We start from the raw sequence: 69,364 nt of genomic DNA, 5'->3' as shown, positions 1-69,364 counted from the left end.
TGAGTTCCAGATTCCAACCACCCTCTGGGTGAAAAAGCTTTTCCTCAAATCCCCTCTAAGCCTCTTGCCCCTTACCTTGAAACAATGCCCCCTGGTTATTGACCCCTCTACTAAGGGGAAACGTTCCTTTTTATCTACCCTATCTATGCCCCTCATAATTTTGTACACCTCAATCAGGTCCCCCGTCAGCCTTCTCTGCTCTAAGGAAAACAACCCCAGCCTGTCCAGTCTCTCTTCATAGCTGAAGCGCTCCAGCCCAGGTAACATCCTGGTGAATCTCCTCTGCACCCTCTCCAATGCAATCACATCCTTCCTATAGTGTGGCGACCAGAACTGTATTCCAGCTGTGGCCTAACTATTAGTACAGCTCCATCATAACCTCCCTGCTCTTATATTCTATGCCTCGGCTAATGAAGGCAAGTATTCCATATGCATTTTTAACCACCTTATCTACCTGTCCTGCAGCCTTCAGGGATCTATGTACATGCACACCAAGGTCCCTCTGATCCTCTGTCCTCCCTAGGGTCCTACCATTCATTGTTTATTCCCTTGCCTTGTTAGTCCTCCCAAAATGCATCACCTCACACTTTTCAGGGTTAAATTCCATTTGCCACTGTTCTGCCCATCTGACCAACCCGTCCAGATCGTCCTGTAGCCTGAGGCTTCCCTCCTCGCTATTTACCACTCCACGAACTTATTGATCATACCTCCTACATTCATATCTAAATCATTAATATACACTACAAACAGCAAAGGACCTAGCACCGATCCCTGCGGTACACCACTGGACACAGGCTTCCAGTCACAAAAACAACCTTCGACCATCACCCACTGCCTCCTGCCACTAAGCCAATTTTGGATCCAATGTGCCAAATTGCCCTGGATCCCATGGGCTCTTACCTTCTTGACCAGTCTCCCATGTGGGACTTTGTCAAAAGCCTTACTGAAGTCCGTGTAGACTACATCAACTGCACTACCCTCATCCACACATCTGGTCACTCCCTCGAAAAATTCAATCAAATTGGTTAGACATGATCTCCCCCTGAAAAAGCTATGCTGACTATCCTTGATTAATCCTTGCCTCTCCAAGTGGAGACTAATTCTGTCCCTCAGAATTTTTTTCAATAATTTCCCTACCACTGATGTTAGGCTCACTGGCCTGTAATTCCCTGGTTTATCCCTACTACCCTCCTTGAATAATGGTACTACGTTAGCTGTCCTCCAGTCCTCTGGCACCTCCCCTGTGGCCAGAGAGGTTCTGAAATTTGTGTGTCAGAGCCCCTGCAATCTCCTCCCTTGCCTCACACAGCAGCCTGGGATACATCTTGTCTGGGCCTGGGGATTTATCCACTTTTAAGCCCACTAAAAGCGTTAGTACCTCCTCCCTCTCAATATTAATTTGTTCAAGTATATCACAATCCCCCTGCCTGATTTCTATGCCTACATCATCCTTCTCCATAGTGAACACAGATGCAAAATATTCATTTAAAACCTCACCCACATCTTCCGGCTCTACACACAGATTGCCACTTTGGTCACTAATTGACCCTAATCTTTCCCTGGTTATCCTCTTGCCCTTAATATACTTATATAAAACACATTGGGATTTCCCTTTATGTTGCCTGCCAGTGTTTTTTCATGCCCCCTCTTCGCTCTCCTAATTTCTTTTTTAAGTACCCCCCTGCACTTTCTATACTCCTCTAGGGCTTCCACTGTTTTTAGTCCTTTGTATCTGCCAAAAGCCTCCCTTTTTTTCCTAATTCATTCTTGTATATCCCTTGACATCCAGGGTTCCCTGGGCTTGTTGGTTCCACCCTTGACCTTTACGGGAACATGTTGGCATTGTACTCTCTCTCTTTCCTTTCTGAAAGACTCCCACTGCTCTGATGTGGATTTTCCTACAAGTAGCTTATCCCAATCCACTTTGGCCAGATCCTGCCTTATCATATTAAAATCGGCCTTCCCCCAATTTAGAACCTTTATTTCCGGTCCATCTTTGTCATTTTCCATGACTACCTTAAATCTCACCAAATTATGGTCACTGTCGCCAAAATGCTCGCCTACTGACACTTCTACCATTTTCCCAGCTACATGCCCTAGTATTAGGTCCAGTACCGCCCCCTCTCTTGTAGGACTTTCTATATGCTGGCTCTAAAAGCTCTCCAGGATGCACTTTAAGAATTCCGCACCCTCTAAGCCTTTCATACTCTGACTATCCCAGTTAATATTGGGGAAGTTGAAATCCCCTACTATTATTACCCTATTATTTCTACACTTCTCTGAGATTTGCCTACATATCTGTTCCTCTATCGCCCCCTGACTGTTTGGGGGCCTATAGTACACTCCCAGCAAAGTGCTTGCCCCCTTTTTGTTTTTAAGTTCTACCCATATGGCCTCATTGGAGGAACCTGCTAAGATATCATCCCTCCTTACAGCAGTAATTGACTCCTTGATTAGTATTGTTACACCCCCCTCTGTCTCGCCTGAAGATTCGATACCCCCGAATATTGAGCTGGCAGTCCTGCCCCTCCCTCAACCATGTCACTGTGATAGCAACAATATCATACTCTCATGTGTTCATCAACACCTTCAATTCATCTGCCTTATTCGCAAGACTCCTTGCATTAAAATAAATGCCATCCAGTCTTGCCATACTCCCTTGTGATGTTACATATTTGCTCTGCCTTCCAGGCTGACTTGTTTTTCCTCTATATTTGGCTGTGCATCACCCTCTACTATAGCTCCACTCTGTATCCCATCCTCCTGCCAAGTTAGTTTAACCCCCCCGCCCCCCCAACAGTACTAGCAAACCTCCCCGCAAGGATGTTGGTCCCGTTCCGGTTCAGGTGCAATGTGTCCGACTTGTACAGGTCCCACCTTCCCCAGAAGCAGACCCAGTGATCCAGGAAACTAAAGCCCTCCCTCCTGCATCAACTCTTTAGCCACGCATTCATCTGCTCTATCCTTCTATTCCTATACTCACTAGCACGTGGCACCGGGAGTAATCCAGAGATTACAACCTTTGAGGTCCTGCTTTTTAATCTGCTACCTAGCTCCCTAAATTCTTGTTGCAGGACCTCATCCCTCTTTCTACCTATATCGTTGGTACCAATGTGAACCACGACCTCTAACTGTTCGCCCTCCCCCTTCGAATGCTCTGCAGCCGTTCAGTGACATCCTTGACCCTGGCACCAGGGAGGCAACATACCATCCTGGCGTCACGTCTGCGGCCACAGAAACGTCTATCTGTTCCCCTTACGATAGAATCTCCTATCACTATTGCTCTCCCACTCTTTTTCCTCCTGCTCAACCTTTCCTCATAAGTCAACCCCCTCATCTCTGGAATTAACCTAGTGAATCGTCTCTGAACTGCCTCCAATGCAAGTATATCCTTCCTTAAATAAGTAGACCAAAACTGTGCGCAGTACAAAAGGTGTGGTCTCGCATATACCCTGTACAGTTGTAGCAGGACTTCCCTGCTTTTATACTCTAACCCCTTGAATTAAAGGCCAACATTCAATTTGCCTTTTTGATTACTTGCTTTACCTGTATTCTAACTTTTTGTGTTTCATGCATAAGGACCTCCAGGTCCCTCTGAACTGTAGCATGTTTAATCTCTATTTAAATAATAATTAGCTTTTTTATTTTCCCTGCCAAAGTGGATTACCTCACACTTTCCCACATTATACTCCATCTGCCAAATGTTTGCCCACTCACTTAGCCTGTCTATATTGTAGGGTTCTCAAAATTCCCACATTCCCCAAAAGTTATGGATAAAGGGACCCTGTATGGACAAGTTATTAAAAAGGGTACCCAAAAGAAAATGGCTTCTGAAACCTCATGACCAAGGCTTGCAGGATTTTAAAAGCAAGGCCCTGCCGAAGGCAGGCCCATTCAAATCCTGAAACGAAACCTAACATGCATGGATCTGTGAAAGACTTTGTCATTTTCTAAAGCCAGACAGCTAGGTAAACACAGAATATGCATTCTTCACCTTGGAACAGATCAAGTCAGGAATGGATCTAATCTTGAGGCCATTAACTTTCTGCATAAATAATCGGTAACAGCTCACAGGTAGTTACCAAGCCAGGAAAGATGATTAAATTTCATAAATAACAAACAGCCAGGATATCAAAGCCATTAAACAAGGAGACAACCGCCCCAGAAATCGTTAAAGTAAATCACTGTAATCATTTTAGACGAGCCCGCCAAAAGTTAGACAAAGAACTGACCTGATTTGGCAAGCAGATAAGGGGTGAAGAACCGGGTATAATTGTAGGCCCGCCGGTAGCGCTTGCTCTCTTGCCTCTCGCTCTCTTGCTCGGCCTCTTGATTGCCCTCTTGCCTCGTGCCCTTGCCTCTCCTGACACCGAGGACGCCCATTACAACACGCGGGGAGGAGAACGGAACCGAATCGAACACGCACAAGACACACAGGCTGCAAACGGGCAGATGAGATGAACAGTAAAACCGATAGGCAGAGAAAGGCAGCGAAAAGAAGTGTTGGGGACAAGCGGCCTAGTTATAAGCTGGCGTTTGAAGCTTGGGTAGTAAAATCAATCGATGATAAAAACCGCCAACCGAGCCCCAACTGCAACAAAACCGTCGGCGACCAAACCACCACCAGAAGAACAACCATTCCTGCGAGGTGAAGTACCCCACAAAAGACTTTAATCTAATGAAGGAAAAGAGGGGTACTTCGCACAGATAACTCCACCGCCGCACCCTGTGACCACATGACGACGGCAGGCCCAAAGGACAACAAGAGCGAACCCCAAAAAACTACAACCGGCTGAATCGGCAGGTTTCGAACCGTAAAAGAAACCCCACTGGTGAGCATGAATTCCTGGCCCCTCGTAGCTTAATCTAGTTAGGTATTGGGAGTGGGATAAGGATAAGGGGATTTTTAATGTGTTTGTTCCCTCGATGTGCCGTGTGTTCCCCATTCCCAAATAAGTGTAATTTTATATGCCTGTAATTATTCCAGTAATTCTCAGTAAGATTGTGTTTTATTGTGCCTTTTAATAAAAATTGCGGTTTTCTTGCACCAAACCACTTGTCTACTCTATTTTCTGTATCACCGCCTGTACCTAAGTCCGGTGTCTAGAACCCAGGGGTGTGGGAGTGATTCAAACCGCTCGGAGACAGTCAGGGGCAGAGCTGACTGGGCACACGCCACCCCCTACAGAAATGGCGATCACAGCAGGACTCTGGCAACAGGGGTGCGATACAGTAGACAATTGTTCAGAAGAGCAAACCATGATGGAGGAAAGGGTTTCTGATTATGCGTTCAGCAAGGTGAATATCACAAAGAAGTGGATCACCAATCTGTTAAAGGCTGGGCGTCCGGTAGATGCCGCAGCTAAGTGGACAGAAAGGAAGGATCACAAGAAATCCCTAGAGAAGGCAGTCTGGCAGATGTGCTTCAAGAAGCAGGTCCAGCTTTTGGACAGGCTCGTTGCAGCACAGGCAGCCGAGATAAAGGAGTCAGCCCTGGAGGTCCAGGACAAGGCCCTAGCAGGGGAGAAGTTACTGGTAGCATTGCAGGCCCTGAATCAGGAAAGGGTACAATTAATGGGAGAACATAAGGCCAGGTTGGAATACCTACAGTGCCAGGTCACCGAAGCCAAGGGTAGTGAGTTGAGGTTGCGGGAAAAGAACGCCCGCCTAGCGAGACAAGTAAGAGAGCAGGAAGAGAAAGTAAAAGAAGTAAAGGCAGCTTACAAGTTAGTGAGCGAACAGGGGTTTGAAGATACAGATCATGGCCCCTGCAAGGAACAGTTAGAGAATCTGAGCCTTGCCCTAAGGAGGGCAAAGGGCATGGTGTGCCTCATAAGCCCGAAGGCAGCCCGGGTCGACTTTACAGGGAACCTGGGGAGAACGGTTCAGACACCACAGGTAGTGCCAAGGGATGACCCGGTTGAGGAACAGGAGGTCCCACGACCACCACCCGTAGCGCCAGGTTTTAGCGAGGTCTGGCAGCAAGGGGGGGTGAGGTTAGGGGTAGACGCGGAGGTGGAACAACCCCCCGTGGGAGAGGCTGGATCCAGGGCCGATGTGCCCAGCCCGGCATCGGAGGTTCGGCCCACCCGTTAATGGCGAGGACGAGGGACCCCTCCAAAACCAGTTCATATTACCCTACGGCACCCAACAGCTTAGGGCTATGGTGAGCCATATCCCAGAGCTCACCGAAAAAGGGGGCCCCTCGGTCCACTTCAGGGAAGTGGAACAGGCAGCCAGCGTCAATGAGTGCGATGACGCTGAGCAGGCCAAAATGCTGCTGTTCTCTTTGGAGAGTAGGCTCCTCCAGTCCCTCTCTGATGAGAGTAAGAGGGGGCAGAGCGGGTATGAGGAGCTCAGGGATGAATTTCTGGAGGCCATGGGGATGAATGAGGGAAGTCCTTTCTCTCGTGTGGAGAAGACAGTGCAGCTCGCAGGGGAAACCCCGCAGGCTTTTGCGGACAGGTTATGGCCGGTATGTAGGAGCGCCTGTACAGGGGCACCTAACCGGGCATTCCTGAACCGGGATCAGCTGGCCCACTGGCTCCGTTGCCTGGTGGCAAACAGCTTGCCACAGGTCCGGGCCAAGGCGGAAGTCTGGTTCGACCCCAAGAATCCCCTGACCACCGAACTTACGGTGATCAGACAGCTGACCCTAGCCTATAAGAATGGTAGGGGAACCGATGCACACCCACCTAAGGGGAAGGTGCATGAGGTAAAACCCGGACAGGGTAGGAAGGAGTGGCATCAGGAAGGGAATAACCCTTCTAGCACAAAGCTCAATTGTTACGGGTGTGGGAAGGATGGTCACTGGAGGAAGGAGTGCAAAAACCCTTGGAAAGATAACAAGGGAAAGAACTCCACAGCCCCAGTTCAAAAGGCAGAGACAGGAATCCCTCCCGCGCGGTCGAGTCATTTTTGGACACCATGAGGTTCCTATTGACTGGCCAGGGGAGAGTAGCAGCTGCTACCGGTGCTCTGACCCCACCAGCCCCATCCAACCCACAGCCCTGACTAGAACCAGCGCAGCCTGTCAACCTGTGTCCCCCTGAAAACGATGAGGGGAGCAGGCCCTGTGTTAAAATGGGGGTGGAGACGGTGCAGGGGAGATATTCGGTGGACACTGGAGCTTCCAGCACGGTGGTCCATTCGGAAGACCCAACCAATTCACCCAGGTCTAACAAGGTCCCATTTAGCCTAATGGGATTCACAGGGAATGAGCAGGCTGGGGAAATGTCCAAACCTTTGGCCATAGATTTAGGACCCCTCCATACCACGTGGAAGGGTAACCAAAAGACCAACGAGGTGGCCAAGCAGAGGGCTAGGGAAGGAGAGTCTTGGGACCCCAATCGGACAGGTTCGGAAGCCGCAATCTGGGACAAGGGAGGCACAAAAGGGGTAGCTTTGGCCCCGGACTTAAAGCAGGTCCAAGCCCAAGATCCCGCCTTTAAGGCTGTCCTGGTAAGGAGAAAGAATGGGGAGTCCATAGAAGGCCCATTCAGGGCAGTGGACGAGACTTTAAGGCAAGCTGCTAGTTATATTAACCAATGCAAATTGTTTAAGCTCGAGAAAAGAGAACAGCCAGTTAGGGCAAGGCCTGAGGATAAAAATCCTCAGCCTGCAGTGGGAGCAAGTTCACAGACTGCACAGGCAGGCGCTGTGGCTTGTTTAAGGGGAGGGGCCATCCCGCCCAACACTTGGGACACTCCCCCACTTTTCTGGGATTTAGATGAGGTGGGATGTGAGGGCGAAGACCCTGCCCCTGACCCAGATTTAGACGAGGTGGGACCTGAGGGTGAGAACCCTCAGCCTGCAGCACCAGGCTGCAAAGAGTTACCTGCCCCTAGCACAGGTTTAGGAGAGTTAAAGCCTGAGGATGAAAATCCCCAGCCAGCGGTAGTAGTAAGCCCACAGACCGCACAGGAGGGGGCAGTGGCTCGGGTTAAAGAACCACCAGCCAGAAAAAACCCACCCGCCAAAGTCCCTAGAAGATCCCCACGGACGCCCCAGCCAAGGAAACCGTGGTCACCGGCTCCCCATTTTAAAGAGACAGCCTCCCAGGTCAGGGGTAAATCTAAGGACAGAGGTCCCCAGCCGGCAGCCACAGGCTGCGAGGGACCGAAAGTACAGGACAGTGCGGCCACACCGAAGGGAACGGTGTGCCGCAGCCCAAACAGGGATTAGCCTGGCCGCCCAGAGACGGGCTTTGGATGTACATAGTTTTACGTAAATTTTAAGTTTGATATTGTTAAGTTTGGTTTAAGTTTAAACGAGGTGATGGGTAGTTTAAATAGTAGTAGCATTGTTAAGAGTGTTTGGCCTAGAAATTGGGTATAGCCCCGCCAGCTCGTTTGCGCCGTAAATTTTGCGCCCGCCGCGGAGCCAGTTGTGCCCGCCCCATATTCACTTTCAGCGCCCCAAAGCGGAAGCGGGCGCTGGTACAGGGTTTGGCCGCCCCGCTTGGGGCGCTGAAAGTGAATTTCAGCGCTGCCGGTCCCGCTGCACCACCCGATGCGGAGCGGCAGGCTGCTGTACTGCAGGCCTCCCCCTTCTCTTAAGGGGGAGGTGCCTGCAACGGCCGGAGCCCCGATTGCAAGTGCCGGCAAAAGAGCCCGGCACAACGGAGAAGTGCCGGGCTCCACGGAAACCAGCCGGCAATGCCGCGGGGGGGGGGGGCTGGAGGAGGCCGGGGAAGGAGGTGCGGGCAGGCGGCCGCTGAAAAAGCGGCCGGCCGCACCTCCACCTTAAAGCGCCCCGCTAAGGCTGCTGTAAGGACCCGGTCTCCCGATGTTGTTAGCGGCCGCCACGGATGAGGCGGCCGCTACTGAAGATGGGGATCGGCGTGGTTTCGGGCAGTACCGGGGCACTGCGCACACCGATGACATCATCGGTGCCGGCGCAGCGCTACCGGCTAACGCCGATGTTAGGGCCCACCTAATTTCGGGCGCGACGCAACTTCCGGCTCAACCCACTCTTTCGCCCCTAATTGGGCGCAAACGCAAGTGAATTTCTAGGCCTTTGTATTTAAGTCGAGGTTGCGAGACTCGACTATGCTTCACCCAAGCCAGAGAATCTCCTCGGGACCTGGCTATATGCTCTTGTGTCTCTTTGCAGGAAAGGATTTCAGGATGAAGGGGGGCGTACTCCTACTCACCCTGCTAGGGATGAGCATTGGAAAGCGAGGTGACATGGAGGACTCCCACATCTATGGGTGCTCGGGAGAGAAAGTACCAGTTGTGACTGTTGGGAGCAGCGAACAAGGCGCGGAGGAGCTCGCCATCTATTCCCACGAGGTTGGGATCCAACTCCGCCCGGTACTCCAGCCAGATCGGGTTCACCTACGGGGAGGCCTCCCTCCCCTGCCCCGTCATACAGGTTGTGGCCTCACGGGTCGGGGTCACTGAGGGGAAACGCGTGTGCCTGACTTGTAGAGGACAGATTCCCCATGGAAGGTGGTGGTGGCTCAGGAAGCTGAGCACAGACACGAGGGACCGTACAGCTGACCGGGAACGAATGGAGAACGACACCTACCGGACGGTCACAGGGACTCAAGGGGGAACGAGAGTATGCTGGGATAAGTGGTGGGAGTTGGAACAGGGAATTTATGTCTGCATGTGGGGGTCACAAAAGGCCTGCCCCACAGGCATATCCATCATCTTCTCCGCATCATGGCAGGATAAGGGGAAGGGGGTGGAATGGGTTTCCCACCTACACACTTGCACAGTCCCACGTTACCCAGCCCCAGTTAAAGCCACTGAACTAGTGGCACGTGCCCGAAGGCCCCTGCCCACGACTCAGGCAGCAAGGACACACAGAGAGGGGTGCCCTGCCACCACCAAGGGACCAGGGAATGGGCTGGTACTAGTGCCGACCAAAAAGGTGCTATACCAGGGGGTACACTACGCGGTAGCTTCTGTGATTCTAAACCTCACCGAGGTACACTTACCTGAGTGGTGCCCCAAAGAGACAGAACAGCTATACCAGGCCCTGTTAAAAGACATGTTTAGGAAATTCTACGAGTTCGATTTTGCCAATGTAGACAAAACAGAACTGTACACCACACACAATGAGTATTTTGGTAGTGCGGGGAGACAAAGAAGGGGAACCTGGAATGATGATTTCACAGCGTTCAATACAGGATCCTCTGTTATAAACAGCCTGGATGACATAGAATTGCAGACACAGATAAACGGTTTGAAAACACAATTGCGAAAAATCTTAATGGATGAAAATACAGTAGTAGTCTCAGAGTTACACGAGGACCAGGCTATGATGGTCCATTTAAAAGAGATCATTGCTGAGCTGGAGAAGCACACAAAGACTGTAAATGCCCTTATAAGAGAAGACAGGAATGCTTCAGATCAGGCTGTACAGAACGAGGTGTGCGTACTGTACGGGGTGTGGTTGCTGGGCGAGGGCCGCAGTAACCTGGAGGATTTAAAACAGGGTTTAGTCCCCTCTTGGATCAGCAACAAGCACCTCGCAGCCCTCCATCCATTTGAGAATGCATTGAGCCCGTGCCAACTCCAGCTAGCTTCTGAGGCCTACCCCGTCCCAGTAGATTGTGGACGGTCCAACCACACTATCATGGGGATAGTAGTGAGGATGCCGGTCATGAGTGGGACAGCCCGACCCGCACCGGTATACAGGGTAGAGAACATTGGAGTCATTCAAGGGGGTGCACACATCCATTTCACAGCGGTCTCACCTTATGTCATAAAGTTGGAGCACACTATGACAGGTACTGACCTCTCGGGGTGCCGGAGCCTGGGAGCACACATAATACTGTGTCCCCAGCACTTGAATGCCTATTCAAAACCACAGTGCGGGTTTAAAGCTACTGGTGCAAAACCTATAAATTGTACCATGGAGGTAATGGCACAAGACCATGTTCCCCCACAGGTAGCATATATAGGAGGTGGGACATATCGTGTCACCCACTACCAGCATGGACAGCATAGCTGGTGTCTGGTAAGTGACAGCAGTTTCTGCTTTAAACCCAAGGCAGAAGTTCAAATGGCCCAGGCACGAATTGTCCCCATTCCTGAACCCTCCACTGTTCACCTCACTGTAAAAGAGAATTTCACCAACCTGCAAAAGTATGTAGCGCATTTTGGCTACGAAATTCCCCCTCTCCCAGAACATCTTACCAAAATACTCAAAGCAGTAATAGTCTCACAGAAACATTTCTACACTCTGGAGCAGAAGATGGTAGAGATAGGGGCCAAGATATTGGATATTGTAGTTCCACCCTGGTGGGACATTTTTGAAAACATAGAGGTCCCTTTGTGGATTAGACTGGCTTCCCACATCCTCGTGGTTTGCCAGCTGGGAATAGTTTTGTACCTAGTGTGCACTCAGTGCAAGGGAAAAGGTCAAATGCTAGAATTCTGAAACCAAAGGACCTGGAAGGAACACTATGTTCAGGTGGAGGGAGATACACCTGTTTGAATTTTTTTGTATTTCTGAATAAAGATTGTTTTTTATGTTTTGTTGTTTTTAATAAAGATTTTCGATGTGTTGTTTTAATAAAGATGTGTGTGTGCCAAGTGGTGCAGGTGTGTTGGACCCCCTCCATGCTTGGATGTGTGTAAATGCCTGTATTCTGTCTATGTATGTTTATGTACACTACATTTTTACAGAATGGGAAATGCATGTTTCGTGGGATCATAGATAGGTAATTACAGGGGAAGATTGACTATGGAGGGTCGGAAATTTTGCTCACATTGTCAGGATGATACTTAAAGCGAGTTTAGTATCAACAGGGAGGAGTGTAGGGTTCTCAAAATTCCCACATTCCCCAAAAGTTATGGATAAAGGGACCCTGTATGGACAAGTTATTAAAAAGGGTACCCAAAAGAAAATGGCTTCTGAAACCTCGTGACCAAGGTTGCAGGATTTTAAAAGCAAGGCCCTGCCGAAGGCAGGCCCATTCAAATCCTGAAACGAAACCTAACATGCATGGATCTGTGAAAGACTTTGTCATTTTCTAAAGCCAGACAGCTAGGTAAACACAGAATATGCATTCTTCACCTTGGAACAGATCAAGTCAGGATGGACCTAATCTTGAGGCCATTAACTTTTTCTGCATAAATAATCGGTAACAGCTCACAGGTAGCTACCAAGCCAGGAAAGACGATTAAATTTCATAAATAACAAACAGCCAGGATATCGAAGCCATTAAACAAGGAGGTAACCACCCCAGAAGTCGTTAAAGTAAATGACTGTAATCATTTTAGACGAGCCCGCCAAAAGTTAGACAAAGAGCTGACCTGATTTGGCACGCAGATAAGGGGTGAAGAACCGGGTATAATTGTAGGCCCACCGGTAGCGCTCACTCTCTTGCCTCTCGCTTTCTTGCTCAGTCTCTTGCTCACTCTCTTGCCTCGTGCCCTTGCCTCTCCCGACACTGAGGACGCCCATTACAACACCGGGGGCCAAACGTGGGGAGGAGAACGGAACCGAATCGAACACGCACAAGACACACAGGCCGCTAACGGGCAGACGAGACAAGATGAACGGTAAAACCGATAGGCAGAGAAGGACAGCGAAAAGAAGCGTTGGGGACAAGCGGCCTAGTTATAAGCTGGCGTTGGAAGCTTGGGTAGTAAAATCAATTGATGATAAAAACCGACAACCGAGCCCCAACCGCAACAAAACCGTCGGCGACCAAACCACCACCAGAAGAACAACCATTCCTGCAAGGTGAAGTACCCCACAAAAGACTTTAATCTAACAAAGGAAAAGAGGGGTACTTCGCACAGACAACTCCATCGCCGCGGCCTGTGACCACATGACGACGGCAGGCCCAAAGGACAACAAGAGCGAACCCCAAAAAACTACAACCGGCTTAATCGACAGGTTTCGAACCGTAAAAGAAACCCCATTGGTGAGCATGAATTCCTGGCCCCTCGTAGCTTAATCTAGTTAGGTATTGGGGGTGGGATAAGGATAAGGGGATTTTTAATGTGTTTGTTCCCTCGATGTGCTGTGTGTTCCCCATTCCCAAATAAGTGTAATTTTATATGCCTGTAATTATTCCAGTAATTCTCAGTATTGTGTTTTATTGTGCCTTTTAATAAAAATTGCGGTTTTCTTGCACCAAACCACTTGTCTACTCTATTTTCTGTATCGCCGCCTGTACCTAAGTCCAGTGTCTAGAACCCAGGGGTGTGGGGGCGATTCGATCCACTCAGAGACAGTCAGGGGCAGAGCTGACTGGGCACACGCCACCCCCTACAATATCCCTTTGCAGATTCTTTGAGTGCCCTGCACAACTTGCTTTCCCACCCATCTGTATCATCCGCAAACTTGGCTTCATCCAAGTCATTAATGTAGATTGTAAATAGTTGAGGCCCCAACACTGATCCCTGTGGCACCCCACTAGTTACCATTTGCCAATCGGAAAATGACCCATTAATCCCGACTCTCTGCTTTCTGTTAGTTAGCCAATTCTCTGTCCATGCTAATATATTACCCCTAACTCCGTGAGCTCTTATCTTATGCAGTAACCTTTTATGTGGCACCTTATCGAATGCCTTCTGAAAATCCAAGTACACCACATCCATTGGTTCAACTTTGTCCACCCTGCTCATTACATCCTCAAAGAACTCCAGCAAATTTGTTAAACATGATTTCCCTTTCCTAAAACCATGCCGACTCTGCTTGACTGCATTATGATTTTCCAAATGCCCTACTACTGCTTCCTTAATGAAGGACGCCAGCATTTTCCCAATGACAGATGTTAGGCTAACTCGTCTATAGTTTCCTGCTTTCTGTCTCCCTCCTTTCTTAAATAGGGGTGTTACATTTGCGGTTTTCCAAAACACTGGGACCTCTCCAGAGTCCAGGGAATTTTGGTATATTGCAAACATTGCACCACTATCTCTGCAGCCACTTCTTTTAAGACCCTGGGATGCAAGCCATCTGGTCCAGGGGATTTGTCAACTTTTAGTCCCATTATTTTACCAAGCACTATTTCCTTAGTGATAGTGATTGTCTTTAGATCCCCCCTCCCTGTGGCCCCTTGATTATCAATATTGCGATTTTGTTAGTGTCTTCTACCATGAAGACAGATACAAAATATTTGTTCAGAGTCTCTGCCATTTCCCTGTTTCCCATTATTAATTCCACAGTCTCATCCTCTAAGGGACCAACGTTTACTTTAACTACTCTCTTCCTTTTTATATACCTGTAGAAGCTCTTACTATCTGTTTTAATATTTCTTGCCAGTTTACTCACATAATTCATCTTCTCTTTCTTTTTTTTTAGTCATCCTTTGCTGGTTTTTAAAAATTTCCCAATCCTCTGGTCTCCCACCAATCTTGGCAACATTGTATGCCTTCGTTTTCAATTTGATACCATCCTTTACTTCCTTAGTTAGCCACGGATGGTGCTCCTTCTCTTAAAATCTTTCTTTCTCATTGGAGAATGTTTTCAAGGGGAGACTGCATAGGCACTCGAGGGAAATAAACTTGCAGGGCTATGGGGATAGAGCGAGGGAATGGGACTGATTGGATTGCTCTACAGAGAACCGGCACGGACTCGATGGGCCGAATGGCTCCTGTGCTGTTATGACTCTATGGGGGAGAAATTCGGTTGGTAGCACCGCCGATTAATGCCTAAAGAGGCTGAGAAGTGGGGCGCTAGCCAATTTCCGGGCGGGCGCAGGGTGCCTAGAGCCTCGCCCCATATTGACCATGCATTTAGCGCCAGCGCAAACTCATATGACTCTATGACTATGGGGGAGAAATTGGGTATAGCCCCGTTTGGGGCGCTAGTTCTGGCGAAGCGCAAAGCCTAGCGCCAGTCGCGATTTAGCGTCACCTGGCGCGATATTGGGTCATTGCACCCCTGAGGGTGATTGTGGCGCTAAATCAGGCGCTGCACGAGGCTCTTAAGGCGCTAACCCGGCGGCGCAACCCAATTTAGCGGCGGCGGGGCGCAGCGCAGGTGCTGTCAATAATCACTTTCCCTGAGACACACTGGCGCCGGCCAGCTCTTAAAGGGGCAGGTCAATTGGCATCACCAGACACACTCACTGCCTTGTAGACTTTCAAAGCGGTGGGAGCCTACCTGTGGCGCACCATCCTAGCAAGACATGGAAAGGGTGAGGCAGAGGGCGGAATGCCTCACTGGGGGCATTGGATGCTTTGGTTAGCGCAGTGGAATCAAGGCCAAGGAAGATGGTTGGAATGTGATTTATGATTTGGACAGTCTCCCAGGTGTGAGAGTCAGTTATGTGTCAGTGTATTAGTTTTGCTTTCTGTTGCCATAGCTTTCTCATGTTTGAAGGAATCACATTTTGTGTAATGAAACACTTTCTTCATTTACAATGGCCATGCCTGCTATTTACATGCATCTTGCCCTTCACAGGCTTGGGAGTATCAGACCGGTTCCATTCCTGTTCTTGGAATGGCAGCAAGCATTCCGTGAGAGGGGCCTAGAAGCTACTTCTGATCAGCCTCTGATGCGCAGCCTGAGAAGAGCCGCTCGCGTAGAAGTTCAGGCCAGCAGGCATCTTCTCAGCCACCAACAGAGATGTCCTGCACCTTATCTGAGGCTGCAGATCTGGCTGAAGCAGCTGGCACAGCTCAGTCACCACCTCCTTTCTAAATCGCAGCCTTCTGACACACTGCATGTTCATGTAGGAAAACTGCTGTCAGAAAACCCTGCCAGCGTAAGGTCTGCTGTGGCGACGTCTGTTGGCCCTCCTCCATCTGGCCATGCCCGCCCCCCTCTCCCAGCGTCTCAGTGCCCTTTCCAGATGATTCAGCAGCAGGATGTTCCCCTCCAATGCAGCCCCCATAATAAGTGCCCACAGGAAGGATCCCCGTTGTTAAGGCTCACCAACAGCAAGGTGATGATCAGAAGGCTGAAGATTGTCTGCCTGCGCTGGCTCAGTGGTTAAATGGCTCTCAGTGTGCAGCTCAGCAACTCTTTGTAGCTCTCGAGGAAGTTGTGCTCCAGAAATGGCTGCCGTTTTTAAACCACACCAGTCCCCTTTAAATAACACCCCCCCAGGCCAAGAGCGATTGGGTAAGGTTCCCTGTAAGCTGTCACTAATAGCGCCAGGCGCTACGGGGGGGGGGGGCGGGGCGCCACTGAATTTCTGGTCCGGGGCGCTCAAAAGGCGTTGCACACTGAAATGACGTCATAATCTGCCTGCGCCCATGAGCGGGCGCTATGAGTTTGCGCCGGCGCTAAATGCATGGTCAATATGGGGCGAGGCTCTAGGCACCCTGCGCCCGCCTGGAAATTGGCTAGCGCCCCACTTCTCGGCCTCTTTAGGCGTTAATCGGTGGCGCTACCAACCGAATTTCTCCCCCAATGATTCTATGACAAAAAACTCAGAAATATAGTAAAACAGTGGTAGTAACAGACTTCAGGAGGACATAGACAGACTGGTGAAATTGGCAGACACATGGCAGATGGAATTTAATACAGAGAGGTCTGAATTGATGCATTTTGGAAGGAATAATGTGGAGAGGCAATATAAACTAAATGGTAAAATGTTAAAGGATGTGCAGGAACAGAGAGACCTGGGGGTTCCTACACACAAATCTTTGAAGGTGGCAGGACAAGTTGATAAAGCTATTAAAAATGCATACGAGTTCCTTGGCTTTATAAATAGAGGCAAAGAGTGCAAAAGCAAGGAAGTTATGCTAACCCTTTATAAATCATTGGTTAGACCTTAGTTAGAGTATTGTGTTCAATTCTGGGCACTACACTTTCAAAAGGATGTCAAAGCCTTAGAGAGGGTGCAGAGGAGATTTATTAGAATGGTACCAGGGATGAGGGAATTCAGTTATGTGGAGAAACTAGAGTAGCTGGGATTGTTCTCCTTTAGAGCAAAGGAGTTTAAGGGGAGATTTAATAGAGGTGTTCAAAATTATATGGGGTTTTGATAGAGTAGATAGGAAGAAACTGTTTCCACTGGCAGGAGGGTAGGTAACCAGAGGACATAAATTTAAGGTAACTGGCAAAACAACCAGGGGGAGCTGAGGAGAATTTTTTTATACTCTGCAAGTTGTTATGATCTGGATGCACTGCCTAAATGGGTGGTGGAAGAAGATTCAATGGTAACTGTCAAAAGGGAATTGGATAACTACTTGAAAAGGAACAATTTGCAGGGCTATGGGGAAAGAGCAGGGGAGCGGGACTAATTGATAGCTCTTTCAGAGAGCAGGCACAGGCATGAAGGATGAATAGCCTCCTTCTGTGCTGTATTATTCTATAAACATTAGTATTTCCTGTGTTAAAAATGCCTGTGAATTTGCACTCGAAAGTATATATATAGTTTATAAAAGAGAGGTCCATTTATTTCTCTTAATTTTTTGCCTGATGATGTGGATGTATTCATTATTAAAGTTTCATCATCACCAAACGTAAGCCATGCTCTATGTCGCTATCTTGCAGCTTTCATGCGTGTTGCTACTTTTTGGACTTGGCAATAGGTGGCAATCCTGACTATGTAAACTCTGACAATGATTTTTCCTTTCAATCCACTTGCTGACAGATTGATACTGGTGACTCTTCAGTCAATCGATATTAATGTATTAATCTCTCCTTTGTTAGACATAAAATAAAACTCAAATGAACATTAATTAAATTTAGCTTGCTGAGTGAAATGTGCATTGATGTATCTTACAGAAACAACTAACAGAAACCAGCATTAATCCTACATGTGTATGTTATGAGTTCTTTGCTAAGTGAGTTACCTCAATTTTGGATTAATTATTAAACCTGGGCTGCACTAACTCATACGTGACAAAGAATAAAGGTGCAGGTTTCAGTTCATAAGGGACTTGGCCTGCTTATGAAAACTCTACTCTAGCTGTGAAGTTCAAAACAGATTTGGGAAAAAGCCAGTTATTCTGTTTTTTGTAGTATTATTTCAGGGAGGAATGTTGACTAGGAAATCTCCTGTGCTTCTTCAAATCTCCAACATCCACCAGAATAGGTAGACAGGACTTGAGAGTTTAAGCAGAGCACCTAAGGAAATGGAGCACACCCTCAGTCCTACCCTGGAGTAAACGCTGACAGGGGTTCCAAGGCCACAATCTTCTGGCCCAGAGGCAAGAATGCTACCAATTGAGCCAAAACAGCACATGCTTACCTTATAATCTTATCTGAATTACTTTCTGGATGATTTTCAAAACTTATGGCAGCACTCTTCATTGGAGAGAAAGTTTTGTAAGCATTGTTCACTTTTCCAGGTAAATTATTCATTAGCCCTTTGGATTGTTTTCATAATCTACAAATAATCTCATGTATCCTAAAGGCTAGGATCACTTGCAGACTACAGTAAAACTCTAAACGACTGTTTTACTATTTGAAGCAAGATTGCTTGACTATTGCCCTTTTTGCATACTGCCAGTACTGCAGATTTAAATCATTGAAAATTTTATTGGCATGATACAAGATTGCTGTGAAGACAAATTTGCTGTATAAAGTCCAGGAAATTGGGAAACTGAATCCATTTGTTTCTACTACTCCAAACATGAACGTCTCCGGATTATTTTCCCTTTGTTTAACGTTATTGTTCACATACTGTAACACTTTGGTGGTAAGATACACTCATTGCATATTAAAAGCATATTTGTTATTTTTCACCATTTAAACAAATATCATCCTTCTTTTTCCAGATCAGAGAGACTCCTTCTGGAAATGGTATACGTTGAGATTGTTTGTATTTTATTTTTTCCTGCTATATATTTTAAAACTCTTTCATAACTTCTCGGGTTGTAATAGCTAATGTATTAATTGCTTGTTCTTCCTTAACCAGTTTATGAAGTAGATGCTGGGGAATTACGAGATGACATCCCACAAATAAATTTAGGTAGGTTTAAAATTTAGAACAAAGAACACATTCTACATCTTTCAAGTTATATTCTTTCAAACTTTAAAAGTATATCCTGCTAAAATTCTTTATATTAATGCAACTTATATATTCTGTTACTTGGTGTGACTTCTTTGATTAGCAGGCAGAGTATTTTATGTTGCAGTACTTTTCTAATTATCTTTTTGTTAGAATCCCAAAGGTTTCTGTTTCAAGGAGACATTGCAAGGACTGTAAGTATGATTCAAGTTGTGTTGATTTATAATAAACCCATTTATAACACTATGCTTTCATCTATGAATGTATTATTGATTTCCTCACTTTGTTACAGCACGAACGGAATGCTATTAAAGATCTGACATTGAGATGGAAATTCCCTATTCCATACATTCTGGCTGACAACCTTGGTAACTCTTTATATTATTTATCAATAATCAGAAGGTGTTCAAACACTATTGGTTTACATCCTGATATAAGTATCTATTGTTGAAAATGTAACATCATTATCTTGATATTCATCCTGTTTGAGGTATAATGCTTCCAAATATCCAGTTATTCCTATCTTTATACTGACTACTTTAGTGATTTATTTAAGACAAGCTACTAGAATTCAAAGGTGAAATCATGTTAAGTTAAATAAAAAATGTGCTACAATATTTTAGATTCCATTAATATAATTATTCATTGTTGTGTTCTAATTTAAGAATGGATGGCTAGCTGGCTAGAATGGATTGCTGGCTGGCTTCAAGACAGAGTAGGGGTAAAAGGTAGCTATTCACAGTGGCAGAAGGTGGGTAGTGGTGTTCCACAAGCATCAGTGCTGGGACCACTGCTGTTCACAATTAATATTAACGATTTAGACTTTGGAACCAAAAACACAATTTCTAAATTTGCGGATGACATCAGATTTGGGGGGGGGGGATAGTCAATACTGAGGAGGACTGCAACAAATTACAAGAAGACATTAATAAACTTGCAGAATGGGCATATAATTGGCAAATGAACTTCAACACAGATAAATATGACTATCACATTTTGATAAGAAAAATAAGGAGGTTACATATTACTTGTAAAATACGAATCTAAATGGGGTAGACGAGCAAAGGGATCTCGGAGTACAAATACACAATTCACTAAAAGTAGCGATGCAGGTTAATAAGGCCATAAAAAAAGCAAACCAGACACTAGGGTTTATTTCTAGAGGGATTGAGTTGAAAGGTAGAGAAGTTATGCTAAACTTATATCAAACCTTGGTTAGACCACACTTGGAATACTGCGTACCATTCTGGTCGCCATATTATTAAAAGGATATAGAGGCATTGGAGAGGGTGCAGAAAAGATTTACAAGGACGATACCAGAAATGGTACTGGAAAGCTACCACCAACGCTGCCTCCGCAAGATCCTGCAAATCCATTGGCAGGATAGGCGCACCAACATCAGTGTTCTTGCTCAGGCCAATATCCCCAGCATCGAAGCTTTGACCACGCTCAATCAGCTCTGATGATCGGGTCACATTGTCCGCATGCCCGATACGAGGCTCCCAAAACAAGCGCTCTACTTGGAGCTCCGGCACGGCAAGAGAGCCCCAGGTGGGCAGAGGAAACGCTTCAAGGACACCCTCAAAGCCTCCTTGAAAAAGTGTAACATCCCCATCGACACCTGGGAATCCCTGGCCCAAGACCGCACAAAGTGGAGGAGAAGCATCCGGGAAGGCGCCAAACACCTCGAGTCTCTTCGCCGGGAGCAAGCGGAAGCCAAGCGCAGGCAGCGCAAGGAGCGCACGTCAACCCAAGCACCCCACCCACCCACCCCTTCAACCACCGTCTGCCCCACCTGTGACAGAGTCTGTAGGTCCCACATTGGACTCATCAGTCACCTGCAAACTCATTTTTAATGTGGAAGCAAGTCATCCTCGGTTCCAAGGGACTGCCTAAGACAGAGAAGAGACCAGAAATGTGAAGGTATATCTATCAGGAAAGGATGAGCAGGCTGGGTCTCTTTTCTCTTGAATAAAGAAGGCTGAGGGATGACCTAATACAGATCTTTAAATTTTTTTAAATATTAATTCATTGGATGTGGGCATCGCTGCCAAGGCAAACATTTATTGCCCATCTCTAGTTGCCCTTGAGAAGGTAGTGGTGAGCTACCTTCTTGAACCGCTGCAGTCCGTGTGGTGAAGACTAGCTTCTGTGATGGTTGGTTTCCTCAGGAGGAGGCGGATATGGATCATCCACTCGGCACTTCTGGCTGAAGATGGTTACAAACGCTTCAGCTTTGTCTTTTGCACTCACTTGCTGGGCTCCACCATCATTGAGGATGGGGATATTCATGGAGCCTCCTCCTCCCGTTAGTTGTTTAATGACTGGATGTGGCAGGACTGCAGAGCTTTGATCAGATCCGTGGGATTGCTTATCCCTGTCTATAGCATGCTACTTCCACTTTTTAGCATGCATGTAGTCCTGTGTTGGAGTCAGTGTTGAGGACTCTCAGAGCCACTGCTTCCCAACTGGAAGGTTGTTATTAGATGTGTAAGAGCACAGATCTTGGTCTAATGGGCAATAATTTAAGACCTATTATCTGATCCTGTACGATGAGGGCTTGGTATTCGGCCCAATATTGATTCAGCTGAAATACCTTGGCTCAGAATAATTTACAAATAATCTGCCTGTTACAATATGCCTAGTTGTAACACAAAATCTCAATTGGATACTGTAAAGATTGTTGGGTATAATTTTTGATCAGTGTGCATTCTTCTGTGCATTTTTAAGTATGCTTTAACCTCTTTAAAATAAGGGTTTGATATCTACATTTCGCCAATTGGAAAATATAGCTCCGAGTGGTTTATTTTATAGCTTTATTCAAGTGAATTGTTCAATTTTTAGTGTTTTGATTTTCAGAACTAAATGCCAAGGGCGTCATCCTGCATGCATTTGAGCAATATCGCTTGAAATCATGCATTGATTTCAAACCATATGAAGGAGAGGAAACATTCCTAATTTTTCAAAAATTAGATGGGTATGTACAAAATCACACAATTGTATTAATATATTATTAGAAATCATCAATGCTGTTCTTGTACAAAACGTAATGTCCTCTTCCCAAATTGCTCTGTGTGCTATTTTATTGCAGATTGGAATTTTGTACAAGCGTGTTCAGTGTTTGTGCAAGAATAGAGCTAATCATTACTTCTCCCCTACTGTAACTATGTAAAGGTATAAAAAATGTGGTGGACCAAAACCGTATCATATTTTGTACCATGTCTCCACAACTTATCAACCCTGTTCTCACTGACCTCCACTGCTCCCCATTTGCCAGCACATTGGGCTAGAAAATTGGCTCCTTTGCGCCTGTCATTAGCGCCTCTGGGGGGCGCTAACAGGGCACAATGGGCTTATCGCCCAGGGTGGGGCGAAGAAAGCACCTCCCAAGAAAGTTGGTGGGGCGTTGCTGAGGCACTACCCGATAGCGGCGCGCCCCCGCCAGTAGCACCCCGGGCTGCTGCGCTGCTGGGGCGATGATGTCATCGTCGTGCGCCGTGACCCCTTAGCGCCCCGCCGCGGCCCCTTACCGCCCCTTGGTAGAAATTCGGCTGCGGCCCTTGAGGCTGCCACAGGCAATGTCAGTGCCAGCCTCGTGGGTCACAAGCCGGGATGAACTCCACTCACGGGGCAGTATTTAAAGGGGAGGTGTGGCCGTGACCCACGCCGCTATTTTCTTTTTTTGGTTAACCTCCAGGTCGGCCCTCCGTGGTGTGCTGTGCAATAGTCTTGGCCGCCATCGCACAGCCCGGCACCGCGTCTCGGTGTTGGGCTGCGGCCATGGCACCACGTCGTCCTGGTGGCCTAGTATGGGCCATCGGTGGCCCTGCAGGGTGTGCAGCAGCACTCCTCTTTAACTGAAAGGCTTTGAAATGTGGCTGCGCTCTGCCGAGTGCTGACAATCGCCTCAGTTACCGCCCCACCAGGAAGTGGAGCGTCCGGGGTGGTACTTCCGTGCCGGGCGCTAAATGTCCAGCCTTAACTCGGTTACCGCCTCCAAACGGGGCATAACCAAATTACGTGCCCATTGACTTTAAATTCCACAATTTTATTTATAAATCCCCCCCCCCCATGGCCTCGCTCCATTCTACCCCTGCAATTTCCTCAAACGCTACTTCCCAGTTTGCACCCTTCATTTTTCTGAGTCTAGACTACTGTGTGTTCCCCATCCTCTCGGTGGCAGAGCCTTCAAGTATTATGGCCCGTCTCTCTGGAATTCTCTTCTTAAGCCTTGCTTCATTGCAGCCCATCTTCAAAAACTTCCTCAAAATCTATTTATTTAAACTTACCTTTGGGTCACCTTCTCTAATTCTGCTGTTAATTCTTGGTTGGTGTCTGAATTTCTCCTCCCCCCACTATTATTTTTGAAGTGCCCTGGTATGTTAAAAGTGGTATACAAGAGTAAGTTGTCATTGATATTGTATTGTACAGAAGAGGGACTTTTAAAGGCAGTGTCTACATCATGGAACTAGAGGGCTTTGGTCCAAGAGGAAATTTGGCACCGGGGGCTAAAGGAAATCTACACCGGGTTCAAAATGAAATAGGGGCAGAGATTGGTTGCTTATACTAGTAAGATATGTGTACTACTAAACACTGTCTTCATTAAACAGGTGCTGGTCTTATGTTGGTGACTTGCACAGTGGTCAAAATGTGTCCATTGGTGAACGATGTGACTTAAAAGCTATTGTTGAGCATGAACTCCTACATGCATTAGGATTCTACCATGAGCAATCAAGAACAGACCGTGATGACTATGTTAACATTTGGTGGAATGAAATTATTCCAGGTAAGATTTCAAATGTTCATCGCTTTCAATTATAGCGATGTACACTTGTTTGCCACAATAAATAGTGTAGCTGCACAGCCACTCATTACAACATTTTAAAAAACACAATGGCTTAGAAATAGGTTTATCCCTGACTTCGGGCGTGAAGCCAACGGTAGCCCCAAACCATTGCACTTAAGCTGTTGCGCAAGAGGACCAAGCGAATTGACCAAAGCGTCGAATGGCAGTGACTGGTGATAGAACTGAGTTAAAATCCCACCATGGCAGTTTGAGAATTTGAAATCAATTGAAAAGTAAATCTGGAAATGAAAACTGTTATCAGTCAAAGTAACTGTGAAGCTATCTGATTGTCATAATAACCCAACTGGTTTACTAATGTCCTTTAGGGAAGGAAACCTGCCGTCTGGCCTATATGTGACTCTAGTCCCACACTGACATGATTGGCTCTTAACTACACTCTGAAGTAGCCGAGCAAGTCATTCAGTTGTATCAAACCACTAGCGGTTCAACAAGAAGGCCCACCACCACCTTCTATGGGCAACTAGGGATGGACAATATATGCTGGTTTTGCCAGCAATGCCCACACCCCAAGAATGAATTAAAAAAAAACCTGAGTATTTTTCCCTATTTTGGGCTAATATGAATTGAAATTACTAGCTAAAAGCTACTCAAGCCACAATGCAAACCTAATGTCTCTGAAAACATATATTCTATCTGATTCTAAACATGATGCACGAACTAAGTTAATAAATAACTTTTGAAAGCATTTTTTGCTTTTTTATTCTTTTGAATATTGTTGGCATTTTCTCAATAGAAAGAAAGAACTTGCATTTAAATACCACCTTTTACATTCCCAGGATGTTTCGAAATGCTTTACAGCTAATGAATTTCTTTTGAAGTTAGTCACTGTTGTTTTTTGCAAAAACACGGGTTTCAATTTGTGTACAACCAGGTCCCAAAAACAGGAGTGAGAAAGATAAACAATGAATCCATTTTGGTGGTATTGGTTGAGGGATAAATGTTGTCCAGGATGGTGGGAGAACTCTGCTCTTTGAATAGTGCTACGGGATCTTTTACATCCACCCAAGCAGTTTAATATCTCATCTGAAAGATAGCGGCCTAGAAATTCAGTGCCCTTAGCACCGATTTTGCGGCGCTAGAGGGCCTAGCGCTGCAATTGGCGCCGGTTCCTAAATTGCCTGGGGCCCTTCCGCGGCGGTAGACCGGTAGCGCTGCGCCGGCACCGATGACGTCATCGGTGTGCGCAGCGTCCCGGTTGCCGTGGTAACCCGGCCCCAAGCCGAAATTCAGTTGCGGCCGCCTCGCCAGTGGCAGCCGCAACTAAGACTCCGGCAAACGAGTGCTGCCGGAGTCTGCGCCGGCGCTTTAAGGAGGCGCGGCGGCCGGCCGCTTTCCCGCCGGCCGCCTGCCCGCAGCTCCCTCCCCGGACTTCTCCCCCCCCCCCCCGGAACAGATGCAAGCCCGGCACTTGTCCGAGGTGCCGGGCTCATTTTTGAGGAGATTTGCGCGGGCCGCGGCCGGGTGCAGGCAGCTCCTCCTTAACGGAAGGAGGAGGCCTGCACTTCCCGAGCCTGCCGCACCGCAGCGGGCGCCGCAGCGCCGGAATAGCGCCGCAATGCGGCGCGTTGCGCCAGTTTTCAGGCGCTAAAACCCTTCAGTAGCGCCGGCAGCCATTTGGGCGCGGCGCTACTGAATTTTTGGCGCGCGCAAAGGGACTTAGCGCCGGTGCTAACTTCCGGCGCTAAAGCCCTGGCGCAGCGCAAACTCAATTTCTAGGCCAGCACCTTTAGCAATGCAGCAATAGTTCAGTACTGCACTGAAATGTCAGACTAGATTATGTGTTCAAGGAGCTGCAGTGGGACTTGAATTCTACCGCCTTCTGGCTCAAAGGTGAGAGTCCAGAACATCGTTCATTAAATGTTACCTTGTACAGATACACAAACAACTTTAATTTTAAAGACTAGTCCAGCAATGTTCATCAAATACATAGAGATATTGCACTAGTTGAAGGCATATTACGATTCTTCTCAACTCAGTTGAACCTGTAGTGCTCGTGAGTAGTGAAAGAAGAATGGGAATGCACTATTACTGGTGTAATATCCCAGATATAGTTTAAACAAACATGTAGACTGATAAAGTATATCTGAAATTTAATCAATAAATTTGAACATAAAAATATCCTTCACTACAGCTGAATATCAACTGTTGCACTTTTATTCAGGTATGGAACACAACTTCATTGTATATAATGATGATTATATTACCGACCTGAATTCTCCATATGATTATGAATCTTTGATGCATTATGCACCATTCTCTTTCAACAAAAATGATAGTTTTCCTACTATCACTGCAAAGATACCAGCATTTGATGAAATAATTGGACAGCGATTGGACTTCAGTGCTATTGATTTGCTGAGGCTAAATCGCATGTATAACTGCAGTAAGTTCAGCTTTTATTCTTTACATGCAATGAAATTAGGACTCTTCAGAGAGTTCAGCACTTAAAGGCTGATTAAGCAAATTCATTTTCACACAAATCTTTTTCTCAGCTTCTTCGCTCACACTGTTGGACCAGTGTGCATTTGAGTTCATTAATATCTGTGGCATGATTCAGAGCGAACTTGAAGATGCCGACTGGGTTCATATGAAGAGCAGTCCTGGAAATGAGGATCACACTCTAAATGGCAAATGCAGAGGTGAGTGCACACTTTCCAACCCGTTTTACTTACTGCTACTGCTGCTAATTGTCTACAACAACAGCTTGTATATATAAAGCGCCTTTAAAGCAGTACAACGTTCCCAAGGAGCTTTACAGGAGTGTTATCAAACAAAATTTGACACTTAGCCACATAAGGAGATATATGGGCAGGTGGTCAAAGAGCTAGATTTTAAGGAGCGTCTTAAAGGAGGAAAGAAAGGTAGAGAGATGGAGAGGTTTAGGAAGGGAATTCCAGAGCTTAGGGCCATGGCAGCTGAAGGCACAGCCACCAATGGGGGAACGATTAAAATTGGGGATGCTCAAGTGGCCAGAACTAGGAGCGCAGATATCTCGGGGTGGGGGAGGGGGGGTAGGGCTGGAGGAGGTTACAGAGATAGGGAGGGGCGAGGCCATGGAGGGATTTGAAAACAAGGATGAGAATTTTGAAATCATGGGGTTACTCAACCAGAAGCCGATGTAGGTCAGCGAGCACAGGGGTGATGGGTGAACGGGACTTGGTGCGAGTTAGGACATGGGCAGCTGGATTTTGGATGACCTCAAGTTTATGGAGGGTAGAACATGTGAGGCCAGCCAGGAGTGCATTTGAATAGTCAAGTCTAAAGATAACAAAAGCATGGATGACCATTTCAGCAGCAGATGAGCTGAGGCAGGGGCGGAGACGGGCAATGTTACGGAGGTGGAAATAGATGGTTTTTGTGACTCCACCAGTAGGCATGTAGTGGTGCGAGTACAACATTTCCAGTTTTCACTGTCTTAGAAACATAGGCCGCAATTTCGCCGACCGAGGCGGGTCCGGGGCGTCCCATTACCATCTCCTTTTGCTTTGCACCATCATCCCCTTTGTCTCTTAATCTCTCCTGCCTTCCATCCTATCACAGACCTTCCCTTTTGTTCTTTCCTCCCCTCCCCCCTCTCCCTGCCCCGACACTTGCTTAAAAACCTGTTCCATCTCCAGCTTTTTCCAGTTGTGATGAAAGGTCATCGACCTGAAACGTTAACTCGGTTTCTCTCTTCACAGATGCTGCCTGACCTGCTGAGTATTTCCAGCATTTTCTGTTTTTATTTCAGATTTCCAGCATCCGCAGTATTTTGCTATTGTATCCAAAAATCTATCGATCTCTGCCTTGAATATACTCAACGACTGAGCCTCCACAGCTGTCTGGGACAGAGAATTCCAAAGATTCACCACCCTCTGAGTGAAGAAATTTCTCCTCATCTCAGTCCTAAATGGCCGACCCCTTATTCTGAGACTGTGACCCCTGGTTCTAGGCTCCCCAGCCAGGGGAAACATCCTCTCTGCATCTACCCTGTAAAGTCCTGTAAGAATTTTGTATGTTTCAATGAGATCACCTCTCATTCTTCTAAACTCTAGAGAATATAGGCCTAGTCTACTCAATCTCTCCTCATAGGACAATCCCCCCATCCCAGGAACCAGCCTGGTGAACCTCCATTGCACTCCCTCTATAGGGGGCATATAAAGGGTCATAGTTGGAGCCCATATTTATAAATTTTCAACATATGAAAATGTTTCTTCTGCCTGACCCCCAATCATATACTATCTCAGCTCTTTAGTTCCTCTGCAATACAGAAAGTTTTGTAAGAAGTCTCCATGTTCATGTTTTGACACCTTTCAGGATAAAATTATTTGTTTCCATTCCACAGACAGCTGCATCTTAAATCCGCCACATAGAAAATGCACTTGTGCCAATAATTGGTCAATGGTTTTTTCATTCATAAAAAATGTGTAAAATTAGAATCTTTAACTCCAGTCTCAGAAGAGCTTTTGCTGCTTTTCTGGTATTGTATTTTTTACTTAACATATTAGCCTGCCTCTAAGGATCTACTGTTCACTATTTATAGTGAAATTATTAACATGGGTATAAAGATTTCTTTTGATTTCACTATATATATAATGAACAGTGGAAATTTTCCCCTTTAATCAGGCAACCCAGTCAATGTCAATCAGTTGTGGATTATGGAGCTCAGGGTTACAGAGAGAAAAAAAGAAAGAACTTGGCATTTATATAGTACCTCTCATGTTCTCAGCACATCCCAGAGTGTTTTTCAGCCAATCAATTACTCTTGAAGTGTGGTTGCTGTTGTTTTGTAGACAAATACAGCAATCAATATGTGCACAGCAAGGTCCCACAAACAGTAATGAGATGAATGACCAGGTAATCTGGTTTTGTCCGTGTTAGTTGAGGGATAAGTATTGGTCACAAAACTAGGAGAACTCTGCTGCTCTTTTTTGAATAGTGCCATGGGATATTGTAAGTTCACCTAAGAGTTCATAAGGGGCCTTGGGGGAAAAAGTCAGTTGGTTTGCACCTCCCGTTAACGCCTTAAGAGGGCGCTAATGGGGCGCAAAACAACTAGTGCCCATGCGCAGCGATATTTGCGCCGCTCACGAAATTAACTAAACATTTTGCGGCAGTGCTAAACACTATCGCCACGCTCTCCTGCGCCGGCAGAGCGTGACGTCAGTCGAGTGTGCAATGCCCCGGTAGCGCCCCGGACCAGATATTGAGTGGTGCCCCCTGCCTTACTGCCTGCCGCTAGCAACGACAGGTTGAGGGGAGCGTTTTGCAGTCAGGAAGGGACTGGGGGAGCGCTATTTAAAGGCAACCGCTTCCTGCCTTTTTTTGTTGGTAACATTTTTGCACCATGCATTCTGAGAGAGAGAGACTTCTGAAGAAATTCAATGCTGTGTGAAGGAATTTTGGGTACTGAGCAGCACTTTGCAGGTTTATTTTGATTTGCGCTTCCTTGTATCGATTTAGAAGAGACTGTGGGGGCTGCATTCTGAGCTCTTTCCCTGGGCCTCTCCATTGTTCTTTCCAGCAGATTTGATGTACAGGTCTCTCCAGGCCGAGATTCAAGGCTGCAATGAGCAGGATGTGGATGGAGAGCAAGATCAACCCTCCTCTTTAAGAACTGGCCGGCGCCATTGTGTCTGTGTTCCATTGCTAACTGACATCACATGAGCTTCGCCAGCGCTCTGAGGTAGCGCCTCGCTCTTCGGCCTTTGCGCCTTAAGACAGGTGTGAAGCACCTGATTTAGTGCTCCAATCACCTCCGGGGCAATAAAAGCCAAGTTTGCAGCCGAAGGCGATAATTAGCGCCAGGCGCTAAACTTTGCGCACGGCCGATAACCGCACCCCAAACAGGGCGGTACTGAATTTTTCCCCCCTTGAGTTTAATGTTGCATCTGAAAGACAGCACTTCTGACAGCATTTCTTTAGTATTACACTGAAAAGTGAACCTAGATTATGTGCTCAAGTCCTGGAATGGGGTCTAAACCAAAGACCTTTGGACTTAGAGATGATAGTGTTATCACTGAGCCATTATTGAGTTTTATTTTGAGAACTGATATAGGAACTGGGAGTAGATTTCATTTATCATTTTATGATATCATAAAGGTAAGATTTGAATCTTGTTAAGTCTAGTGTTGATTCAATTCAGTCCCCAGTTATGCTGCCTAAAGATGATAGAACAACCTTATTTATTTGGATGACATCTAATGATATCTGATCCTCAGATGTGGATGCCAGGTGGAGACAACCCTAGGTATTGTTGACTAAGCTTTTTGTCCAAGTACAAATGACAAGGAACCAATAAAAAGACAGAAGAATAGTTTAGTGGCACAACAACTATTGTAAAAACCCTAAAATGTTGTTGTGTATTTAACTACTACTATCTAAGTACATCCAATGAGCACATGTCCTTTTGCCTTGACTATCTCTTAATGTCTCTTAACCTCTCCTGCCGTCTATCCTATCACAGACCTTCCCTTTTGTTCTTTCATCCCCTCCCCCCTTTCCCAGCCCCTACACTTGCTTAAAAATCTGTTCCATTTCCTGCTTTTTTCCAGTTCTGACGAAAGGTCATCGAGCTGAAACGTTAACTCTGTTTCTCTCTTCACAGATGCTGCCTGACCTGCTGAGTATCTCCAGCATTTTCTGTTTTTATATTATATTTGAAATTAAAGTACTTAGCTTACCTATTAAAAGACTTTGTTCGATGATGATAATCCAAAACATTTGAAGAAACCTTGTACATTATTCTAACTTGTCAGCATTTTATCACATGGCACTATTCAAAAAAGAGCAGCAGAGTTCTCCAAGTGTTGTGACCAATTTTATCTGATTCTTTCCCCCAAACATTGTGATCTCTGAACTATAAGGGTAGGGAAAAGACACCTGTTGTTTGAAAGAATGTTTTTTTTGTTAAGGTTTCTGAAAGTTTCATGAACAGTGTTTTTTTATTTGTAGTCATGGATATTTGGTTTTCCTCTGCTTGTTTAGTGTTACTCTCTTCCAGTCAAACACAAATTGGAAATAATTTCCCTTTAGTCCATTTTGCTAGTATATCTTTGAGCTCCTTTGATAGTTTAGTGAGCACATACATTGACCAGTGTGATACAGGATGACAGCTGGGGAAATATAGGGATCTAAAAGACACAAGAAGAGGAAAACTATGACGATGAGAATAGACGGGGAGACCCGAAGAGGATTGATTGCAGATGACAGTAATTCTGCTGTAACCTGAGCTTCATTGCACCTACACACTGCTTCTGTATAGTGTGTGAATGTTGACAGCTTGATTTGGTGTCTTCTCGATGCTTGAGTTTTGATGTACATGTGAGAAACTTAACCTAACCCCACCCCGTTCAATGACAGTTACTACATCTTAATTTGTCACATTGCTGTAAAGTACTAAATCAGAATATTTTTATAATATTCAAGAACAATTCCACATTCTTCAGTTGATAACAAATTATTCACATTTTAGATGCTGGGTACTTCATGTACTTTGATACCAAGACTGGGAAGACTGATCAAAGTGCCATTCTGGAATCCCGGATCCTTTACCCCAAGAGGGATCAGCAGTGCCTTCAGTTCTTCTATAAAATGACAGGAAGCCCTATGGATAAGCTCATTGTGTGGATGAAAATGGATGACGGAACTGGAACTGTTCGAAAACTAGTTAAAGTTGAGACTTTTCAAGGTATTGACTTTTGAGATTTATGTTAAGTCACATTTAATATAGAGTTTAACATTAGTTAATTATGCCCTATAAACCATGAAGCTGTTGACAGGATATACTGTTACATAAAGAATGACGGATGGCAGGCTCTTTTGGTAAATGCAGTGTGTGGGATTGTACCTCGTCCTAATGTCCAGGAGGCCCCAGATTTGATAGCTGATCTGTGCAGATAGATGAGTGCACTGGGCCTAGTGCTGGGAATGCTGCAATTGGCCTCATTGTTCCCAGGCTAAGAAGAGATAAATCATTCAGGGCTCCTCAACACTGTCCAATAAATCCTAGCGTAAAATGTACAGGTATGGACGTTGGGGACGACAGGATCTGTGCTGCCCGCACTCAAATAGCCTGTTGAAATTCAGTTTGGTGATTTTCCAGCATAGATATGATCATCTGTGGGTCATATATGGCTCAGAAAATATGAAAGTATCCTATATTTTTAAGAAAATGCTGGAATCCTAAAACATTTCGACTGCAGTGAAATTTATATGAGATATCATGAAATGTGTTTCTAACGATATGCATATAACTGCCATTTACTGCTCCTTGATAATGCATCAGATAATTCTGTCAAGTCAGCCAGGCAAGGGAAACCTAGGAGAGGTAGTGAAGGAGGTCCAGCAGACACTGCTCCTGTCCAACAGGCAATGTTCCCTCTAATTTTTTTTGTACTGATCGGGCCACAAACTCCTTTGAGCGCGACCTTTTCATCCGTGTGCAAATTTTACAACAACGACAGCAACCCCTTAAAAGCATATATACAGTAATGCCATATTGTCACCCCACTTTCTCAAATCATGAGACAATCAGACAAGGCTCTATACAAGTTTAACATAACTTCTCTGCTTTTGAATTCTATTCCTCTAGAGGTGAACCCCAGTGCTTTATTTGAACATTTATGGCTTTTTTTAACCTACGTTGCTACTTTTAATGATTTGTGAATCTATACCCCTAGATCCCTTTGCACCTCTACTCCATTTCGACTCTTATTTTCCAAGGAGTACGTTGCCTCCTTATTCCTCCTACCAAAATGCACCACCTCACACTTATCTATATTGAACTTCATTTGTTATTTACACGCCCATTCTGCAGGTTTGTTTACGGTAGAATTAATTAAAAGCTTTTAGTTCGTCATCTACAAACTCTATTTTAAAAATAAAATTACTTGTCAGAAATGACTGGGATATAAAAGAACTGCATAATAATGTGTTAACACTTCAGAAACGTCACTCAGTTACACGGTTATGCATCGACAAACAATCCAAAAGCCCAAGGTGAGCTGAAAGAGGTATATCTATTTGTGCAATTAGTAATTGGCCCAGAAATTCGGGTCGGGGGCTTCCCGCGGGTGTAGGCCCCTGACCTGCACTTACCTTGAGCGCCGGCCGTTGAGCTGTGGGCCCGCGTGGGATTCCGATCCTGGGCCTGCTCCAACTGCTGGCGCGCAGTGCTTGTGTATCCCAGGGGCGCAGTTAGTTCGATGCGTCCCCTGGGATCACATGGGCCATGGAGAGCCAATCGGAGCAGGGAATGCTTCATTCATAAGTTTGACAGGACCTGTCAAAACTTATAAATACTACTGGCCCCAAAACATCACTAAATCGTCAAATAAATTTTAAAAAAACATCACACTTTTTAAATAAACAATAAATTACATGAAATAACTATTTTAAACAATAATTTAAATTTTTGAAAAAAATAATTTTATTTTCTAACGGGACTAAAAGTAAACTTACCTTGCTTTAAAGTATTTAAAAATAATAAACCTGTGGAAAAAATGTTTTAATTTTAATTAATTCACCACTTACCTTGTAAAAAGCAGGCCTTATGCCTGCTTTTTAAATGTGTAACTTCTGCAGACTTACCCTCCCGGGAAAACCTGCAAAAAAAACGTAAGTTCGATGCGCACGCGCAGCCTCCCCCGCGCACGCGTTCGACCTCTGAACCCCTTTGTTCAGGGGAATGGAAGTGCCGGTTTCCTGCGCATGCACAGTGCATGCAGGAAACTGGCACTTCCATTTGGCTTACGGGTGAGTACCCCATGCGTACTCACCCGTGGAGACCCGAATTTCTGGGCCAATATTAATTTTAAAGTTTTCAAAGTATTAGCCCATCCCTCATGTCACTATAGCAGTGGCTGCACGAGCAGCAGGAGCAGCAGCTTTCCTATGGCGCTGATGTGCTGTACGTCCACATAAGTAATTAGAATATTAATCACAATGCAACCAGATAACCAACAAATATAAAGGGCTGTAGTATTAAAAAGAACTGAACAAAAACAGGTATCTGTATTTTCAACTTCAATCACTTGCATTAATAAATGTTGTCTTCTTGAAACAGCAGCCCCCCCATGTAACATGTCAGAAATGCAGCACTTGTTTCCAAGTGCAGAAAAACACATACACCGAATTAAAAACAAAAAACAGGAAAAGTTATGATTTAACAGAAATAAACATTCGTCTTTCATCCTGGACAGGAGAGCCAATCAGACTGACTTGGAAATGTTTACTAATATGGTGGCATACAGATGTTAATTTATGAATTTCGCTTCTAATGTTTTTCTCTCAAACATTCTCCACAATATTAATCCCTGCTCTTATCACAAAAAGTGTTGAATTATTTTAGGTACTTCACAATTAAATAGCGGGAAACAAAGTTCATTGTATTCTCACTCTTTAATCTCCTGTTTCAAACATTTATACCAAATTGAAATTGTACATTATCGGTTTAATCAAGTATTTTCTATGCCTTTCTCAATAAACATATAGGGCCGGATTTTCCGATCAGAGGGTTCTCATGCCTCTAAATGTTTAAGAGGAAATCTAGATTTACATTATTCCTGGGATTTGTTAGGGTTATAGAACAACATAAAATGGTTGTGTTTTCCCCTTTTTTGGTTCTCTTCCTAAACGTCTTAACGATATATTTTTAAAAAGTCAGTAAAAAGCACAGTAATATATAACTCCTACAAATCCTCCCCTGCCCTCCCCCCTCCTCAACAGCATGGTTGCATGCTTGTGTAAAGCTACTCATTTCACTCGATCGCTCAAAATCAAATATTGAGAAATTTCAATTTTAAAACATTTTAAGCATTTCAGAGCCTCTTTAAAAGCGTTTGGACTTCAAGACCTGGTTGAAACTTGTTTAGATGAGGGGAAAATTTATTTTTGCTTGTTTCTTCCAAAATCATATTCGAAACTTAGGGGGGAAAAAAGATGTTTTAACACATTTTTTGTGAAAAGTTCATTAAAAATCTTTAAATTCTTTCAAGTCTTGTTGCAGCTTTGACAGAAGAAGTTGCTCCAAGTTTCTCTTTCCCTCTTCAACACTGTCATTAAATATACAACAAAAAATAATAAAATAAACTCTAATTCCAAATGGAGCTCAAATAAGAAAGTTATCCACTTTGGTAGAAAAACCAGAAAGGCAGAGTATTTCCTCAATGGTGAAAGATTGGGGAATGCAGATGCTCAAAGGGACCTGGGTGTCCTTGTACATGACTCACTGAAAGTGAATGTGCAGGTGCAGCAAGCCATTAGAAGGCAAATGGTATGCTGGCCTTCATTACAAGAGGATTTGAATACAGGAGTAAAGAAGTCTTACTCCAATTATATAGGGCCTTGGTGAGACCACACCTGGAGTACTGTGTACAATTTTGGTCTCCTTACCTAAGGAAGGATACACTTGCCATAGAGGGAGTGCAACGAGATTGATTCCTGGGATGGCAGGACTGTCGTATGAGAAGAGATTGAGTAAACTAGGCCTGTATTCTCTTGAATTCAGAAGAATGAGAGGGGATCTAATTGAAGCGTACAAAATTATTACAGGGCTTGATAGGGTGGATGCTGGGAGAATGTTTCCCTTGGCTGGAGAGTCTCGAACCAGGGGCCACAGCCTCAGGATAAAGGGTAGGCCATTCAGGACTGAGACGAGAAGAAATTTCTTCCCACAGAGGGTGGTGAATCTTTGGAATTCTCTACCCCAGAGGGCTGTGGAGGCTCAGTCATTGGGTATATTCAAAACAGAAGTCGATAGATTTCTGACTAGAAAGGGCATCGAGGGATATGGCGATATGGTTGGTGAATGGAGTTGAGGCAGAAGATCAGCCATGATCTCATTGAATGGTGGAGCAGGCTCAAAGGACTGAATGGCCTACTCCTGCTCCTATTTCTTATGTTCTTATGAATAAAGTGGTTAAACTTCCTAAGAAGGCGGTGAGGTTATCTATCCCTAGCCTTGGCGATGAGTTGGGATCAGTTTTGGAGAAGTTGTTTCCTATTTTTCTGCTGTTGTTCCCTCCGTCTCTCACAGACTCTGAGGTACAAACAGGGGCACAAACCTTTTTCCTCTCTCACAACATAACCCTGATAAACTCTTACAAAAAGGGGGTAACACTTGGCAAAATTTAACTGGAAATTACCACGAGACATTCAACATCACTTTCCAGTATTTTTTTACAGCTTTAAACAATTTTCCAAATTAAAAAAAAAATTATTCATACTTTTATTTCACCAGGGGCCTAAAAAGTTGTTTGCTTTAGCCTCCTTCCAGCGGTCATTGTACATGTGCTGTGCCTCCACCTGTGTTGTTCCAAAGTGTGGCCGCCGGTCAGTCCCCAGGAAGGGACTACACGTGTCTCCACAGAAACAAGTTACTGACAGAATCCCGAGACAATGCTCGCCGGGTTCCAGGACTCCGTATCTTAGCAAATGCTGTTCCAATTCGGATCGGCTTAGGTCACAAACGACTCTCTGTGAGGAATCCCAGGCCGGGCCTAGGAATTGCCCTATGTCTGCTTGCATCAACCGTAAGAATTGCTGGCCAGTCGCTGGGTAAATAGCCCAACTCTGCACCAGCGATTGCTTTTCGGAGCCTCCGCGGATGGCCTGTGAATGCGGACTTTGACAGGCCGCAAGTTCTGGGTTTCGTGCATGCGCAAGCGCATGTGGAAATCCCGAACTTGTGGGGCATTTCAAAGGGATTACAATGGCGTACTCTGAGAGTGTCATCACAGACACCACAATTACCGGGCCATACTGTATTGGGCCCCGCCCCCCACTCCAGCTCACTGCGCGGCCTTTGAATTTAAGTGTGCGGGACCTTGCAGATTGCTGCACAGCCGTGCACCTTAGAGGGAACAGTGCTTACAACCCTCCAAGATCTCCGCGCTCTTCGCATTCCCAATTTTAATCACTCCACGGTCGTGCCTTCATCTGGCCACGCTCACTCTACCATCCAATACAAGAGGCAACCTTTGTTGCCCCCAGGCAGTCTGAATTCTTTAGCAGACAGATGTGCTAATTGGGTTAGCCTGTAGAAAGTGAGGTGCCTCAGCATTTCTAAAAATATAAATCTAACGCCAGAATTCTGATCTTCAAAAGTAAGCTCCAATTTTCCCCAATTTTTATATTATTAAGATTTTTAATTACTTTCATCAGCAATAAGAATAAAACCATTAATCCACCCCTGGTAGAGAAAAAAAATCCACCCCTGGTGCAATATGGGAATTAGTAAGAAGTAGCTAATAAAAGTAAGTTAAACTTGTGCTAATTACTCTTCTTCCCTCTGCTAAAATGTTGCCTTGCTTCACCTAATGACTGAAAGCCTGATCTTACAACCCATCTGCAGTAGCATCATTTTATTCTAAAAAGCGGATTCACGTGCATCTGAAAATTCACACAAACTAATTTCTCATTTCCTCTCCTAAAACATGTCACTGCCATCTGACAGCAATAAAGTACTTTCTTACTCACCTGTTGCAGGTTAAACTCGGCAACTCACTCACCTATATAAGTTTAATAAGATGCGGTACATGTGGTTTATCTATCGATCTCTCCCAGAGATTTTTAAAGCTCTGTCCAGCTCCATAGCGGTGGATGGCTGGCTGCACTGAGCTGGCCCGGCCCTGCACCACGGGGACCGCAGAGTTTCTGTAACATAGGCCCCCGGAACCGTGGAGCCAAAGAAGAAGGAGGGACATGCTGCCCTCATCACCATGGGAGCCGGCTGAGCAGTTTCGGCGCCAGGGATCTCCAAGGTGAACTAAGTTGATCCGGCGTGGGTAGGGTCCAAACCTGGCAAGTGAGTTAGGATTTCCAATCCAACACCTTTACCACTGGGCCACCACAGCTGCTGGCAGCCGGCTGAGCTTGGCTCCGCCACAGCTTCTGCCTGCAACACGTGGAACTTCTCAGAGGACAACACAACTGACACGTCAACCATTCATTCCCTTATCATTTGGTCGCTGCCCCAACTCTTTCGTTAATTTTTAATTGGGCTCGGCTCTGAGATCGCAGGACTTGCAAATGACTGTCTGTCTGCATTCTGGGCCATTGTGTATTGGGCCCCTCTCCTGCTCCAGCTGTCCAGTTCTCTGCACGACCTTTGAATTGAAGTCTTCTTCTTAGGCAGTCCCTCGGAACCGAGGATGACTTGCTTCCACATTAAAAATGAGTTCTCAAGTGACTGATGAGTCCAATGCGGGACCTACAGTCTCTGTCACAGGTGGGGCAGATGGTGGTTGAAGGGGCGGGTGGGTGGGGTGCTTGGATTGACGTGCACTCCTTGCGCTGCCTGCGCTTGGCTGCCACTTGCTCCCGGTGAAGAGACTCGAGGTGTTCGGCGCCTTCCCGGATGCTTCTCCTCCACTTTGTGCGGTCTTGGGCCAGGGATTCCCAGGTGTCGGTGGGGATGTTACACTTTTTCAAGGAGGCTTGAGGGTGTCCTTGAAGCGTTTCCTCTGCCCACCTGGGGCTCTCTTGCCGTGCCGGAGCTCCGAGTAGATCGCTTGTTTTGGGAGTCTCGTATTGGGCATGCGGACAATGTGACCCGTCCATCGGAGCTGATTGAGCGTGGTCAAAGCTTCGATGCTGGTGATGTTGGCCTGAGCAAGAACACTGACGTTGGTGTGCCTATCCTGCCAATGGATTTGCAGGATCTTGCGGAGGCAGCGTTGGTGGTACCTCTCCAGTGCTTTGAGGTGCCTGCTGTACATGGCCCATGTCGCTGAGGCATACAGTAGAGTGGGTATCACTGCTGCTCTGTAGACCATGAGCTTAGTGCCGGGTTTGAGGTCCTGGTCTTCAAACACTCTCTTCCTCAGGCGACCGAAGGCTGCACTGGCACACTGAAGGCGGTGTTGGACTTCATCATCGATGTCTGCCCTTGTTGACAGTAGGCTCCCGAGGTATGGAAAGTGGTCCACGTTGTCCAAGGCCTTGTCGTGGATTTTGATAATCGGGGGGCAGTACTATGTGGCAGGGGCAGATTGGTAGAGGACCTTTGTCTTATGGATGTTTAGTCTAAGGCCCATGCTCTCATACGCTTCGGTGAAGGTGTTGACGATGGTTTGGAGTTTGACCTCCGAGTGAGTGCAGACGCAAGCGTCGTCTGCATACTGTAATTCGGCGACAGAGGATGGGATGACCTTGGATCTGGACTGGAGGCGACGGAGGTTGAACAGTTTCCCATTTGTTCTGTAAATTAGCTCCACTCCAGTGGGGAGCTTACTGAGGGTGAGATGGAGCATTGCAGCAAGGAAGATCGAGAAGAGCGTTGTTGTGATGACATAGCCTTGCTTGACCCCGCGGGGTTCGTACGTGAATTGGGTCTGTGGTGGAACCGTTGGTCAGGATCACAGCTTGCATGTCGTCGTGAAGCAGGTGGAGGATAGTGACAAACTTTTGAGGGCAGCCGAATTTGAGGAGGACGCTCCATAATCCCTCACGGTTGACAGTGTCGAAGGCCTTTGTGAGATCAAAGAAGGCCATGTACAGCGGTTGGTGCTGTTCCCTGCATTTCTCTTGTAATTGACGTGCGGTGAAGATCATGTCCATTGTGCCCTTTAGTGGGCGAAATCCGCATTGCGACTCTGGGAGGAGCTCTTCGGCCACTGGGAGAAGGTGATTGAGGAGGATTCTTGCGATGACTTTCCCTGTGGCAGACAGCAGGGAAACTCCTCTGTAATTACCGCAGTCGGACTTGTCACCTTTCTTGAAGATGGTAACAATTACAGTGTCTCTGAGACCCCCTGGCATGCTCTCCTCCTTCCAGGTAAGAGAAATGAGTTCATGAATTCGCACCAGTAGTGCTTCTCCGCCATGCTTTAGTGCCTCGGCAGGGATTCCATCTGCTCCTGAGACCTTGTTGTTCTTCAGTTGTCGGATGGCCTTTTCAACCTCATGCCGGGCTGGGGTTGTGCTGAGATGGTGGTGGGTAGCATGCTGTGGGATGGAGTTGAGGACATTCGTGTCGAAGGCAGAGTCGTGGTTAAGGAGATCTTCAAAGTGCTCCTTCCAGCGGGCACTGACTGCCTCTCTGTCCTTGATGAGTACCTTTCCATTCTTGGCCCTCAGTGGGGAAGGGCCTTGGGTGCTTGGGCCGTAGATGGTCTTGACTGCGCTAAAGAATCCACGCACGTCGTGGTTGTCGGCTAGCTGCTGGATCTCCTGCGCTTTCTCCACCCACCATCTGTTCTTTAGCTCACGAGTTTTTTGTTGGACCTTGGCCTTCAGGCTTCTGTAGAGCTGCTTTCTTGCTCTCGAGTTCTGTTGCTGTTTCCAGATCAGGAATGCCTTGTGCTTGCGGCTTATTAGCTCCTGGATCTCCTGGTCATTCTCGTCGAACCAGTCTTGGTGTTTCCTGGTCGAGTGACCGAGCATCTCTTCACAGGTGCTGATTATGGAGGCCTTGAGTGCAGACCAGACGCTGTGGGCACTCTGTGTCTCTGCATCACTGGGAGTCATCAGGTTGTTTGTGACACGCAGGCTGAATAGGGCTTTTTTAGCGGGGTCTTTGAGTGCTCCAGTGTTGATTTTCCTGCGGCATCGTTTCTGTTGCCGCCGCTGTTTTGGGGCTACATTGATGGAGATGACAGAGCAGATTAGGCGGTGGTCTGAATTGAAGTGCGTGGGAGCTCAGGGACCCTCGGAACAGCTACTCAATATCTGTGAGGATAAAGAGAAAGACTCTGCGAAGGACAGCTAGAATAGCGTGGAGCAGGAGGCTGTCCAAGGGGAGGAGGTGCAGGGTAGAAAGCTGAAAGTTAAAGGGGATTCTATAATTAGGGGGTTAGATAGTATTTGCAGTCAGGATCGAAAGTCCCGAAGGGTGTGTTGTCTACTGCGTGCCAGGATAAGGGACATCTCGAAATGGCTGGAAAAGAATTTGGAAAGGGAGGGGGAGGATCCAGTTGTTGTGCTCCATGTCGGAATGAATGACATAGAAAAGATTAGGGAACAAGTTGTGCTAGGAGAGTATCAGGAGTTAGGAGCTAAATTGAAAAGCAGGACCTGGGGGTAATAATCTATACCTGAGCCACGTGCAAATTGGCATAGGGATGAACAGATTAGGGAAGGGGCTCCATTTCACGGGACGCTGGCATGGGCTGTACCTGAACCGGGCTGGGACCAAGGTCCGAGCGGAAAGGATAACTAGGGCTATAAATAAGACTTTAAACTAATAACATGGGGGGAAGGGAACTGCTAGAAATAATGGAAACCTAACAATAAAAAAATCAGGAAAAGAGAGTAAAGGACAAACTAAGGAAAGGAATAAGGATAACACGAGTGGCCAGAGATCGGATAAAGTCATAGAGCATAGAGATAAAATAACTACTAAAAACAAAGAAGATGAAGAATAAATAAAAACAATTTAAACTGTTGGTACAACAATGTACGTAGTACTCAAAATAAAATGGATGGACTTGAGGCAATAATTTGTAGAGGGGATCTGGATATAGTCGGGATGATTGAAACACGGCTATACAGAGAATCAGAATGGCAACCAAATATTACTGGACATAACACAATTTAGGAAGGAAAGGGAAGGAAGGAGAGAAGGTGGAGTAGCTGTACTAGTTAAAGATAACATAATGGCAGTAGAAGGAAAAGGATGCAACTAGCAGTAAGATAGATGCAGAATCCATATGGATTGAGTTAAAAGATAAGAAGGGATCCATTACCCTAATAGGGGTACACTATAGACCACCAAATAATGGAAGGGAATTGGAGGAAGACATTGTAGGCAAATCTACGAGGTGAGTGGCAGGCATAGAACAATAATCATGGGAGATTTCAATTGTCTCCAAATAAACTGGCAGGAAGAAGTAGCGAAAGGGAATTGAGTTTTTACAGTGCATACAGGACTCCGATCACACTCAGTACATAAGAAGTCCAACAAGAAAATAATCACTGCTGGGTCTTGTAATGGGTAATGAACCAGAACAGATAGGAGAAGTAAGAGTAGGAGAGCATCTTAGTGATCACAACATCGTAAGGTTCAAGATTAGGATCGAGAGTGACCTAAGTAAGACAAAGAATAAGGTAATAGATTGCAAAAGAGCAAATCATGAGGAAATTAGGGTGGAACGAAAGAAGATAAACTGGGAGAAAATATTGAAAAACAAAGAGACAGAAAAACAGTGGGAAATCTTTAAACGGGTAATCAATGGAGTTCAAGAATGTTTCCACTTGTGAGAGAATCCAAAACTAGGAGTCATAAATATAAGATAGCTACTAATAAATCCAATAGGGAAATAAGGAGAGATTTCTTTACTCAGATTAGTTAGAATGTGGAACTCACTACCACAGGAAGCAGTTGAGGCAAATAGCTTGGATGCTTTCCAAAGGAAACTAGACGAGTACATGAGAGAAAAGGGAATAGAAAGATATGCTGAAAGGCTGAGATGTGATAGATGGAAGGGGGTAGACTCGTGTGGAGTAAAAGCACCAGCAGAGATTAGTTGGGCCAAATGGCCTGTTTTTGTGCTGTATATTCTATGTAATTCTATGTAATCATAAGCAGCCAATGATGCAATCTAGAATCCAATAATATAAATCCGACATGTACCTGACAAAAGAGTCGTCTTCTCTGTCTCTTCCTTCTCCTTCTCCTTCTCCTCCTCCTCCTTGTGGATTTGTGGTGAGGGGAGGACGGGAAAGCCAGAGGTGCATACGAGAAGGAGGATAACGTATGACGATACCAGCATCTTGTATCCTTTCAGCTCCACCACTGGTCAAGGGCTTAGCAATGCCCCTGCCAAGAATGGCCAGCACCATTTCCTCCAAGGGGGTGAGTTAAAGCTAGGAATGGGAGGTGTGCCTCATGATTGGTGCAGATTGTTGGTAGGTGAATGATTGGGGGTGGGGGTTCGAGCATCGAGAAGTGTGTGAGGCTGGTGGTGCAGTTGGTAGGAGATGGCTTTTGAAGATGCATTCACTGACTTTGACCACTGGTCTGAGGTCATGAAGCTTCTTTGAGCACTGGTGCCAGGGGGTGGGGGCGGCGCTGCTGGCAGTGATGGCCTTGGTGATGACGAAGGTGACACATCCTTCTTTCTGGAGGGCTTCCTGGCCCCTGTGGGTAGAGGACCTCTCTTGCAGTGTTGACCTCCTGCACAAAGCTGGAGTCCTGTGTGCGAGACCCTAGGTGCCCCTTCCCTGGCTTGCTGAGCCATTTGTGTTGTGCTGAAGCACGTTTCCCATTTTTTTTAGGTGCGGAAGGAAATTCAGTTTTAAAAGCTAAAGGGCTAGATTTTCAGTTGATAGCGCCAGCAGTTAGCGCCTTAAGAGAAGTGATTTTCGGGCGCTATGCGTGTAGCGCCCATGCACAGCGCAGTTTGCGCCCTGCCCCAAATTAAGTTGCCCGTTAGCGCCGGCGCAAAGTTTAGCGCCCGCCCGGATGCGCGCGCAGAAAATGACGTCACATCCTCGTGCAACGCCCTTTGTGCGCCCCGATTCCAAACTTCAGTCGGACCGCCCCATTGTGCGGCTGGCGGCCGGAGCGTTTGGAAAAAGGAACGCAACACAACCAGCGCGGGCCCCGGGGGGCGCAAATTAAAGGGGACGTGCTCTCCAGTATAAAGGCCAGCCTTTTTTCAGAAAACACTCTTGTGCAACGCATTTCTGGAGACACAACAAGGAGGATAGCTAACTGGTTTCAAGCAGCAAGAGCTCAGGTATTTTTGGACTCAGGCCAGAGCGCTGCAAGTGGCCTTTTGGAAATTTGAGTGTTTGCCAGGATTTGATGGGGGTTGCATGGGGTGCCAACGCGGAGCTGCAGCTCCATGTCCGTAGGGCTCGCAGATGCATTGTGAGAGGGGCAGCCCTGGCTAGAGGCAGAGGGGGCTACAGGTGTCGGCCACGTAGGCCTTACCCAGTCAGGCTATACCGCCAGCAGCGCTCCTACCTAAACATGAGTGCCGCGCGATGTGTTAAAAGGCTCCGATTCCGAAAGGAGTTGATTGCAGAGATCTGCCACCTGCTTCGCCGAGATCTGCGGCCAAAGCTCAGGTGCAGGACGTCTCTGTCGGTGGAAGTGAAGGTGACGGTGGCATTGAAATTCTATGCCACCGGCTCCTTCCAATACGCTGCTGGGGACATAGCAAACATCTCCCAGTACGGCGCACATCGCTGCATCCGCCAGGTGACCGAAGCACTGTTCAGAAGGAGAAGCCAATTCATCTCCTTCCCCATGGCCCTGGAGAGCCAGCATCAGCGCGCATTGGGATTTTCCAGACTCGGGGAATTCCCCTTGGTGCAGGGCGCCATTGACTGTATGCATGTGGCTTTGCAGGCCCCTCTGGAGCATGGCGAGCAGTATCGCAACAGGAAGGGCTACCATTCTCTGAATGTGCAGCTGGTCTGTGACCACAAGCAGCGCATCATGGCAGTCAATGCCAGCTTCCCAGGCAGCAGCCATGATGCCTTTATCCTGCGGCAGAGTACTGTGCATGACATGTTCCAGGCACAGCCTCCCCCAAGAGGATGGCTACTCGGGGACAAAGGCTATCCTTTGTGCACCTGGCTCATGACCCCGCTCCGCGCGCCCAGGACCGCTGCTGAAGAGGCCTACAACGAGAGCCATCAAACCACCCGCAACATCATCGAGCTAACTATTGGGGTCCTCAAGCAGCGGTTCCGCTGCCTTGATCGCTCCGGAGGAGCTCTCCAGTATTCGCCGGACCGGGTCTCCCAATTTGTGGTGGTTTGCTGCATGCTACACAACCTGGCTATCCGCAGGACTCAGGCACTGCCACCTGACGTTGGACCAGCACCTCAGGAGGAGGAGCAGGAGGAGCATGAGGAGGAGGAGGAGGAGGAGCAGGGGTACGTTCCCAGGAGGGAGCGACCAGGGCCAAGGGCCGCACGACGCCACCTTATTACACGGTACTTCTAAGCCCCCTGTCAGGGAATGGCCAGGGGCCATGAGGGAAGATGAATGCAGCCGCTCCGCAACCCCTCAGCCGGCGAAGCCAACAAACACTAAGAAGAACAACCATGGAGACTGCATGAATAAAGATAATTTTTTATTACACAAAAATGAAAAGCCCTTCCCACATGAATCCCCAAAAACAATAAACGGGCCCCACAAAAAGCCCAACAAACGACTCACTCCCACAAACTGGGGAGGAGTCACTCCACCTTTCTTCAAACCGGGCCTCAACGTCGGCCTAACGCAAAAAATAAGCCCTCCAACAACACAACCATGGGCAAAATAAAGATGGCCACCGCCATATAAAAGGAAAGCTGGCCACACCCTCTACTGAGTGGCCCGCGAGGGCGAGACCTTGCCCAGCCTTTTGCCTCCCCTGCCCGGCCTGCTGCTCCTTCGCAAGCTCTGCCCAGTGGCTGCTGCGAGGCTGGGGGAAGGTGCCTGAGGCTCAGATGCCCTTCCGCCAGATGCCGCTGGGGGGCGGCCTACACGGCGTTTGGGCCTCGAGGGGCCGTCTGCTGAGTGGCGCACCTGAGCCTGGCCACCATCAGCTGCAGCCGCTTGCCCTTGACGCCCCAGTGGGGGAATGGCGGTGACGGATGGCGCAATGTGGGCCAGCTGGCGTCTGGGATGCACTGGCTGGTGCTGTGGCGTGGTGGCACTCGGCCGGGCCCGCACTGCAGGATCCGCAACAATCAGCCGAGGGGCGGCTTGCTGGGATGGTCCAGCGCGGTGGCTGCCCTGGCGATGCCTGCCTGAGACAGCGCGTGTGGCAGCAGTGAGTGCCCCTGTTATCCTGGTGTGCGCGCGCATCACATCCGCCAGGGTCTTGACGGCATCATTCAGCATGCGGCCACTCGCGGCAGTTGCTGCCCCGAACTCGCGCACACTGGTCGCCAGCGACTCGATGGCCCCAGGCATGCACCCCACCACGCTCATGAGCTCCGTGTGGCGCCGGTCCGAATCCTCGGCCATCTTATCCAGCTTCCGCACCTCCTCCGAGGTGAAGGTGTCCGGACTGGAGTTGCGACTCTCCCGCTGGGGAGGAGGGGGCCGAACTAAGGGACCCTTGCCACGTTGGTGGCGGCGAGTGTGCCGATCAGCAGCACTCCCCTCTGATCCTTCCCCCCTTTGGGGGGAAGGCCGCGGGCCACGCGCACGGCTCCTGGGTGGCTGGACGCCACTGGTCCCAGAAGCTGCATTGCCCTGCGACAGTTCCTCCAGGCACTCGTCCAGTGAGGAGGTGTCAAGCATTTCCTCCTCTCCTGCGGGACGTGACTGTTCCCCCGATGGTCCGGCTTGCTCCTCCTCCTCCTCCTGCTCGGAGGTGCTGTCACTGGCAGCTTCAGGGTCCTGGTCGTCACCAGCTGAAAGCAGGAATGCACAAGAGTAGCTTCAGAGTGAGGAGACGGCGTCAGCGAGGGAGTTAGGACTGGTGGCATTCAGCGCATTGGTGGGACAGTGGCAAAGGAGGTAGCTCGGATGGGCCAGTGCGACGCGAGAGGGCCAAAAGCCGAGGTCCTTACCACTGCCGGGCAGTGGAGGGTCGGATACTCCGCACGCTGTGGGGACGATCACACGGGCTCCCATGAGCACACACACGCGCTCCTCCAGCCGAGTGAGCTTCTGCAGCTTGGCGCGGCCACCCCTGGCACGGGCCTGGCGATTAAAGGCTACTTTAGCCTGCAAGAGAAAGGACGGGCTGTAAGTGCGCAGTGTAGCCCTGATGTAGTGTGCACTGCCTCCCATGGTGGAATAGCTTGGCCAGAGTGAAGCCCTGATGTAGTGTGCACTGCCTCCCATGGTGGAATAGCTTGGACAGAGTGAAGCCCTGATGTAGTGTGCACAGCCTCCCATGGTGGAATAGCTTGGCCAAAGTGTAGAGTGCCGAATGGCCATTTGATGCTCATGACTGTCCCAATGCTGCTGGCTGAGGGCTGGCCAATAGGACTTTCAGCTCCCTTTGCCCATCATGTCAGGTGTACATGCAAGAATGAGGAGGAGACTGGAAAGGCTACTCACCTTGACAATCCTGGTCAGGTCGTTGTATTTTTTACGACATTGTTTGTGGGTCCTGGGGGCATCGCCGGTGAACGTCACCCTCTGGGCGATCTGCTTCCAGGCTTTGGTGTAGTCGTGGTGGGTTGGATTCCTCCCACTCTCTGGGAACAAGATCTTGCGCCTCACCTCCAGAGCTGTGACCATTATGTCCAGATCACCCTCTGAGAAGCGCAGGGCACGCTGATGGGCCTTCTCTGGCGTTGCCATGACTCCCTGGGGCTGAGCAGCAGTGTTGAGGCCTCTTTGCAAGGCTGCAGTGTGCAGGGCGTGGCAGCAGACCAATTCGTCCCTTCCCCTTTTAAGAGCTGGTCAGCGCCACGGGGTCTGCTGTCAGTCCAAAAATGACCGCACCCGCGCTGCGCCCCGCCTGGGCGCTATCCCTCTGGACCGCCGGCTTAGCGCCTAAAGAGAGTAGTGGAACGCCTCTTTTAGCGCTCCACCAACCTCTTAGGGCGAAGCCACTGAATTCCCGGCAACGGGGCGCTACTTTGGGGCGGGCGCTAACTTCGGGCGGGCGCTAAGGTTAGAGCCCCAAAACTGCCTATACTGAAAATCTAGCCCAAAGACTCCCATTTGGGAATTCTTTTTAATAATTTTTTTTTCAGAAGGTAGTTGTGTTGTAAGGGCTTTACATCATTTCTATTTTTATCTTTTCAGATGGCATTGCTCTTTTAAGAAAAAGACAATGCATTGCTCTTTTAATATCCCACAATGCTTTGCAATATCACCGCCTCGCCGCTTGGGTCACGCCACACTGGGGCCTGCTGCCGGGGCCAACGTCACCAAGAAGGCATTACACAGTGATTTTAGTGCTGGGCTAATGATAATTAGTCCCCAGCGCCAATTTTTCAGTCCTGCCAGCACCACCATTTTTGGTGGCCGTTACCCCCCTGGCCACGGTGGCACTGACAGCTTTTGTGGTGGCCACGAATTTCTAGGCCAATATTTTTGCACTTTGTTGTTCAAGTGTCATGAAGGCATTCAATTCCAAATCAATTTATTATATTCCATTTCACCCACATCATGTCTTCTGTGCATACTTTACTCACTGGAAGCTGCAAACAGCATGAAAGTCCATGTCAGCTCTATTATACTATAGAATTATGATAAATAGAACTATCAGGGTGTCTGTTGAAATTGTGGCAAAACTGAAATAGCTCAACTTTTTTCACCAACCAACACCTTTTGCTTCTTTTTAGCTGATGGCTTGCATTCCTGGAACATCGCCCATGTAGCTTTTCATGCAAAGGCCAAGTTTCGTTATGTCTTCCAAGGTATAATTGGTAATCCCACAAATTCTTCGGGTGGTATTTTCCTCGATGACATCGCTTTTACTGAGACCCGCTGCCCTAATGGCATCTGGCATGTGAAGAACTTCACTTCGATTCTTCAAAACACGGGAAGTAAGGACAGCATAAATAGTCCACGGTTTTATAGCCCAGAAGGTTACGGCTATGGCCTCACTTTATATCCTCATTCTTATTACGGAAGCTACACGGGGCTATTTTTCCATCTGTGCAGTGGTGAAAACGATGGCATCCTTGAATGGCCAGCTGGGAACAGGCAAGCCATTGTCACAATAATGGACCAAGATCCTGATGTAAAACTTAAAATGTCATCCAGTAGAAGCTTCACTACGATTACAAACTTTGTAACACCAGGTGAGAAAATAGAATGACATATCTCCATTATAACTTCAGCACAATACCGCAGTGTTTGAACAGTATCCTATTAGAAAGGAATTGGCTCATCAGGCCTAATGGCCTCTCCTTGTTCTCTGTTAATACGATGCATATGCATAGAGGATACCGTGTGGAAAAGAGCTGAATGAATTTTGTGCTACATGAGTAAAAATGATCAGATAACATTAAACAGTGTTGTTGAAAAAAGCAAGCCAGCAGGACAATCTCTTCTGTTGGTTCTACAGAGAACGGTGTAGCCCCTTGCCCTGGCCCCGAACTCACATCATTCTCTAGTTTCAATCCTCTCTCTCCGAGCTCATCTTGTCCACGAGACACACCCTTCTGCTCCCTCGACCCTATTCCCACCAAGCTGCTGATCACCTAACTTCCGTTCCTGGCCCCCGGGTTAGCTGATATTGTCAATGGTTCCCTCTCCTCGGGTACTGTTCCCCTCCCCTTAAAATCTCCTCAAAAAACCCACTTTTGACCCCACTGTCCTTGCAAACCACCGACCCATCTTCAACTTCCCTTTCCTCTCTAAATTCTTAAACATGTTGTCGCCTCCCAAATCCGTGCTCATCTTTCCTGCAACTCCATGTTTGAACCCCTCCAATCAGGTTTCCGCCCCTGCCACAGCATTGAAGCAGCCCTTATCAAAGTCACAAATGGTATCCTATGTGACTGTGACTATGGTAAACTATCCCTCCACTTCCTTCTCGACCTGTCTGCAGCCTTTGACACGGTTGACCACACCATCCTCCTCCAACACCTCGCCTCCGTTGTCCAGTTGGGTGGGACTGCCCTCACCTAGTTCCATTCCTATCTCTCCAGTCGTAGCCAGAGAATCAGCTGCAATGACTTCTCTTCCCGCTCTCGCACTATTACCTGAGGAGTCCCTCAAGGATCTATCCTTGGCTTCCCCCCTTATTTCTCATCTACATGCTGCCCCTCGGCAACATCATCTGAAAATACGTTAGGTTCCACATGTACGCTGACAACACCGAGCTCTACTTCATCACCACCTCTCTCGACCCCTCCACTGTCTCTGATTTGCCACGCTGCTTGACCGACATCTGGTATTGGATGAGCAGAAATTTACTCCAATTAAATATTGGGAAGACTGAAACCAATGACCTGGAAATTGCGGTCGTCGGCTTGCCACCGGCATACGCCTCCGAACCGAAAAATACATACAAACGTACCTGGTGTCTCCGGAACTTCGGACTCTTGCGGCACCGGGCCTCCAGGCGCACGCCAGCTTAAAGGCCCACTGATCCCAGAGGCGCACGTGGTTCGCCAGCGCCCCTGGAATCACGTGGGCCAGGCCTGCCATTTACAAATGAAATCCCCAAAAGCTTAATAGAAATCCCCAAATAAATAAAATTTCACACCACTTAAATAAAAATAAATGATCACACGTTCAAAATGAATTAAAAGACCCTTTAATTAAGCATCTAAAATAAAAATTAATTTTTTGAAAAATAAATGTAAACATTTTAAAATGGGCACTTTTTTGAACAATGGTGTAACATTTGTAATTCTCCAGTCCTCTGGCACCACCCCCATATCTAAGGAGGATTGGAATATTATGGCCAGTACCGCCGTGATTTCCTCCCTCAATTCCCTTAGCATCCTAGGATGCATCCCATCCGTTCCTGGTGACTTATCTACTTTAAGTACAGCCAGCCTTTCTAATACCTCCTCTTTATCAATTTTTATCATATCAATTATCCCCATTACCTCCTCCTTTGCTATGTCTATGGCAGCATCTTCTTCCTTGGTGAAGACAGATGCAAAGTACTTATTTAGTACCTCAGCCATACCCTCTGCCTCCATGTGTAGGTCTCCTTTTTGATCCCTAATCGGCCCCACCCCTCCTCTTACTAACCTTTTACTATTTATATGCCTATAGAAAACTTTTGGATTACCTTTTATGTTGGCTGCCATTCTATTATTATACCCTCTCTTTGTCCCTCTTATTTTCTTTTTCACTTCTCCTCTGACCTTTCTGTATATAGCCTGATTCTCAGATGTATTTGCAACCTAACGTCTGTCATACGCGCTCTTTTTCTGTTTCATCATATTCTTTATTTCTTTTGTCATCCAGGGAGCTCTGACTTTAGTTGCCCTGCCTTTCCCCCGTGTGGGAATGTACCTCAACTGTCTGAACTATTTCCTCTTTAAAGGCAGCCCATTGTTCCATTACAGTTTTGCCTGCCAATCTTTGATTCCAGTTTACCCAGGCCAGATCCGTTCTCATCCCACTGAAATTGGCCTTCCCCCAGTTAAACATTTTTACTCTAGATTGCTCCCTGTCCTTTTCCATAGCTAATCTAAACCTTATGATACTATGATCACTGTTCCCTAAATGTTCACCTACTGACACTTGCTCCTCTTGACCTACCTCATTCCCCAGAACCAGATCCACCAATGCCTCTTTCCTCATCGGGCCAGAAACATACTGATCAAGAAAGTTCTCCAGAACACACTTTAGAAATTCTTCCCCTTCTCTGCCCTTAACACTATTACGATCCCAGTCTATATTAGAATAGTTGGAAGTCCCCCATTATTACTACTCTATAATTCTTGCACCTCTCTGTAATTTCTCTGCTAATTTGCTCCTCCATATCTTTCCCACTATTTGGTGGTCTATAGAATATACCTAGTAGTGTAATGGCACCTCTATTATTTCTTAACTCTAGCCATATAGATTCTGTCTTATAAGAAAACCTTAACTAATTTGGCCTACAGCTTTCTCTTCAATGGGCTCTGAATAAAAGAACAGAATGTACCGCTAATAATGCAATACCATATTTGAATCCATAGGCCACAATTTATATATCTCTGCGTTCTCTACTATTGTATAAGCAACAATTACTTAAGGCTCTAACAAGCCAGCATTTCTTCAATCTAATGCTTTATTCAGTTTAAAATTTTTTGAATAGTACGAAATGCAGGTGAATGGTTAAGATGAAGAGTGTCGCACTATTAAGTTGTCTGATATTTTCTATTTTTATTTCAGATTTCCAGCACTCGGGATTTTGCTTTTATATTTAGTGTTTAAGGTAGTATGGAAATCATTTGACATGACTAAAGCTGTATGAATTTAATTACAGACAAAAATGACACCTTCTTCTGGGACAAGCCTATGCTCACTGGAACCTATGATCCTACTTGCAACTGTTACCGGAGTCATTCCTGGGGTTGGTCAACGTTCATATCGCACAAGCAGCTTCAACGCAGAAGTTTCTTAAAAAATGGCGACCTCATTATTTTCGTTGAGTTTGAGGGTAAAGTAAATTTTCTTCCCTTATTTCCTATTGCATCTTGTTGCTAAATTTTCTTCACAGACTTCATCTCGGCCCAGGAGATCATGTGATTTTCTGTCCATTCGTTTGAATTTTAATCGACAAAAAACTACATTTTTGCAGTTTCTCAAGATGTGTTGGCTGCGAGTGCTGTGACCTGTCGGGAGTACCACAATCACTGAATCAACCCATTCATGTCAGTGTGAAGCCGAAACTGCTTATCAGTCACTCAAACTGCAGAATACCTGTGTGACTATTAATAACTAATTTGACAAGTCTTGCCATGTCCCCCTTGTGACTTAGCAGCAAACTGGGATACCCATAAGTGGACAAGGAGCGTAGTGAGCGCTATTTGTTCGTTAGACGACCACTGTCAGCAAATAATAGGGGTGGGGCTGCCAAAACAGCGAGTAGCTCTCTTTGCCAAGAACCTAAACAATGAAAGACTTGGAAATACTTGCATTTATATAGCGCCTTTCACAACCTCAGGACATCCCAAAGTGCTTTACAACCAATTGATTACTTTTGAAGTGTAGTCAGTGTTGTAGCTCTTTTAGTGTAGTCAGTGTTGTAGCTCTTTTAGTGTAGTCAGTGTTGTAGCTCTTTTAGTGTAGTCAGTGTTGTAATGTACTGCTAGAGCTATACTTATGCAGGATTCCAGAGCATTCCAGAGATATAATTGATGGACAACACTCCTTGCTTTCTCATGGAAGCTTCTTAAATTCTCTTTGAAGTAATGTACTCCACAGAGTCTTCTGCCTAATAAGCATTGGCTGGTAGACATTTTGCTAAGGGTGTAATCTATGCTGTGCCAAGCTATCATTCATTAACTAGCATGGTTAGTGAAAAAAAATCCAATCTGTTAGTTTATTAACCTAATTACCCTTGTGAAGTTCAGACAATCTTCAACTATAAAACTTTAAAACAGCAATCTTTGCAAGGTACTGGAGTCCAACCACTGCCCATTAAACTGTACTTCAGCAAGAGTCAGCACTTTCAGGAGAGAAGGGGAGGAAAACTGGGAGGAAAAAGAGAAACATTTTCTGTTTATAACTGAAGCAAAAGCATTGCCTGTAAAAAGATGTACTTTTTATCTACAATACTTTGAAAACTAGAATACTGATAACGACAATAAAAGGATAAAGGTGAACACAGAGTTCACTTACCAAATCGTCGAGTGTATGACAGAGACAAAACAGAGGCTTGCAGATAAAAGCTAGTGAGTAAAGTCTTATGAAGAGGGCTTTTGTTACAATGCACTATTGCCAGTAAAAGCACTTTATGGCAAAGGATATAAATTGAGAGTGCAATATAGTGAATGTTATCAGCAGATTTCCACCATAGCATGTCACACTACTGGAACTTGTTCTGGATTTTAATTACTGATGGGCGAAGCTGCTGTCAGTAAAATAAGCAAGGATTTTTCAGTCTTGTAAATTCTGATTTTGACATATGATAATATTTTTAAAAGCCTCCGAATTACCATCTGTGATACTAATGTATGGACATTTAATGTGCTATTAATGGCCCAGATTTTGTGGTAGAAATAACGGTGAGGCTATCAGCATTCACTGCTATTAATGAGTAAATCGGACAGCAACTTCCGGCACCCACACATTCGCAGTTAAACATTGAAGTCAGGAAGTTGCTGTCTGAGATGCCCAGCTCCTTCAGGAGCAGCACTATACCAATACCTTGCTGAGAGATGTGACATTGAAATGGAAGAGTGTGAATTTGGGGTACTTACTGATAGATACCCACTAAACATGCCAGGAAAAAAGTTAGGGCTTGTCCATTCAAGTGTACGTGATTTTTTAATGGCGTGATAAGTCTTAATTACTGCCAAACAACCTCTCTGGCACTGAAAATTCACTTTTACAAGTGTGGAGTCTCATTCCATCAAATTTTAATTATTGTTGGAGATTTTAAAAATTAAATTTTTTTTGTACTTTTTCATTCTGTCTCTTTTATATCTTTCTCTTAATCCCATCTTTCTTTCCCTCTCTTTATTTTGCTATCTGTACATGATTTTACATTGAATTAAATATTCTAACTTAGACTTGCATGTTTAGACCCTGCGGCCGCGATTTTATCAGCCGGTCAGAAATTGCAATTTTACCTTAATTGCCCTTTTGAATCCCTGCGTGCGCGCTACCTGGCCCAATTAGTGGTTTTGGGTCTGCTGCTCGTCTCTGCTGACGTCTGTCAGCCAGCTGCATTTAAGGGGCCATGCAGCCTTGTTTCATTCTTATCCTTTTATGTTGGTTTTCGTGTTGCCAACTGCTCCCATGACTGCTGCAAGAGCCAAGGCCTCTCCCCGCTTTTATCATGACTCCCTCCATGCTCTTGTGGATGGAGTGAGAGGGCGCAAGGAGGTACTATTCCCATCCTCTGGACGGAGGAAGCCTCCTCAGCAAAGCAAAGCAGCCTGGCTGAAAATTACTGAGGAGGTCAACTCCAGATCGTTGTGTGCTCGCTCCTGGGTCCAGTGCAGGAAAAGGTTTAATGACCTGGTACGCTCAGGAAAAGTGAGTATAACATCACACTTACTCTCAATCTGCTCTCCATCTCCTCTCATCACCAGCACTCTGCATTGTCAACCTACTCCTGCACATCCCACTTTACCCTTACATCCCTTGCACCCTTAACCATCCCTCTCTCTCTATGTACACAATCACTTCACTATTCGACTATGCTGCCCTCACACTCACTATCACTGTTATGCAATGCCAGCAACTAACAACGCACAGGGAGGGCCCTTGGTATTGGCATCTCACTCCATCTTTGTCTCCTTCTAAGCATCTATGCTATAGATTCTCTACACTCACTCCATCATTCTCACTCAAACTCCACTTGTGTCCCTCATTGCAGGAAAAGAGAGCCTACAATAAGAGGGAGAGGGGCAGGACAGGAGGAGGGCCACCTTCCATTGCCCATATGGCCAACGCTGAAGAGGCTGCACTCGAAATAATCGGAGGTGATGAGGATCTGGAAGAGGGGGATGGCCAGACAGGCGCAGCAGAGCAAGCTGGTGACAGAATAGATTTGCAGCCCTCTCATTTACATTGCATGAGTGACTGATATGGCATCTGATGCTCATACAGATTGACTTATGATCATCTGCACAATTCAATATGCATGCTACTTTAATATCACATGTCTAACTCATGCCTTTACTCCCCCACAGGACCATCGAGAGCCCCCCTCCCCACCGTCCAGGCGGAAGAGCCTGAAGACTCCTCAGAGGAAGCTGCAACCTCTGAGGGCGCAGCGTCAGCAGAATTAAGCACACCCAGCACCAGCGCAGATATGCACACCTCGGTGGGACCTTCGCGAGATAGAGTAGTGTTGTCATCTGGTGTATCACAGCTCACAAGTGAGCATCAGCAGGTGGTGGAGACAGGGACAGCAGTGGAGAGTCCTCGTCGGAGGCTGCAGGGCCCTCCCAGCTCTGCTCAGCTGCATGTGGACCCTGTGCCTCTGGGGCCATCCAGAAAGAGAGCGGTGCTGGAACTCCAGGAACAAGTGCAGGATTCTCTGGCAGGTTTTGCATCCAGGGTAACTGCGAGTGTGGAGAGGATGGAGGAGTCCATGTCTAACATGAGCACTGCCTTTGTGGCGGCAATGGTACATGAACGCACCACCACGGATAGGATGGCAACCTCCGTGGAAAGGATGGTTACCTCAGTGGAAACGATGGCTATGGTCATGGAGGAAATAAGTCGCCAGAGTCAGGAAAACATAGTGAATGTTCAGAATAGATTGACATCTCTGGAGGAGCGATGGGCAGCTATTGAGCAGAGAAACCAGAGCTTCATGGAAGTCCTTTTGAGGAGGGCTGCCAGTGCAGATACGGGTCCTCATGGCCCCCCTGTTGTGCAGCAAGGTGCTGTCAAGCCACTTGCCAGCATTGAAGTGGGGCTGACCCATGAGAGAGATGTTGGTGGCAGGCAACAAGGAAGTGTGGGCTCCTCTCTAAGTGCTCACACTCCCATGCACTGTGTAGCCCTCAGTCAGAGCCCCACCAGAGTCCTCACCGAACTGAGATGGGCATCTCAGCCCCTACACAGCCACAGGAGGAGCAGACTGTTGCCGAGCCCTCACAGGCTTGCAATCCCAGAGGACGCCCACCAAAGGTGTCGAAGCAGGAGCAGCATGAAAGTGAGCAAGGTGCCCCCACATCTGCTGAAGCCACAGGGGAAGCACCACGTAGAAGCACGTGTAAGAGGAAGATAATGCACAATTAGTCACAGGGGTAGTCACTTGGGTGTTCTGTTCTGTTGTCTTTTGTTGTGTTTAATATTTGGCATTGTCATCCTTTTGTGCATGTATTAAACAAAATGATGGCAAACAGTTGAAGTTCTGGCCTATGTGTTCTGGGAAATGGAAGTTGCACATTGAGGGCTCAGGGTGACTTGCATTTATAATGATGGTGGTGACAGTGATAGGAACCCACAGGTTCTTGTGCATTGTGTATGGTGTGATAAGAAGGTGCCAGCCACATGTGTTTGATTCGTCTACCTAAGTGAATCTGGTAAAGATTAGTGCATCCCTTGCATCACAGCCAGCAGTGTGCTTGCGTGCTGCTACAGCTGGCTCATCTGCCTCCGCAAGGTCTTCTTCCTCCTCCTCCTCCTCCTCCTCATCTGAGGAGACTATGCGCTGAGCCATTTGTTTGTCAGGCAGCTGCAAGCCACGATGCTGTGCGATGTTATGCAGTGCGCAGCAGACCACGATGATTCTGGAGACCCTGGCTGCTGAGTACTGTAGGGCTCCACCTGATCTGTCAAGGCATCTGAATCGCATTTTGAGCAAGCCGATGGTTTGCTTGATGATGCCTCTGGTGGAAATGTGGCTCACATTGTAGCGCTCCTCTGCTTCGTTTGATGGCCTCATCATTAGTCACATCTTCAGGGGATAGTCCTTGTCTCCAAGTAGCCATCCGGAAAGTTGGGTTGGTGGATTGAAGAGTTGAGGCACAGTAGACTGCCGCAGGATGAACGAGTCATGGCAACTGCCAGGGTACTTTGCGCAAACATGCATAATGTTCTTCCTGTGGTTACAAACCAGCAGGACGTTAAGGGAGTGGAAGCCCTTGCGGTTTACAAATACAGCTGGGTTGCGATGGGGTGCCCTAATGGCCACATGTGTGCAGTCTACGACACCCTGCACCCTTGGCAAGCCTGCCATATTTGCAAAGCCAACCGCACGCGCGGTTACACTTGCCTCATCTGTGGAGAAGAGGATGTAATTGTGCAACTTTGCAAAGAGGGCATCAGTAACCTATGTGATGCAAGTGTGTGCGGACAACTGGGAGATGCCGCTGATGTCTGCTGATGAGCCCTGGAAGGACCTTGAAGCAGAAATATTGAGTGCGGTGGTGACTTTGACAGCCACTGGTAAGGGGTGTCCACTCACTCCTCTGGGCTCCAGGTGTTGGTGCAGCATTGTGCAGATGTCAGCGATTACCTCTCGTGAAAGTCTGAGCCTCCTTTGGCACTGCTGCTCAGTCATGTTGAGGAAGCTTATCCTCGGCCTGTAAACCCTGTGTTGGGGGTATCTCCTGCGGCGACGTGCAGGCCTGCACTGATGCCCTCTGCCCTGTGCAGCATCAGGTGAGCGAGGAGGAGGTTGGTGCTGCTGTTGTGCCTCCAAATCTGAGGACCAAGATGACAGGGTATAAATGGTTCCCATGCTGCTGGTAGATATGTCAGTTGAGGACTAGAAGTTATAAGCGCTCAGTCAGTGTGGGGAGAGGGTCTCCCCAGGAGGTCACAGTGGAGATGGATCTCAGCTTCACTACTTACAAACTCAGTAGACCTGCAAAAAGTGTTCCAACACCTGAAAAAACAAAGTTCTGTCCTCTGTAAGTGAGCCATGTTAGAGCTCCGCTTTTATTCTGGAGCTGCAGCTGTCAAGGCACTTGCTGAACCCGGCACAATCAGCTGACGTGGTTTGGGAACGGTGTGGAACACGCAGAAAATGTGCAAAAATTGAAAACCGCTGTTAAAATAGGCTTATCCAGGCAATTAACAAGCTGTTAACTGCCTTAAGGGCCTCTGCCTCCGCTTGGTGGCGGGACCGATCGGGACTCCCAGAGCCAGCATTTGGCAAAGTGGCGTGGAGGTGGGTTGAAGGCACCGTCAATCAAAACGATCTTAACCCTTGACCCGCCTCCAAACCCGCCCACTCAGTGCCAATAAAATCGCGGCCTGCGTGCCTCAGTAAGGATTCTTCAATCTGATTGGTTAAGGAGACACGCTGTTGCATGCCCTGTTCATACAGATCCCAGATCTCCTGTAAAGGGCGCTCCTCTAAGAACCACAACTTCTAGTGCAATAGCCCATAGAAAATCTGTGTGCAAGTGTAAGTGTAATGAATGGTGTTCTCTGCTGACTGCAAAATCCCGTCTGTTATGTTCCTTTGTGGTTGTTGTAAGGGAGGTATTAACTAATTTAAAATAAATAGGTTAGGTTCTCCAAGGTGCCTCTGAGTCAGAAGGTTGTGGGTTCAAGTCCCACTCCAGAGACTTGAGCAAATAATCCAGGCTGCCACTCCAGTGCAGTACTGAGGCATTGCTGCACTGTCAGAGGTGTCGTCTTTCAGATGAGATGTTAAACCGAGGCACCGTCTGTCCTCTCATGGGTGTAAAAGGTCCCATGGCACTACTTGAAGAATATTGGGGGAGTTCTCCCGGTGTCCTGGCCAATACTCCTGAACCAGCATTTATTTAATAGCAGTTTGTGGGATCTTGCTGTGCACAAATTGGCTGTCGTGTTTCCCTACACTACAACAGTAACTACACTTCAAAAGTATGTAATTGGCTTTGGGATGCCTTGAGGTCATGAAAGGCATTATATAAATGCAAATTCTTTCTTTCTTTATTAAAATAGCGGACAGAGGAACGTTATGAACATGTCAGGTGTTCATGCACTAATGTCACAAACAGTAATTTTTAGGCTATGCAATTAAATGTAAATGTATAAAACAAGAACTAGAACAGTTTAGGCATGTTGAGTGCTGGAGCATTTGGCAGCTCCTTGGGTGTATTGTGTTGATGTTCTGTATGCCATGGAGGGGAGAGTCACATATGCTCACAAATTTTAAAAACTCTAATGTTGGCCTTGGCATTGGCCTGGGATGGGAAGGGAGAAATTAGGTTCAGTTCATGGTCCTCATTACTATCCTGAGACTCTTGCTGGCTAGTGTATATGTTGATTAACGACAGAATAATGTTTGGATGTGATGCCCACCATAATCGCACAAACTGTTGACTTTCACTGTCCAGGCTCCCTCATGAAGATTTGCCCCCTGAAGGAGATACTGGAGAGTGGCTAGTGCCTGTTGAACGAAAGCACAGGATAACCCATGAGAGCAGGGAAAAAATATGGAGGGGAAATTATTATCAAAATGTCCAACCCAATCACTGAATTTAACTCTTTTTTTTAAAGATCTGACTCCACTGATTAATACAGAAGTTCAGATTAATCCCCCAAGTTTTCATGAAAGGCATCGACGAGCAGTGGAACATACTGAATACTCACAAGAGCATCAGCCACGGAGCCCCCTCAGAGATTGGTGTGATCCAGGATTTTGCCTGAATGGTGGACTGTGTGTTATGGCGAAAGGGAAAGCAAGTTGCAGGTAGGTGACATTTTTGGAACTATTTGTGGAGCTATTCTGAAAGAGCAAAATAGTTGTTATCTCACTCCAGTATAATGCAACATTTAGTGTGCTTAGATCGCATCTCTAATCACCTTCTTGTCCCAGTAAGCATCAGACCTCTGCCGCTCATACTATTGAACAGTTGTTACTTACAAATTTTTTGTCCATTCCCACAATCGCAAACAGTATCTTGTTGGAAGCCATTCCCATTAATGTTTGAACATGCTACACCACAGGATGATGGGACATGGGCCTGTACCAGTGATTCTTCATATAGCGATTATGCATAGTTGCTGAGTGGAAGCTAGGCACTACCTCACAGGAATGGAGGAGAAAAGAAAACTACAGGACTAATAGACTCATAGGTCCCATAGTTTTAATGGAGACCTTTTACTTGCTCAGTGGGTATTGGGAAAGTCCTGCCTCCAAATCACATCCTTTTGCCTTCTCTCATTGGCTATCAAGAGAAAGAGAAGAAGTGATGTAGAGTGTCAGCTCTAGCCTCATTCCATAGCCAGTCAGCCTAGAAATGCATGGAGGACCAAGTCTATTGGTGGGGGGAGGAAAGGAATATGGACGACAAATGGCCGTATTGTGAGTGCCACTTCCTTACACTTTTCCCTTTGCCGACAGCTTGAAACAAGCCAAGTACACTTTAAGTTTCATGTTACAGGTGTGGATATTGTTTCTGGGCAAAAGACATTCTGATTGAATTAAACTAAGAATAAATACAGTGTGGCACCTCAGTGGGAATGCAGGATCTTTGGATATGCCATCTTGTTGTTTCTGCCATAAGATTAAGGAAAAAAGTTTGCCAGATATCACCCCTTGATGGCACAAAACTGCAAAAAACAAATGCGTTGTCACTGACTCCTGACCCCAAGGACAAGAACTGCAGCAGATATCTGCCCATCCGCAATCATATATGAACATACAAACATATGAAAATGATGGGCAGGAAAAGACCAGCTGGTCCATTAAGCTTGCCCCACACTTGTTATGGCTGGAGCATCAATACTAGACACATCCAAGCCTCCTGCAGCCAAGTTATCTCCTGGGAGAGGCAAAATCCCAGGGCCAATAAGGGAAAAAATACACTGGAAAGTATCTTTTCCATCCCCCTCAGGCAATCGAAACCAGTCCTGGAGATCACATGGACCAAGTGTTATCTGTAAAGCCAATTACCTTCTATATGATGTGAACACTGCCTCAGTCAAGCACTGGCCCAGCTCCCTCTTGAAGGTATGCAGTTAGTCAACACCCACCACACCAGCCAGCAATGCATTCCAAAGGTGTATATATATATATATCTATAAATGTACTCTGTATTTGGTCATTGGAAGCTCACAGCTTTGAGGGCAATTTTAAAAGTAAGTATCAGGATTCAAACATTGTCCTATTCCTTTATCCTGCACTTGTATAGGTTTTGATATTGACAAAAGATGCTGGGGAAAATGTTCCTGTTTTGTTCTTCAGTGTTAAATAATCGTCTGGGAGGTTGCATGTGGCAGAAAGCTCCATTTGGGGTGTGTGACCCTCCCCACCCAAATTGCCTCTACACACTGCGCCCAGGTGATTACTTAGTGCCTAACTGCAAAGGAGGAAATTTTTCCCAATAACCCTAATCATGAGGCCCACCTTTGTAATCACTGTAGCCCTTTTCCCCCTTCATTATCAAGTTCAAGTGGGATGCAGGACATGAAAATTAATATGAGCAAAAATAATTTATCACAACCTCAGAAAAGCAAGTTGCTCATTTAGAGCAGGGTTACTGTGCTGGCCAACACTGAGATACACCATGCTAGGCATAATCTGAATACACATTCTCAGACTTGTTTATTAGGACTCAAAATAGTTTGAGCCTTGGTAATGGAGAGTAATACTTCTTATTGGGGAAGCTAGATCAGCACGTGAGGGAGAAAGGAATAGAAGGATATGCTGATAGGGTGAGATGAAGAGAGATGGGAGGAGGCTTGCCTGGAGCATAAACACCAGCATAGACCGGTTGGGCCGAATGGCCTGTTTCTGTGCTAGAAATACTTTGTAATACTTTGTAACTTTGTTCTATTTTAGATGTGCCTCGACTCAAACACACCTGTACTTCGGTGAGCGCTGTGAAACAGCACAGATTCATGGTACTCTCTTCGGGGTAATGCTTGGTGCAACTGCAGGTGTGCTAACCCTGACCATTGCTATTATTAGCATGATTGTAAAAACACGAAATTAAAACTGAACAAAGCATCATAAATATGTCAGGTTGATGTAAATCTGCTTTATCAATAAATTACAAACTTTTTAGACCTTTTTATACTTTGCAAGAATTACCTGGGGAAGCATAGCTTTATGATAATTCCATAAAATTTGGGCTGCGTTTGTGACTAATCACATTAAACATTACTATTTCTTCTAATGGAAATAATTATCATATATACTCATGCAGAGGATGACCACACAGAGGTTGGCACTTATTTTCCAGCCAGAACTATTCCCTGAAATAAAATCTATGACCCTTATATAAAATAACTAACCACACTGTAGACCCTACTCTTTGTAGTAGATGACAAAACTTCAAGTAGTTGACTGACTTAATAATGAGGTCTCAAGAAGCCACTCAAAAATTGTCTTTGATGGGTAAAATTATCTTTACTTGATCCAAACTTTGGTACAATTAATATTTGAGTCTTAGATCTACTGATATAATTGCTTTTCCAGTGCTTGTCTTGTTCCAGCTTCCTGTCTTCCATTCCCCTGTCTCAGGCCATTTGTTTCTCTCAGACTGCTGGTCTACCATTTTCTACTCTTAGGCTCCTGATCCACCATTTTCTGCTCTCAAACATCCAGTCTGCCACTGCAATCTCTCAGGATCCTGGCCTGCTGCTCCTTGATTGTATTTGTGCACATTGGTGGCAAATGTAATTTCCCAGTTTGAAGAAAGATTCACTACCCTGGATCTTTTTTTCTCTTGAAAAGGGAAGACTGGGAGGGGATACAATAGAATTGTTTAAAATGATGAAAGATTTGGACAAATTGGATCCAAGCAAGCTTTTCTTCCCTATACAGAATTGAAGCAGGAGGGGGGATAAATTGGCCTGCATCGTGCCCGATTTCTGGGTGCTAAATAAGTGTTTGGGAGCAATTTCACGCAGCACTATCCCATGCCCGATCCCCCCCCCCCAGAAGTGTGCCGGCTGCCAAATTGGAGGCCAGTGTCCAAGTGTCCAGGACGTCTGCCTGAAACAGGTGTTCAGCCTCGTGAATATGCTAACCAGGGTCCTAGTGCCTGATTTAGGACCCCACTGCCAAACCCGACAGAAACCGGACGGAGTACGTGCCGCGCATGCTCTGCTCAGATTTTCTTGGTCTACTGCGGCCTAACCAGCTAGGAGGAGCTCCACAACAGTATTGTGGCTGCTGCCAGCCCAGCTCAGCCTCCCCAATTCCGTTCACCTCGCCACCCACCCCCCCCCCCACCCCCCCAGGACCCCCTTGGGCTGACATGTCGGGGCTCACATTGTAGGTGTTCTGCCTGCTTTGCAGCAGTTTCCCAGGGCTAGACCAATTTCTTCCCCCAAAGGGTCATATTTACAAATTAAGAACAACAAAAGGAAAAAGGCAATGCAGGGTGAATTATGTGGAACAGATTACTGACAAGAGAACAATAAATCTTAAAGAGTTTCAAGAAGGAACTAGACAAGTTCTTGTCAACAAATGTGATTCAGGGTTATTCAAAATGCTCTAAGGGAATACTGTGGATAGGTGGGCTAGATGGACCGAAGGTCTTCTCCTGCCTGAAATTGTTATGATGTTATTAATCTCTGGGAAGGTGGAGCATCAGTCACAATGTCTCCCTAGAGAAAGGGATAATTGTTTTTAATGCGCGCTGTCTATTCTGCATGCTGCTGACACTGTGCACAGTGAGCCTGGATCAGCAGATAGAGATTTGGAGAGAGGTGAACAGAAAAGTGGGAGTTAGAGAAAGAAAAATGCAAGAGAAGTGCTGGAGAGTCCAACAGATGGATAGATCTGGGCCAGTGTGTTTGCCCCAAGTGATGTGCAATGACATCCATTGCAATGACTCATGACTCCACCCACCTGATCTTCAACCCCGAAAGCAGTGAACAAAGCTTCTAATCTTATATGCGAGATCTTAAAATATGTAAATCATGCTGTACTTTAAAACGTGTTGAAATAAAGACATGTTCGAACAGACTTGAAATAGAGCTTTTTTTTGTTTAAATGCATTATCAGTGGGTAGTTGCATCATTCAGTGTAATACTAGGCCATTCAAGCCAGGGAGATCCCAGGCTCTACTTGTGGTCTTTGCTGAATTAGCTGATTTCATCTGGGTTGGCTGCAGAGGATGCTAAAATTGCCCTCAGCGCCCTTGAGCTAGGAAGGGGAAAAAAAACATAAGCTAGGGTTCTGAGCCCTGTTGGTGTAAGTGTGGAGATGTGACTGCCACAGACTTCCTTTGTTGAACCTGCCAAAGTTAGTGGGGGGTCAAAGAAAAGTCCAAAAACGTAGCCTTCGGTAGGCGAATGATGCATCTAAGGTATTTCATACACCTTCTCCCCTCTGCCTGCTGCAAAAGAGGCTGGAGAGTTTTGGTGAAGAGTTTCCTGGTGGGCTCCTGCAGCGAGACCACGGCTGCAGTACCAGGTGAGGCAGCTGGGCACTTGAAGCAACAGAAGCACACCAATGGTGGAATGATTGGCATCCTGTTAGGTAGAGACTGAAACCTATACTAGGAGCTAAGTTGGACCTCGAATGGATGGCAAGAAGGCTGCTGCAAGGTTCTCTTCCTCCATAGCAGCTTCGGGAAGCATCAGTAAGTGTGACAAATAGGAGGGAAAGCTTCTGTGATTCAGGCCCAGATTCAGACTCAGACTCTGTCCCCTCGCTGCCTGCGGCTGTCCGGATGAGGCAGGAGGAGGAAATCCCAGTTGGGCCGGTGAGTTGGTGATAAACCTCATGGTCCAAATTTCCATCATTCTCTGCCACAATCCTGCCAGATTTTGGAATGTGTCCTCCAAGTGCCAAATGTAATTTTATAATAGATAGGTGTTGCCACACATAGAGACTAAAGCAATTACTCCACAAATGTTGCAAATGGGGATGGCAGAATCATCAACAGCTGTTGCCTGAAAAAATAGGGGCAGAGGTTATGATCTGAAATTGTTGAACTCAATGTTGAGTTCAGAAGGCTGTAAAGTGCCTAATAGAAAGATGAGGAGCTGTTCCTCGAGCTTACGTTGAGCTTCGTTGGAACCGTGTAAGAGGCCGAGGACGGAGGTCAGAGTGGGAGTGGAGCGGAGAATTAAAGTGACAAGCAACCGGAAGCTCAGGGTCACCCTTACAGACTGAATGGAGGTGTTCCGCAAAGCGGTCACCCAATCTGCATTTGGTCTCCCCAATAAATGAAAGGAAATTGCAAGATGATTATTCTCCACTTGCTTGGATGACAGCAGCTCCAGCAACACTCAGGAAGCTCAACACTATCCAGGACAAAGCAACCCGCTTGATTGGCATCCATCCACCACCATAAATATTCACTCCCTCCACCACCGGCGCACCGTGGCTGCAGTGTGTACCATCTACAAAATTCACTGCAGCAATTCACCAAGGCGTCTTCAACAGCACTTCCCAAACTCGCGACCTCTTCCACCAAGAAGGGCAAGGGCAGCAGGCGCATGGGAACACCACCACCTCCAAGTTCCCCTCCAAGTCACACACCATCCTAACTTGGAAATATATCGCCGTTCCTTCATCGTCGCTGGGTCAAAATCCTGGAACTCCCTCCCTAACAGCACTGTGAGAGTACCTTCACCACACAGACTGCAGCGGTTCAAGAAGGCGGCTCACCACCACCTTCTCCAGGGCAATTAGGGATGGGCAATAAATGCTGACTTTACCAGTGATGCCCACATCCTGTGAATGAATTAAAAAAAGTAACTGTCATTACCATCTCAAGGGTCCTACAGTAATCCTATGACTGTTAGTAACATGATACTTCTGTTCTTCCACAATTCTCCACAATCCTGGGCTATTGGTCAACTGTGGCGTCTTAGTACAGCAATACTACAATATGTGTACCTGCTAAATCTATCTTCCACTCCTATACTCGGAAAACAGAGTAGCTCTGAAAAAATAAATGAAAGGAAATTGCAAGATGATTATTTTTAATATAAAGCGCTTCTTATGTCTAATTACTGTGACCAATTCATTAAAAGAATACCTTCTGGGTAAGGTTTTGTATTTTCACTGTTCAATGACCCAGCATCATTGGTCTGCCTTCTCTGTAGAGAGACAGTCAGCTGGTGTTACTTATGGGTGTGTCTTCATGGGGCAATTTAATACCAGTTGGGCCATATGCCAATTTGTGGGATTTCAGTAGAACCACTCAGTGCCAGTTGAGGGGCTCCTACCAAGACGGGAAACTTGTTACGAGAAGTTTCCATGTGGGGAATGGGAACAATGAAAATGTGAAAAGCTCATGTAAGTTAGGAGGTTTTAAAATAAAGGGTGGGGGGTACTTTACAGTGAAAATACTCTCCTACATATTCGTTTTCTTTCAATGTTTCCAGCCTATGACCTGAAATCTTTGGCCCACAGCTTGTAAAGATGATCAAGAAATGACTAATGTGATTGCATATTTAGTCACAACAATTCTAGGGAATTGGGGAAGAGATAGCGGAATTACTTGCCATAATTTTCCAATCTTCCCTAGATGCGGGGGAGATGCCTGAGGATTGGAAAGTGGCAAATATGACATCTTTGCTCAAGAAAGGGTATAAGGACAATCCTAGTAACTACAGGCTTACAGTTTAACATCAGTGGTGGATAAAGTTTTAGAAACAATAATCAAGGAAAAAATTAATGGGCACTTGGAGAGGTTTAAGCTAATTAAGGAGAGCCAACACAGATTTGTAAAAGGCAGATCGTGTTTGACTAAACTAATTAAATGTATTGATGAAGTAACAGGGAGGATTGATGAAGGGAATGCAATGGATGTTGTCTACATAGATTTTAGGGAGGCGTTTGACAAAGTACCACATAGAAGGCTGGTTAACAAAATTGAGGCTCATGGAATAGGTGGGTCACTGGCAGCTTGGATAAGGAATTGGCTTAAGAACAGAAAACAGCGAGTTGTGGTAAATGGCTGTTTTTCAGACTGGAGGATGGTAGACAGTGGTGTTTCCCAAGGGTCAGTGCTGGGGCCACTGCTTTTTTTGATATATATAAATGACCTGGATATTGGAATACAGAGTAGAATTTCTAAATTTGCCGATGACACCAAACTTGGGGGTGCGGCAAACAGTGAGGATGACACCAATTGACTGCAACAGGCTAGCAGAATGGGCAGACAAGTGGTAGATGGAATTTAATACAGAAAAGTGTGAGGTAATGCATTTTGACAGAAGGAACAGGGAGAGGCAATGTACACTTAATGGCACAGTTTTAAAGAGTGTGCAGGGGCAGAGGGACCTGGGAGTTAATGTGCATAGATCCCTGAAGGTGGTGGGGCATATTGAGAGAGTGGTTAGCAAAGCATATGGGATCTTGGGCTTCATAAATAGAGGTATTGTGTACAAAAGTAGAGAAGTTATGCTGAACCATTATAAAGCGCTGGTTAGGCCACAACTGGAGTATCCAGTTCTGGTCACCACACTTTAGGAAAGATGTGAAGGCATTTGAGAGGGTGCAGAGGACCTGGAACTCGCTGCCAAAGGAAGTGGTGGAAGCAAAGACACTCAGGCCTAGAAATTCAGTTGGTAGCGCCAGCCGCTAGCGCCTTAAGAGGGCGATAAGTGGGGCGCGAAGCGGCTAGCGCCGGGCGTGGCACGATCTGCGCCTCTCGGGAACTTGAGTGAAGAATTAGCGGCGGCGCAAAACCGCAACGCCCACTCAGCTGCGCGCGCAGATCCTGACGTCATTTCATGGTGCAACGTCCTTGGTGCACCCCGAACTGGAGCTTCAGTGGCGCCCCCCTTCTTTCCGCCTGGCGCTCGCAGCGACTGGTTGAGTGGAACAGTTCCCAGTCGCTGTGGGGCTGGGGGGGGGGGCGCTATTTAAAGGGGACTCTTCCTGCATTCTTTGTGGTAGCCATTTTGGACCACACCTGTGTGAGAGAGAGAGAGATTTGCAGAGAGACAAAGGGAGAGAGCTTTCTGCTTTGACTCAACGCTCGCACAGGTACTTCTGGCTTCAGCCCAGAGCTTTGCAGTTGGATTGATTTTTCAGTGCCATAGCCTTGAGTGGCCACATATAATGGGGGCTGCAATGGGTGGAAATGTTGGGTTCCTCCATTGCATTGAAAGGGCTCAGAGACGCCGAGAGAGAGTGCCAATCATGGCCAGATGGAGGAGGGCCAACAGGCATCAGCACAGGAGGCCTTACCCTCCCAGGGTATACCGCCAGCACTTCTCCTACCTCAACATGTCTGAGGAGCAGTGCATTTGGAGGCTTCGATTCAGAAGGGAGGTGGTCACTGAGATCTGCCACCTGCTTCAGAGAGATCTGCAGCCTCAGCTGAGGAGCAGGACGTCTCTGTCGGTGGCAGTGAAGGTGACAGTGGCTCTGAACTTCTATGCCACCGGCTCCTTCCAATCCGCTACTGGGGACATTGCCAATGTCTCCCAGTTCGCGGTGCATTGCTGCATCCGTCAGGTCACGAATGCCCTCTTCAGAAGGAGGCGTCAGTACATTTCCTTCCCCATGACCCTGGACAAGCAGCAAGAGCGTGCAATGGGATTTGCAAGAATAGCGGGCTTCCCCATGGTCCAGGGTGCCATTGACAGCATGCATGTGGCTTTGCGGACGCCTCTAGAGAATGCCGAGGATTACTGCAACCGGAAGGGGTACTGTAAAGTCTGTGGGTTGTGCAGTTAATAAATACACAGACTTCAGAAGTAACAAACAAACAGGTCTTTACTATTCGAAGGTCCGGGCGAATCTGCCCCAGCAATCCTGCCACAACACTTATATACTGGTGTGGTCACGATCGGTATTACAGTATACAGAAGCCAAACAAATAGTGCCACACCTAAAGTAGTTCTCTTAAAGGTGAACGGTTACATTCAATAGTTCCCTTAAAGGTAGACGGGTACATACACTACAGGTACCATTCGTTGAACGTGCAGTTGGTGTGTGACTGTAGGCAGGTCATACTAGCTGTCAGTGCTCACTTTCCAGGCAGCAGCCATGACACCTTCATCCTGCGCCAGACTTCTGTGGCAGACATTTTCAAAGCCCTGGCTCACCCAGGAGGCTGGCTTCTCGGGGACAAGGGCTATCCTTTGTGCACCTGGCTGATGAACCCGCTCCGTGCGCCCACCACCCCTGCTGAAGAGCGATACAATGACAGCCATCAAGCGACCAGGAACATCATTGAGCACACGATCGGCGTGCTAAAGCAACGGTTCCGCTGTCTGGACCATTCTGGGGGAGCCCTACAGTACTCGCCTGAGCGAGTCTCCCATTTCGTTCTAGTGTGCTGCATGCTGCACAACCTGGCTATCCTCAGGACTCAGCCACTGCCAGCAGACATTGGAGGACCACTAGAGGAGGAGGAGGAGGAGGAGGAGCACCAAGACGGGAGGGAGGCACAAAGTGCAAGGGCTGTCCATCAGTGGCTTATTGCAAGTCGGTTCTAGGCCCCCTCTCAGGGAATGGCTTGTGCCATTGAAAGAACATGAATGGTGCCGCTCTGCAAACCCTGAGCCAGTCAAGGCAACGAAAGTAGTTCAAAGTGCAAACATGCACAATCTGAATAAAGAGAATTATTTATTTAACAAACTCTGTGCCCTTCCCGCATGACAAACAAATACAGAGAAACCCCCACATAACTGGCTCTCATAAGCTGGAGACAATGAACAAAAGAGTTAAACAAAAATGACCATGATCCTCGGCCTTCACAAAAAAAAACACAACATTTTGCCACACCTCCTACTTTTTGGCCTGCGAGGGTGATCTGCCTCGCTTGCG

General features: G+C 46.7%; 1 protein-coding gene across 1 annotated transcript; it reads left to right on the top strand.

The window, feature by feature from the left end:
- The first annotated feature begins 18,466 nt into the window (after nt 1–18,466).
- mep1a.2 (meprin A, alpha (PABA peptide hydrolase), tandem duplicate 2) lies at nt 18,467–63,589 on the top strand. The gene is made up of 14 exons (XM_085996797.1): nt 18,467–18,568; nt 18,648–18,672; nt 18,788–18,841; nt 19,034–19,074; nt 19,173–19,248; nt 21,740–21,857; nt 23,491–23,666; nt 25,909–26,130; nt 26,240–26,386; nt 31,201–31,416; nt 47,925–48,386; nt 51,524–51,697; nt 59,167–59,359; nt 61,454–63,589. The coding sequence occupies exons 1-14, from the start codon at nt 18,503–18,505 to the stop codon at nt 61,605–61,607; spliced, it is 2,124 nt and encodes a 707-aa protein (XP_085852923.1). The 5' UTR covers nt 18,467–18,502; the 3' UTR covers nt 61,608–63,589.
- The last annotated feature ends 5,775 nt before the right edge of the window (nt 63,590–69,364 follow it).

Source organism: Somniosus microcephalus, chromosome 9, assembly GCF_052327205.1.
Source record: "Somniosus microcephalus isolate GS21.2 chromosome 9, FLI_Smic_1.0, whole genome shotgun sequence".
NCBI classification, from domain to species: Eukaryota; Metazoa; Chordata; class Chondrichthyes; order Squaliformes; family Somniosidae; genus Somniosus; species Somniosus microcephalus.
Note: the sequence above shows the minus strand (reverse complement) of the source record. Positions and strands in the feature narration are given on the sequence as shown.

Bases quoted from the DNA above. Each gene is read 5' to 3' on its own strand.
- mep1a.2 (XM_085996797.1), top strand. From the start codon at position 18,503: ATGAACGTCTCCGGATTATTTTCCCTTTGTTTAACGTTATTGTTCACA. The intron at 21,858-23,490 runs GTATGTACAAAA...TTCATTAAACAG, and splicing joins ATTTTTCAAAAATTAGATGG to GTGCTGGTCTTATGTTGGTG. The intron at 51,698-59,166 runs GTAAAGTAAATT...TTTTTTTTAAAG, and splicing joins TATTTTCGTTGAGTTTGAGG to ATCTGACTCCACTGATTAAT.